The 72,089-nt window shown below is 45.9% G+C and overlaps 1 protein-coding gene across 1 annotated transcript; it reads left to right on the forward strand.

Annotated features, from left to right (window-relative positions):
* The first annotated feature begins 20,616 nt into the window (after window positions 1-20,616).
* On the forward strand, window positions 20,617-60,051 carry LOC119448600 (gamma-aminobutyric acid receptor alpha-like). Its single transcript, XM_037711833.2, has 9 exons — window positions 20,617-20,698; window positions 25,851-25,918; window positions 26,853-27,073; window positions 36,643-36,725; window positions 42,673-42,807; window positions 43,968-44,120; window positions 47,249-47,409; window positions 49,347-49,499; window positions 59,629-60,051. The coding sequence occupies exons 1-9, from the start codon at window positions 20,626-20,628 to the stop codon at window positions 60,049-60,051; spliced, it is 1,470 nt and encodes a 489-aa protein (XP_037567761.1). The 5' UTR covers window positions 20,617-20,625.
* Window positions 60,052-72,089: the final 12,038 nt, after the last annotated feature.

Genomic DNA, 72,089 nt, shown 5'->3' on the forward strand with positions numbered 1-72,089 from the left:
ACGCGACGTCACAAAACTGCGAAAGTTCACCACGTCACCAAGTTCACCACGTTACGTTATAGGGCGACTGGTTTCGTGCGTTTTTATTGCGATAGCAATTATATGGACACTCAAAAGCAGATTTCTGCCGTCGGCGTCGCCGTCGCCGTCGCCGTCGCCGTCGCCGTGAGGTTCCGTATGACGTCATTTGGAGATGAAATCGTCGCCGCGCGCCGAACGCTGTATGTGCGAGTGAAAGGGCGCGAGGGGCGCGTCTTTCACGGGGAGTGAACGCACGGCGGAGAACAAACGCGCGTTCTGCGCCGTGCTCGCTTAAGGGCTGCAGAAGTAGGCGTCTCTTTTCTCCTTTACAATCACCATATATGTAGAGCAAACGCGCCTTCTTCGGACGCGCGAGAGGCCGTGAGGGAGGGGGAGGGAAGGGAGGCGACGTTTAGCTGCGGCACCAAGTGCCTATTTATATCAGAGGCTCCAGCAACAGTCACCAACGCCGCACGCATTTTGAGCTAACGCGCGCAAAACGCCGATGGCGTCGACAACAGTTCTGCGTGTTGTTGCTACCAAAGCCGCTCACCTTACTTCGTATGACATTGCTGTGTTGCTATCGCATTCATTGCTTCGCCCTTAGGGCGAAACTGTGACATTTTTTGTTACCGTTGCCTTCCCTGTATTACTTTGAGTGAATGGCAAGTTGTTTGCGCTTGCGTGGCATTCATTGAAATTGTAAGTAGGATAACCACATGCATATTAAGTACTGAAAATGTTGTTTTCGCAACCATGCTTTCTGATTTGAGTTGCGTGCTACTTAATATACAGCCCTCAACGAACCAAGTGCGATAGAGCGATCACGTGACCGTCACACATTTTTCACTACTTTATAGCCCCGTAATTTTTTTATTTTTTATTTCTTTCTCTTAGACAGTTAAAGACAATAAGCTAGAATTTCAGCGTCCGTATCGCATGTTTTTAACCAGGCTTCAGAGGGACACATTTTTCACTGCATTGCACAACGTAACGATGAACAGACTCTTAGTTTATCCTATTTTATTCGTTGTGGACTCCGCATAATAGGGCGTTTTCCGAATCCCATAACTGCAAGTAATAATAAACAACTGTCCGAAGCAGGTCTAAAGTAAAATGTAAAACGAATCTGCGCTTATAATCTAAACGATATATTCTATACATTAACCGTCTATCTAGAGAACTTTAATCTGACGTGCATGTGAAACCACGTCACTTATAAAATAGAATCTTACAAGAAAGAAAGCGCTGACCGATAAAAATAGAGTGCAGTGGCGATGACTAAACGTTTGTTACTTGCATCTCATGTCATTAAGCGACGTGCCCCTTTATACAATATTTCATTCGTGAGATCTTTTTTTCTGTTTGCCTTATTCTTTTTGTTTTTGTGGTTGCTTCAAGTGTCAAAGTAGCTAAGTGTTTATTTTTTATGTTTGTGAAATACCTGGCCCTTTGCTAGCCTGTTTTTTCCGGGCTTACATAATTTATTAAACAACAGAGAAACAGCCAAGCCGTGTGCGCCCAAGAGCACAGCGGCCAACGTCACTCCCCGAGGAATTGGCATGGATGCCAATGCCAACGCGCCGCACTGAACGCGTTTCATTTGTGGCCATCTGTACGTTGACGTCTTCCATGAACGAGCTGAAAGGAGAAACGCTGCCCAGGCGAGCAAAACGAAGGAATAATTTAGGCAGAAGCATCTCAACGGGGCGTAACAAAGTGGCGAATGCCAATTTAATCAAACCCAACATACGACAGGCTGGAATGAAGACAAATAGCAGAGACGCTTAACTGATTATCTGTGCCTGGGCATCTGCTAATGCAATCACTGAGCCGATAATAGGCTAACTTTTCAGGTGGAGGATAACCCAGAAAGTATTCCGCACGATCAGGCGGGATTTTTCATTTCCTAACAAGAGTCGGTACATAGAGGCACTTAAAAGTGAATTGACCTTGTTTACGTTTGGCCCTAATATAAATCGAAACGAACTTTCTGACTTGAAGCATTGTGACGCCCCATTGACGCTCATACTAAACACTTTAAAATGGCAGACAACTCCTTTGGGCCTCGTTCTGGTTCGGTACGATGGTAGATTTAATGCAATGAAAATTATGTTGGTGCTTATAGTGTGCTCTATGCTCAAGCTTTTCTCATACGTAAACTTTATGGGGACTGCTGCCGAGAGCCGCTCAACACAGTCGCGGCAGCAATGCGGCTAGGGCAAGAAGCCAAAAATGCTCCAGCCACGGATAAGACTTCCTGGCCTAGAATTCCAGGCCGTAACTATACTCTCACTGGCGCCCAACGCAGGGATTCAGCGTACCTCCGGGATGAGCCCTGTACTTGCTCGTAGACACGGCTCCCACTGCTGAGATTATGGAAGAAATCATAGACAGCCACCGCAGGCCAGAAAGTGCCATTGGTACTGAGCCCAGGCGGCAAGCAAGTCCGCATAAATGCCCCCACTCATTTGCTGCTCGTCCCGGATCGACGCTTTTATCGAGCTCTTTGAAGTGCATCTTCACAAGTTAGGGCCTAGCGTAACCTGCGTGCCAACAATGGAGGTTTAATCATCATCATCAGCCTATGTTTATGTCCACTGCAGGACGAAGGCCTCTCCCTGCAATCTCCAATTACCCCTGTCTTGCGCTAGCTGATTCCAACTTGCGCCTGCTAATTTCCTAACTTCGTCACTCCACCTAGTTTTCTGCCGTCCTCGACTGCACTTCCCTTCTCTTGGTATCTATTCAGTAACCCTAATGGTCCACCGGTTATCCATCCTACGCATTACATGGCCTGCCCAGCTCCACTTTTTCCGCTTAATGTCAACTAGAATATCGGCTATCCCCGTTTGTTCTCTTATCCACACCGCTATCTTCCTGTCTCTTAACGTTAGGCCTAACATTTTTCGTTCCATCGCTCTTTGTGCGGTCCTTAACTTCTTCTCGAGCTTTTTTGTTAACCTCCAAGTGATGTGGTTTCACGATGTGTCAAAGCAAGGGGCAAGTTTCATTTATGCTGGCCGACAATAAGCTGGAAGATGGGATGGAACGAGGGCCTATTACCGGGTGTACAAGCATGTTTCCCAGCTGCAGTCGACCAAACGACAGCCAGAAGGCGCTGCAAGACCTTCTATTTTGGGGGGCCTTGCAAACATTTCATGTAGGCTCCCTATTTCATTTAGGCTACCGCACTATCGAGCTGCCACACTCTACCCTAAGCTAATGGTACATTCGACTAGTTGCTTTCGAGCACTCAAGAGCGCGCTTTACATTCAGCAAGTCGAAATCGAATGCTCGGAGCACAGTCACCTGGTTCCTTCAAAGCACCGCGTTCCAGCTCAGAGTACTCGGAGGCGCTCTCACCTTAGAGTTGCTAGCGCGACCGAGGTACGACATAATTCCGATCTCAGCAGCTGAATGTTCGGCTCACGTAGACTTTCTCTGTATCCAATCTCGAGAGAGTTCCGCATCGCTTTAAGCCGACTGAGACTATGGTAAGAACCAGTCCAATGCACCATTAGGTGAAGTCAGTTCCTGCCTCTGAAAACGGTGATGACGTCGTGCTCTCAGCAGTTGATGGCACCTTTTGCAGCGAAGCGAAACTGCGCTAGATCTGCCTGCGGGTTCCTCGTTTTGAACACTTGAAAGAGGTGACAACACGGGTGCCGAGTTGCGTGTTCGGGATATCGACGAGGTTTGGGGCCTGCGTGCACTCAGAGGACCTTGTGCTGACACCGTACCCCCAGTTCGTCCTCGCCACCTTATCCACAGGCACCAGCACGCAAGGGTCCATCCAGAACAGTTCTGTACTCTAGAAAGACCTCGCGGCAGACTATTTGCTGTATCGCGCCCTGGTTCCCTGGAATGGGGGCCGAGAGTAAAAAAAAAGTTATTTAATTTATTCAAGGTAGGACGCGTGCTTTTATCCTGCGCGAATTCTCTGGCGCATGCTCCCCGCTTGCAGTGAAGCGCCCAGCTTGCAGAGAAGCGCGCTGCACTGGACGTTATACTCTTGGCATCAACATTTATCTATGACAACTGCACCTGCTGCCACGCAGCATTAATCGAAGCTGCACTGAGTCATGTTCTGATGAGTCAAAGCAATTGTCAATGTCAAAGCTGGTATCCCTTCTCACGGTTCAATGGTCCCCCTGGTTAGTGCATTTAGCGTCACGTTGTCCTCGTCCCCTCATCTCGTAACGCGGCAGGTGGCAGAATGATTCATCAATTTAGGTCTTCGATTTTACCGCTGCGACGCATACCGATCTCCGGTTTGCGAGACCACCACGCTAACCGATTCAGCCACTATCGGTTCCTCATACGCGCCCTTTAAAGCGGGGTTTTATATGCATGAAGAAGTAGACGCGGCGCCCGCAGCTGGCACTCGCGATCACGCCATACCCCCGTAAAACGAGCAATCGCAGGGAATTGTGGGGCGCGCCGTCTGCAAGCAGCTTCCGGTTCGACGGACGACGCGGTGGCATCGGCGGCATGCCCGGCGCACGTGTTTTTCTACGCGGTTTCAACTGTCAGTCGTGCAAAGCTTTCCGTCCGATTTGTCGACCAGCAATGTCGTACCATTCATGCAGCTGATTTCTAGGTTTCTGTTCACTCTGGGCGCGACGATGACGAGCCAAGAAAGGCAAGGATACGCTTTTATTCATAAACGAACTCTGGTTTTAGTTTCGGCAGCCTTTTTTGTTTCTGCCAGGTTTAGCTCTACAACATTTGCCGCTGCTTGGATGCACCGTCACTGACTGCTTTGCCTGCGGGTCAGTCAGACAGATGAAAAAACTATCTTTATCCGATAATTTATCTAGGGTATAGAAGCATTACTTAAATATCAGGGGCCGAGGCGATGGCTGTAGCAGCCTGGTGAGTGAGTACGAACTTTATTGAGGTCCTGAGGAGAAAGAATTAAAGCGGGGCCGGAGGCCCCGCCATTCAATCCGGTGGCTCCACCCAGGTCGGGGCCGGTAGACAGAGTCCTTCGGCGACGGCCCGGGCCCTCTGGACAGCCGTGAGCTGAGCGATGAGCTCTGTACTTCTGAGCGCTGAGTCCCAGGAGGACTGGTCAGGAAAGTCCGTGCCCGCGTTGGCAGGGCACAGCCAGAGCATGTGTTCGAAGTTGTTGTATTCGTGGCCGCAGTGTGGGCATGCAGTAGGAAAGTCAGGATTGATCCTGCTTGGTAAATACTGCTTTGTGATCGGCGCTGCAACCGATATCATCAGTGACGGCGCAGCTAGCGTATTTAGAAAATGAAGTGCTGAAAATAGTTGAAAATTGCGCGCTGTCAACGGCATATCTTGGTCGTAACTCAAGGTTCATTTTAAGTGGTACGTTAGAAGTTTTCGCTTCTTTGTCAACAAGATAGGGAAATGGTCGTATCGCCGACATATTACGGCTGCGCATTATCTCTATCTGTGTTCAAGGAACTAAGGTGGGCTAGTTGGTTACGAGTATTCAGCATGTATCTCGCTGTGTCCCGTTTAAATTTGCGCCGTAAAACCATGTTTCATAATACCTCTCTCTATATGTGCATGCGAGTACTGAAATAGTTATTGTTGCTTGAGTCAATGTTAGAGAAAGAAATATCTTGGGAAATCATTCCGTGTCCGCCCTTACACAGCTCATTGCCGCCTGATAAGTGCCACTGTACGTTCGTTTGCTTTTTGTTCACTGATGGTTCAGTTTTGGAAGTGGCAGCCATGCCTCTGATGCTTGTGCACAGCTGACTCAGCAAGGGACGCTGCAAGGCAGTAGTTACATGAGTTTACCTTTAACGCTTGAATTTGAGCAGCTAATGGCTAAACAGCCCACCATGGTTTTGCTAGGCGCCTGCAACCGGGTAATATTCGTGTGTGACAAAGCCGGACTGCAAGCGCATCAATAGGCTTCAACGGCCAAGCGGTGGCGGCGGCTGCACTTCCTCGAACCGGAAACAGCGAGCAGACGGCGCATCCCATAATCCCTCGCTCTTTTACGGGTCACCTATTACAGGCGTCCCCTCCACGTGGTCCCCTCCATCCGGAGGAGTGAAAGGGTGTGATCGCGTGTTCGCTCGCCTCGCGCCCGCCGTTTCCCGCACTGAGCCGTGCTCCCTCAAGGGCTGCAGAAGATAGCGCCAACCTTTCCCTTTCCACACGAACCACTTACTACGCCAGTTTATGCCCGGCAGCCAGATGGGGAGGCCGCGTTTGGTTCGTTCTGCCGAAGAGCAGGCGGCGTTCAAGGAACGGCAGTGGCAGCGGGCCCGTGAATGTCTCAAACGCTCAAAAAACTAACCAACCCCTCCCCTAGGCTTGGACAAGCTCCATGTGCACCCCTGTCCCCGTCGGGGGAGGGGTTTAATTTTTTGTAAAATTTGACTTACTCTTCAACTTCTAGTTCTAATTTCTTGTACGTGCCTAGCAGCCACCTATTCCGGAAGGAGTGTCTATAGGTAATCTACCAAGGTGCGTTTTTGTAGCACCTCTGCATCCCGCTGAAGGAAAAAAAATAGAAACAAAAAACGTAGTGCAGGTAGTCAGTTGCTAAATATACACATAAAGGTCGAGCACTTGACGCGCCTCAATTCTTATTGACTTCGCAGAGACGAACGCGAAGAGAAAGCGAAATCGGAGGTCTATCAATTTCCCCACCGGGAGTGAAGAATGAGCTCGCCTCTCGAGCCAATGCGACGACGCGCAAATTTCTCGCATTATAGTGTTACCGCTATTGTGCCCTTCCTTCCCATGTGGAAGAAGAAAACTTCAAACTTTCCACTCCTTGAAGGCTACGTTTCATTTCCTTTCATTCTGTCTTACCTCGCTGTTCTTGGATTCGGCAGTGCATCACTTTGAGCATATAAAGAGTGTTTCTGCGTCGCAGCCGATAATGCTGACTTCACGCAGCAAAGCCTGTTCCGTTGTGACGTTTCTTCAGAAGAGCAGCTTCAGATGCAACCCAGGAATCTTTCCTTCGGTTCCGAGAAGGGATGCGGCAAAATCTGAACGAAAAAACGTGGGTCTAGGCAATACGCTATAGATAATTTTTTTATTGCCTCTCGTTTTCATTCTTTTTCCTTGCGATCTTTGCCGTGTATTGTTTGCCCAACTGGTGCAACGAATTCGAATTCCGAGACTTTTCTTGAAGGTCCCACTCAGACAAGGCCGGGAGCCGAGCCACAATAAAGCTTCGTGCAGGCTTGTTCTCTTTCTTTTCGTTTGTGTAAGGAGCGTGGGAGAAAGAGGAGGAAGGAAGGACCATAGAGCAACGAGGCGCTCTTTCAATCGGGTAATAGGAAAGCAATAAGCACGGGAGAAAATTGCATGCCAGGCACCAGATTTAACTAGTTCCCGAATGTGTCATATGAAAAAGAACAACACGCAGCGTTCAAGCTATAGGAACACGGCTTGTGCCACTCTTCCAGTAACGCTATCTGCCAAGTGTAATAACGGGCCCCGTTGCCTCCACAACCAAATAATCCACCACCCCCCATCCCTTGCTTAGTGGCAAGAAAATTGCTGAAGCGAATGCTGAACCTTTTCAAAGGCTGCTGAGGCAAAACGATATCACGTCTCCTCCCCAACAGATGTACCCCTAAGCAGAGAGCCCATCTGTTTCCTATTATGTTGCATATGTTACCTGTATTCATTGTATCTTTAGAATGACCTCCACTGCAGACGCTCAGCGAGAAAGCTGTCAATGATGGACAATTGACCGCTCTTCCATCCCCTGGTCTCTCCGCTTCCGCCAAGTACTTCCGACGACTGTGCACTTGTTCTTGTCGCTTGTGCGCACTTCTTGTCCGTGCATATTCATTTTCATGTTATCTGAGCCTCCGTGAAATCGCTTCCCGGCATGATTATCGAGAGCATCATAATGATTCGGACATTTTGTTCGTGTTGTGTTTCACATTGAAAACAGTTCCGCAGGTGCTCGTTAGCCGGTTCTTCATTTCCTCGCTTTCTCGGCAGCTACTAACAAAGAGACAATCTCCTGCCCCGACAAGTATTCGTGCAGTACTCGGAACTGGCGAGAGTTCCCGTCACTGCGCCATTCCCGACGTTAATCACATTTTTCGGTAAGACGCCTGCCGCTGCATGATGCCGCGGAGCAATATGAGTTACCACACTGGAGATAAATGCGCGCTGTGTAACTAAACACTGTGCCGCGTTGAGCGAGCAACTGAAAACGTCTACTAGACACTGCAGGAGGTGAATCGACTAGAGAGAGAAAGGACGCATAGAAAGGCAGGGAGGTTAGCCAGAGGTAGTTCCGGTTGGCTACCCTGCAGGGGGGTAAGGAGTAGGGGGATAAAAAGAGAAAGAGAGTGGAAGGGGGGAGAGGGAAAGAGAGACGAGCACAAACAAACCGCGTACACTATAGAGCGGTAGGGGGCGGCGTCCTTAATGTCTATCGTGAAGGCCCGTAGACCGCAGAAATCTTAGTAGCGCGATTGAGGCCTTCAGACCGTATGTTCTTTCGGAGCACTGACCTAAAACTTTTGGTTCCGTTACTGGACGATTGTCCAATTGGTCCAGCACTCTGCACAACACTTGTCTCTCCGCACTATAGCGCGGGCAGACAGAGATAATGTGTTCGAGCGTTTCATCTAGTTGTTGCAGGGACCCTGGTAGATCGTGAACCATTGTTGCAGTTTCAGCTCGACCCGCGCTGCTGCATATTTGAACGTAATTTAAAGTTATAGTTTTTTTTCATTGGTCCCAGAGAGGTCCTAGAGAGGTCCTAGAGAGGAGGGTAAAAAAGGAAAAAAGAAAGGCCGCGTAAACAACTTGACGAGCCCATCGGCCCTTATTACATAGGCAGCTGAGGCCAACATATCCGAATAACGATACAAAATCATAGCAAGAAATTACTTCGGCACATTCTGCATGGCATACAAACAACAATACAATGACAAAAAAAGCAATCGACATCATCACACCTAGCTGTATGGGTAACACAACCTGGAAAAAAAATGTGGTTGATCCCTCTTATATAGGAATCGGTATAGAACACGAAAGTGAAACGTGTCTTCACAGAAGTAGTGTAATGTTTATTGCACATTGATATATAACGTCTATTGGTGTTTTGTGGCTAAAGCGCCCTTAGGCGTTGATGCACCCACGCTGACGCCTGGTGGCACGTCTCCTCCATCACGACTACCAACGTCGATGACCATGAGCAACCGTCGTGCATATGGAAGCTGCACTACGCTGCACACGCTAGCACAACGCGAAAGACGAAGCACGTAACTGACACACTAATACAACGCGCAAGACAAAGCACGTAACTGAATCGTCACCGAGTCAAATCAGCGCGTACAGCGCGTCGTAATTGCAGCCTCCGCGATCAACTTCAGAAACATTTTCAGAGCTAATTGCGGAGGCCACGCTCCGCTGTGCTGAGTACGGTGAACGCCACCACCTAGGTGGCGTTGGTAGTGCTTCTTGATGCCAGCGTCCCTTCGAATGCTGGCATCGAGGCGTCGTAGTGCTGAGACCACCGAAGCGTTCACTGTCGGTGCGCGTTAGTGTCATAATGCAGTACTTCTCTTTTCTGCTCGTAGGCGGCGGCACCGCCCCGAGCAAGAGCGCGGGTACACGGAGGAGTGTTAGATATATAAGGCGCGTCTGTGTAGCTCTCTGCAAATGCGTTTGTGGCGCAATGGGTTAAACGCTCGGCGATCTATCGTCGCGGACCGAGAGGTCGTGGGTTCGATTTCCAAATTTTGCATGTTTGTGGAACTTTTTCTTCTGGTTTCTTTCTTTGTATTATGTTCGTGTACATTGTAAGAACGTCATTCCGTATTTCCGTATGACGTATTTCCGTGACGGAAATACGTCAGTGAAGTCTTGGTGGACCCCGGCATAAAACACTTTCGTGTTAAAAAGTATAGACCCTTTAATCGGCACTGTTTGTTCTAGAGAAACGAGATGACGCTTTCGGTGGCACGCAGCCCGTTGTCTCAGCGAAAGCACATGAATGCGAAACCATCACCGCTTCTGCCCTGTCACTGTACGATCAGCTGTCGGAAATGCAACTGGGTGTTCGCTAACGCACTGTGCTCCATGAAAAAATGTGAAATGGTATCGGGAGAAGATATGTGCAATAGTTGGCAGGCATACTATGGAATGGAAAGAATCTGTGTGGGCAAGTTCACGGACATCTGCTAGATGTCCGTGATTGCTTGTTGCCGGCCATTTGTGGTTCATGGCTTTCCTAGAGAATAAAAAAAAAGAAAATGACTGATCCGTCAGCGTTGTATCGCTAACCTCGAAAGAAAGGACTTCAACCCCGGAACGTTGGCATGAGTGAGTACCACTCTTTACAAAGTGAGAAAGGGAGTATTGTCGCTTCCTGCTATAGTATGTTTCTCGCACGTTATCTACACTCATCCACCCCAACTAAGACACAAAGTTATGCCCGCTCTATCGCCAACGCATCAAGAATGAATTAATGGGCCCACTGTTGAATCAACGCGCCGAAGCGTGAGTGATGGCAACGACAGCGCGCGAGTGTTCGAAAACTGAACGTTTCGCGACAGTCCACCAAGTAAGCGAGTGACTAGCGATAATACATCTTTGCCTACAATTTATTAAAAAATTACAGAACTTACGTTACAAACCTTGTGCGCAGCAAGAACAAATATATCGCAACTGAGCACACTCGCGAGCGATTCGACAGAAAATAAACAATCCGATAGTGACCGCGCCAATGAACGTTACTGAGTGAGAAACATGACAAGTGGCTGGTTCAAAGTCTTTGCCAAATGAAGAACGCAGAGCAAAACACACTGATCCTAATTTAATTCATAAGCGGAAGGTTTGGACAGCTTGAAATACATTTCTAGCTCCGCTTTTAGTTCAAGCGCCGTATACGCTAAATGCGCTATTTGGACAAGGCATACTGTATTGAGCTCCGAAAGCGCTTACATGTCCTCTGAAGCTGTGGCCAAAGGTTCGTGTCGTTCACCCGGTGACCGTCTACGATATCCGCCAAAACAGAGCTTTTCTGAGGCGCACAGGCGTCGTGCGCATCTACTGTAAGCATGGAGGCAACTGCGGCAGCTCAGACAAGGAATGGACGCGTCACCATGGGGTCAAACATGTCGGTGCCCATGCAGAATCGCCGTGGAAAGGGTCTATAAGTGTACTGCTAGTTTACGCAAACAAAGAAATAAAACACGGAAAGAACACAATTTAACAATCCCGAAATCAACACACACACAATGAACAATTTATAAGCGCACCTGGATAAAGTCAGGAGAGAGTAATAAATTCGAATAGACAAGCGAGATTAAAAGGAGGTGACCCAGTGATTCAGAATAAAACTGACAACTTGTGTATTTTGGACAAGGATATTTTTTTGCACCATACTAAGTCTATGCAAGTAATGCAGCATGCATAATAATGTGTCCGACAGGATTTGGCGACCACTAGACGTTGTATATGTTCAATGCTGCCATTTTTCCGTACTTCTGCTGTTATACACGAGTACATTCAAACGCATAGATTGACCAGCTTCTGTCCTAGAATTATTAGACTACTTCCCTTTTATAAGAAATCACAAGCCAGCTGCGACAGAGAGAAACGTATTTAATGACGGTATGATTTTCAAAAAAAAAGTAAGCCATGTGCCCTCTGTAGCTGAGGTTATAAACTACTCGTAATTATTCTTTCTTCTACAAAAGATAATTTTTTGCAGTGGTAGTTGTTCCCAGTACTCGATGGGCATAACTTAAATTAGGCACCGAAAACCTCTAACTTTCAGTGGTCGACGAAGCTCACAGCTTCCATGCTATCACTCTAAATGCAGCTTTATTTTATTAGCTGCACACGGAAGGATTTCGCTTTTATGTGCCATTTAATTTCAATACATTGTGCCAATTTCAGCTAGAGTCACGGCTGCTTTAAGAAACTTTCCTTACTTTTACTTGTGTGTCGCTCAAGAAAGCATCTTCCGTCGTCGGGGTGAGTCAGACAGACAACAGTGCCTCGTGCGGCTGTGACGGAATCCCGAGCGTGGGGCTAAACGAAGCGTGACTTCGAGAAAGTAAGTTTTACTGAACGCTGACTTCTGGCGCAACATGACATTGATTGAGATAACAAGAACAAGAAAGAGACCGAGGGAAGCAGAACAGGTTAGAAACGACGTTCTGGCATCGTCTTCGTTATTTAGAGTCTTACAACGGGCTTCTGCTGACAGTGTTGCCTTGGCTTCAGAGCGCAGGCAGGAGGAAGGTAGAAATCTCGGGCCTTCTGTTGACAGAAATCATTTTCAGTTGCTGAGTCAAGTTAAATCTCTTTGTGCGCAAGGAGGTGAAAGGCAGGCACTGAAGAGCAGCGCAGAAAGAAAGGTCGGGGATGTGAGCTTTGTTTTGACAGGGTCGGAGCTTAATATAGACGCCGGGATTGAGAGCTCGCGAACAAGACAAAGGGAAGTGTCAACAGTTGTCTCCGGAGAGCAGCTGCCCAGTATTGAAGTTGAAAGAAGGGATGCGATGACCGGTGACACGAAAGATACAAAGCTGGTGTGCGAACAAGAGACCGAAAGACTGCTTAACCTGTGAAGCTTAACAAAAAAATGTCACAGTTTCGCCCTAAGGGCGAAGCAATGAATGCGATAGCAACACAGCAATGTCATACGAAGTAAGGTGAGCGGCTTTGGTAGCAACAACACGCAGAACTGTTGTCGACGCCATCGGCGTTTTGCCCGCGTTAGCTCAAAATGCGTGCGGCGTTGGTGACTGTTGCTGGAGCCTCTGATATAAATAGGCACTTGGTGCCGCAGCTAAACGTCGCCTCCCTTCCCTTCCCCTCCCCCACGGCCTCTCGCGCGTCCGAAGAAGGCGCGTTTACTCTACATATATGGTGATTGTAAAGGAGAAAAGAGACGCCTACTTCTGCAGCCCTTAAGCGAGCACGGCGCCGAACGCGCGTTTGTTCTCCGCCGTGCGTTCACTCCCCGTGAAAGACGCGCCCCTCGCGCCCTTTCACTCGCACATACAGCGTTCGGCGCGCGGCGACGATTTCATCTCCAAATGACGTCATACGGAACCTCACGGCGACGGCGACGGCGACGGCGACGGCGACGGCGACGCCGACGGCGACGGCGACGCCGACGGCAGAAATCTGCTTTTGAGTGTCCATATAATTGCTATCGCAATAAAAAAAAGAAAGCCTATATTGTTGCATGACAGCTTAGCTTTTGCTCGCGTGGAGATTAAGTTAATTCGTATTACGCGCTCTCTGTGTCCACGAATAGGAGAGGCTTACACAAAACGGAGCCTTCAGAAGCCTTGCTTTATTGCATAATCGTGTCGGATTACGACATCGTTCCTCTCGCCAGCGTCTTATTTGTTAAAGAGAAATATATTTATAAGCGGCGCACATTCGCGCTCTACTTCTTGCCTTAATGTGCTGTCGCGCCATTTGTAAGCTTTCCTCAAGGTTTGTTTGAGTTTTCGTTTTCGGCTTTCTTCTTACGGTCTGATTTTCAAGGACACGCCCGTACCGCGTCTCCGACGTAATCCGGCACTCTACCTGTTCTACGTGTTAGGTTATTACCAGCCGCTGCAGCCGTATACGGTCAGCACTTTGTCGACGACGCCGTATAGACACCGCGCGGCGCATTTTCTCCAAACCTGATCAGGGCCTCATTTTCTGCTTGTTAGTCGCTGCCGTTCACGCGTGCTTCTGCAGAGTGCGGCACACTTCTCGCGTGATGAGGGCTACGGACGACTGCGATGCTTTGCCTACCTTGTTAGCTCCGTTCCTTACCTTCCTCCGGTCTGACGGCCCAAGATAATCACGTCTCCGCGTCAGCAAGAAGCGCCCTTCTCCGCCTTATACCTCCCCCCCCCCCCTCCCATCCCACTCCCTCTACCGTGTCTCACGTTCGCGGCCCAGAACAGACCGGAGCCAGGTAAGCGCGCTCCGTTATTCCATACAGCCGCCATTTGGTGCCCAGCACGACATTATCTCGAGCTACGCTTTATACGGAAATCGACCTGTGTCTGGCGTGGCTCACCTGCCAGCGCCCCCCGAAGTTCCAGTGAGAACTGAAACGCGAGGACGAAGAAAGCAAAAATAAACTAAATACTGTCTGCGCAGTTGCGTCTGTTATGACTGCGCAGGTATGTTTAAAGCGTTAATGACGTTTCGCAACATTCTGGCAATCAGCACAGCAATCATCTGAATCGCAAGTGTCCCTGTCCCACCAGTCCCACCACGTCACAACGTTCTGTGCTCATTCCCAGAGTACGCTTTGTAGCTTTCGCTCTATTGTCACGTTAATGTAAAGCACGCTGTAGACCATCGCAGCCTGCAATGCGGGCGCACTGTAGCAAATGCATCGCGCATTCAGAGAGCGCCTCGAATAAATCGCTCGCATGAGTAAATGCGACGCCGTTTGCGGTTGAGCAGCAGCAGCAGAGTAGCAACTGAGCACAGTACACTTCAGTTCGTGAGGGGGGCTACGCTGAGAACACTCGCTTCGGCATTTCGAGCTGGAATAGTTAGCTACTTAGGTAACATTGTGTCGTAAGTAGCACGTAATGATTATGTTATGTTCGGTCTCCAAGAATTAAGTACTTTCACTCTATGCTAAATTCTTTGGGAAGACTGGTGCTTTCGGGTGGCGTCGTACTTGTTACGGGGCTTCGGCGTTCCGTTTATTCGACCATTACAACCTTCAGATGCAGCTATAAGGGCGAGTGGGAGGCTGCTGCTCGCGACTACAGCATGAATGCACTCAACAAGACTCGAATACGACGATGAGCTCACTTATGCGTCACGTATCACCGACCTAGAAGTCGAATCGTCGACGGGGAGTCTTCTTACGCACGCTGTGATGAGACCTGCTATTTCCAATAAAGCTGGGGGAAGTACCCTCAGCAGCTATTTCCCACAAAACAAAACAAAAGAACGCACAATTTAAGCGCCCTCTCTTACGAAGGTATCGGTTCTCCAAAATACCAACTCGGAGATTGCATCTCTAACTTCTGTATATAATCACTGCCGCTGTATAAGTTCTCTTTGTCTTTAGGACACAATACGATGACATTGGTTTTGGGTCTCCAACTCAGCTGTGCGCGACTTTGTATGACGAGCGCGCACTCTCTATCACGTGTACCCCAAAGCTTAGCTCGTCCGCCGTCATGCCACCATCGGTGCGCGCGGTGCAACTAGCCTAATATTGAACACAGACTTTCCGTCACCTAAAGCATCTGCTTCCCACTTGGTAAGGCTCCCTCCGGCACGGGGACGAAATTCTCCGTGTTTGTGATCCACTCAAGCTTGCCGACTGGAGCGGGCGACCTTTCACTCAGAGTTACAGTATATGTCTGTCGCCAAAAAGCTCGCGCTTATATATCTACACTCGGACCCAGACTCCAGGAAACTCGTTTCGACGTCCTTCATACTTTCTCGCGAGCCGCACCTCCAGATGTCAATACATGCGGATTTGTAGAGGAAACGGCGAGTACGCACTGTCCGTTTTATTGATGTTGCAGGCTCCATTCTCCTGCAGTGTGCCTTGCCTGAAGTTCTTAGCGCATCGCAGTGCGCCCGGGTCTCTGTAGGAAGGCGTTCCTCATAGTGTCGTACTGACGACCTGCTTAGCCGTACCGACGCACTGTTTCCCTTTGTGCTTTACGTAGCTAGCTTACTTGGTGCGATAAATCCAAACTGCGGCCCCGCTGATCTTGCGCTGCGCATAAGGACAACGAACACGAAGCACTCCTGACGTGAAATACGGATGGTTCTTCAACAGCCGGAGAGTGTGACTTTACAACAAGATGGCTTATGCGTTACAATTGGTTGTGCTCGCAGAGGGATAGATCTCGACATCGTATCATAAATCGCTGTGCATGCTCCACAAATCAGCACGGTTGTCTACGTACTTTAAGTGCAAAATGCTTTGCGAGGAAACGATGGGCACCTGTTTGGTTACCTTTGGTTGAACACAATAAGCTTCGATAAGGAAATCGCTATCACCACTGTCTCGATAAGGGGAGAGTTTTAGATTAGATGCATGATTGCTCTTAAATTGCGATCCTCAAATCGCTGTCGCGACAGAATGTGAGCAAAATAAAAAGTGAGAGAGAACGGAAGGAATGCAAACAGGGGGCAACTTCAGAACTGCGGTGAAGTGTCATCAAACTTTCTCTTCCAGCCGCAGATTCCTGCGGTCACCACCTATAGCTGCCATCGCGGCTAACGACTATAAAATAAAAAGAAGGAAGCTGTAAAAGTTACTCCCTCCCGCTAGCGTGCTACGTCTGCTATACTTTTGCTCTTTCTGTCTCTGTATGCGTGTATTCTCTTGTACTTCCGTTTGATTAAAGCAACGTCATCTGTTGAGCGTTAACGAAAGAAAAAAAAAAGGGACACATACCTCTAGTGACTGGTCTTTGCTGTTTTGTTGTTTTTTGTGCTGGCATACTACTTCCTTCCTGTTCTGAAAGACATTTCTCCTATATTTCTTTTTTCTTTGGGGTCCTGTTCACATGAAGGTTACAGAAGTGTCGCAGGGTCTTGTTTCATCATTCGAAGCTAGCATGCGGTCGACGACAGCAATTTGCCGATAGCAATTTACCCGGTCGTTACTCAGATGCGTGTACTTTATGTTTTGCAACTGCGCTTTCTCCCCGAAGCCGTACACCACAGACCCGGGAGCTTGATGAAAAATATTGACTCGGCCGTCGCAGTCATTTTTCTCGCCCTCGGGTAAGTGTTCGTTGCGCTGGCTGCAACTCTGTTGCACCGGAGAGTCGTGTTTCGCAGAACCGACCGTGAGTCTCTTCAGTACAGTGTTTGGAAGCTTGTTAAAGCGGGCGCTTGTTTTCTTATTCTGAACAGTTCGTCGAGTATGAAAGTTCGTTATCAAGTAAAAACCTACTTTTTCTCGTGCAGTTCTTGTGCGTGATTAGTCTCCCGGATTGAATAATATACGATAATAGGGCAGTGCTGCAAGAAGTGCGACCGTCATTGTTGTCGCAGAAGCGGGAAATAACTTGTTCAGAGGATGGTTTCACGGTGGTGATCCTGGTTGCTACAGGTTGCACTGCCAAGCTTGTTGGAGGAGTTAATTGTGTTATGAAAGCGTAAGACAGAACACAGCAGTCGACAGGACGGACACTTATTTATAGAGCTAACGCATGATTGAGAAGACTACAGAGAAGACAGCAGTTGTGCTTTCGCTCTAACAAAAACCATTCACAGTGCTGATTTTTTTTTCTTTCTTCTTTTTTTTCTTTTCTTTAGCTTTTCCTAGGTTAGAAAACCTACTTGTGATTGTGCTCTCTTTAGTACACCTTTTTTTTTAAATCATACCTTACCTCTCAGTAAGCATCCGTGCCTTGCAATTTAATGTCCTGGATCTTTTATTACGCTTCCGGCAAACCGTAAATACGTTTCTAAAGCTCGTGCGGCAGATTAAGCACCATAACACCGACCTGAAATTTGCTTTAGCTTTTGGTAGATCACGCAACGCGAAACACTGTTACTAAACCAAATTTTGCTGTGAAGAAACTCGCAGTAGAAAATGGCCAGTATACTTTCGGCAAAACCGACGAGACAGAACTCAAGTATGCGCATAGAGCTTCACTTCGCGAGCTAATGCCAGTTCCCGCAAGAAGCGCCAAACCGAGACCTTCTGGGATATTCTGCCTGCCCCTGCCTAATAAAACGTTCCTTGTGCGATCCAATAATTCCATGTATTTTCTGTACGATTCTTACAGATACTCTACGAGAAATTTATACCCAATTTAAATCGATTCTTTAAGAATGACACGGAGTGCATATGAAATTACATGGATAGTTTAGCCTTCATGCGGAACCGTTTCAGTAAGGCTTCTTCGACGCTGATCACTAACTTAGTAAAGAACTGTTTCTTTTCCGTTCATAATCGTTAAGGTAGGCTGCCTTAATGAAGCGAACCTGCAATATCAATGAGCCTCTCGCTTAGCCATCTATTGTCCGCTCTGCGAAAGAAGACAGAGTATACAGCCGGATCACGATATTACGTACAGTGCGAGGATCATAAAATAGTTCAATATAACCAGAATTCGTTATATAAAATGACGTCAAAAGAACGCATCGGAGTGCTGTGCAATGCCATCAATAAACCAACTCAGGGCGCAGTGAATACTCACTTCAAATTGGTACTTCGGCACGGTGGAGTACGATATATCATCTTGAATCAGACCCTGTTCGATATTAAAATATAAAATTTCAAGCAATGTTTAGGTCAATCGGAAACAGTTCAATATAAACAGTAATTCGGTATACCCGTGTTCAGTATATTCAGGGCTCGACTGTATGGGAATATTCTCCCAACATGGATGCTGCGCTGTCTCGCACTTTCGGCTAAGGAACACGGAAATGAATGCGAGATAATTATTGACAGCGTACATCGTTCACGTACGAAGAACATGAAGAAGCCTCTTCATGTTCAATAGTGTGTCATTCCACTCTGGTCATATGTCAACATCTGTGCTTTCTGTGTACGAATCAGCTGGTGGAAATCATGGCGCGCCTCCACTAAACTTCTGCGTCTGTGTAATTCTGAAGCGCCTTGTAATGTAAACACTCTCATATTTTTTTCACATATAATTAAAAAAAGTTTATTCCGAATCCAATGAATGGTTCACTGTACACACATGTAACTGGCTACTGGATCCACAGCATTAAACGCGATTTATGCGAGGAGGGAAAGAGGGAATAAAATAGGAACGTGGGAAGTTGTGGAAGAAATACGTGAATTGCGCCATATCGACTTCATGTGCAATGTGGCATATAGATAACAGTACATATGCGCATGTGCACATATTGATTATTATGTGCACTATTTACACCTACATGAATGCTGTGAGTGTCACGCTAAATAAAACCTGGGTCCGTATTCGCAAAACCTTTCATTCGCAATTGCTATTTGCCACTGGCTTGTCACCTTCGCTAATAATACGGAAGAATAATAATTAAGATTGACTGGAATTTGCTCTTACGACCAATTCTAACGTAACAGCTCTTTGCAAATACCGACCGTAGTACATACTATTGGTACGCGGTATCGTGCATTCTGTAAAAGTTGCCTTCGTGTATTGCGTTTACTCAACAGAGTATGGTAAACTGTCGTTGCCATTAGCATAGGCCGAGAGCAACCGTCCACAAGACCAAACCACAGAAAGGAAACAAGAAAATGGCCTCTTGCCGTCCTTTCATTGGTGTTTTAGGAGCCACCCGCCGTGGTTGCTCAGTGGCTATGGTGTTGGGCTGCTGAGCACGAGGTCGCAGGATCGAATCCCGGCCACGGCGGCCGCATTTCGATGGGGGCGAAATGCGAAAACGCCCGTGTACTTAGATTTAGGTGCACGTTAAAGAACCCCAGGTGGTCCAAACTTCCGGAGTGCCCCACTACGGCGTGCCTCATAATCAGATCGTGGTTTTGGCACGTAAAACCCCATAATTTATTTTTTGTTTTAGGAACTCGAGTACTTTTTCTTAATTTTTTTTTATCGCTAAGATGCGTGTGTCTTTATTCTAGTCTCCGAGCGCATTTCCCGAAATGATCGGAGCAAAATTGAGTTTACATTCATCCTCCGGCACAGACTGCGCGAAGATAGGCCACTGCAATAGTAAAGGAGCTTCCCGCGAAACTGCCGTGCCCGTTGATCACGTTTTATTTTTCTTTTATTTTTTTAGTGTTCGCTTTTTTACGCACGCAACGTTATTGAGAGCTGGCGTGCTCCTTCCAGATTGGCGGATGAGAAACGCACACCATGTACGCAGAAATGCACAGGACAAACATGTTCGGTGATGCGGAAACACTGTTTTGCCACGCTACCTGATTTATTGGTAGCACGCGAAGAGGAAAGACCCTTTATGCATCCCGTAAGAGCAAAACGGTTGCAGCCGAGACGTTTATAACCATGAAAAGAGCGGATCAGGGCGTCTGATTGAGCTCTAACTTCACGGGATGATTTATCTGCGCTGTAGAGTGACTCGGCTCTCATAACGGCTTATAGATGGAACGGTACTGGAACGTTCTGCTCGGCGACGCCGTGCACGACTCCGACCTGCTTCATTTCAAGGCTGTCCTCGAGTCACTGCTTCACTGAACTGCTGCTCTGGATGGCAGAGCTCCATTCTTCTTCCGTGATGCGATTGGGTCCCTGTAACGAGGGGCATCGCCAGAGCATGTGTTCTAGATAGCTAACAGCCGCATATCCCCTACAAAAATTATTACAGAGATACTGTTGTGTTTCCATTGACCTTCTGTTGCCTTCAATATAATGTTTGTTGAGATGCAGTTGAATAGCATGCATTATTTTCGTAACAGATTACATGACCAAAATGGAAAGTTTCAGTTTCGGGACCTTTGCTTCGAAGGAACACTCGAGTTTAATATCACTGCCCAGAGAACACTATGCTCTGATAAACATGGCGCCTTTACCCTCCCCTTCAGCACTTTACACACGCCCCAATTAAAATAAATGGCACGCTGAGTCATTCTTGCTCTTGCACTCCCTTTCAAGGGCCTCGTGCAAGTGGTCGCGGCCAGTCCAGAGCTCGCAGGTGCACAAGAAGGTAGAGGACAACCGAGAGTCTGACATGGCGCTCACCAGTCAGCTGCTTGAAACGCTTCTGGACAACTACGACAACACCCAGAGGCCATGGCACGGAGGTACGGCGAGCTCCGACGACAGTACGTGAGAATCCTGCCTATAAGTGCATTGACCTTTATAGGCTGTTCCAACTTGCAGTAAGCAAACGACAACAACGTAAATCATAATGGTGGCCCTACACTAAACTGTTGCCAACTCTGTGTATTTAGCGTTCTCGCGTACTAATCGTCAGCATTATATTCCAGGGGATAAATCAGTATCTCGCGGTAAGTTACGAACGCTTTAATTATTGTATTAATGGGTAATTTGTTAGGATATTGCCAGAGTTGAGAGAACGGCCAATTAAACGCCCTTGAAATACTTGGAATCCGAGTAGAGCTAAATGGACAATGGCGGCCGTAAGATACCACAACACCCAGAACCGTTGGGTTGTTGTACTTTACCTCCCTGCTTGTCTGTTTAGCAGCCCACAGATTCTCAGTATGACAGACCTGCTATTCCGAATTACTGAAACGCTATTAAAGCTTACTTCTATGTGGTAGTTTTCCGATGACAAAAATAAAGCCTTCCAAAATTAATATATTACGACCTAGAACCACCTACAACCAGCCCGGCCAACCGCATCTGTCTTTGTAAACGTTACGTTGTTGAAGATGCTTCATCTGACTGTTTTTCAGTCTCCCGACGAACACCTCAATGATGCGCCAGTACTTAAGTTACAGTGAGAAAAGCGTTCATTAGATAGGATGAAACGAAAAGTAATCAATTCGGCGGCACTCGACATATAACACAAAGGTTGCTTAAAAGTTAATGTCCCATATTTATATTTATGGAAAATGTTTATTCAATCCGCATAAAATTTGGGCTGAAAGTAACTTCTGGTTTCCTGCGTACTCTGTTTAGTGTGATCGTTGTTGCGTCATGCCGATTTGCTTATATCCATAGCATGTATACGTTCCCTGTAGGATGACGCACTCTGCGCGTGAAGTCAAGTTGTGACTGCTCAGTTTAAGCTTTCATGCTCGAACACTTCTTGGTATCGTATTCCATCCCTGAGTAGTCCAAAAATGTGAGATTAGGAAACCACAGGCCAGTGATTGGCTGCGGTTTCGGGGAATCACCATCTAACCAAATTTCGCATGCACCTCCTAGCGTTTCAGACTTTTTTTTTTGCAACGGGCATTCACGCGCTGCGAAAAAATATGGCACTAACTTCGCGGGCTGCTCTGCTCATACCCTGTATCTGCAACAGCGCAATTACACGCATATATGCCTAGGAAGCATTACTGTCGTAAAATGCAGTTTTCGATATCTCTAGATTTTTTGGGAGCAAAAAAAACCGAACAAACAATTCGGGGTATTTGCTTCTTGTGCAATATTCACGAGGAATTTCTTTTCTGTAATGCCCTGAGCTATTTCCCAAATCTAGGTGGCCTATGTACCTGGTACAACCTGTACTTGTTTTACCTGTAAAGCGAGCAAGAGGATCATGTTAATGAAGGTTTCGGTCATCGACCATATGTGTACTCAGCACCTGGACACCGCATTCTTCTTGCAACTCTTTCCAGAATTGCTGCGCCTTCTATTCGGGAGGAACTTGAAACGCTAACTTGAGCTGTATATAACAGAGATGTAGAATGCATAAAAGCTGGGGGAACTGATATCGTTAAAAGTAATGCAAAATGCGCATACGAGGGTTCAGGGCAAGGCAGAGGAACAGAGGCCATGAAGACGTTCGCTCAGGTCATCTGACATACACCAACGAAAATAGAACATTCCCCCACATCTTTAAATAGAAATGGCACATATTCACTGAAAGGCTCGGAACGGCATGCAGGTTTGTATTTCTTCTAGTGAGAACCACTATGAAAAAGACTACGTAGGAATTTCTCTTTCTTTTTTGATATATCACTGCCACTTTGCTGCTGATACAATGCAGTAAATATTCCTCGCAGTGGTAAAAAGCTTCCTGAAGGCACCTGCTGCCTAAATTGAGTGGAAATCGATTGGCTATTGCAAGGTATTGACCACGTATTTGGGCTAGGCTAAGTACTATACCAACTCATCCCCAGCATTTTCCGGTGTTTAATAATTATTGATCGATTATCAATGAGCTATTGATTGGCTATCGATTGGCTATCGCAAGCTATTGTCCACGTATTTGGGCTAGGCTTAAACACCTTTGCTAGTTCACAGGCGTATGTGCTATTGCGCTTGGACGCTTTCTGCACAACCGCCAGGATCGGCCCACATTTTCTGTTCGCTCTGCACGGACTAACGGTCAGCTTAAACAGCTCCGCTGTTAAAACCCGATTAATTAAATTCTATGGTTTTATGTGCCAAAGTTACGGTCAGATTATCAGGCATATCGTAGAGAGAGGCTCCGGAGAATTTTGAACACCTGGCCGTCTTTAACGTGCACCTAAATATAAGTGTACGAGCGTTTACGCATTTCGTCCCCATTGAAACGCTGCCGAGCCACGGTCGGGGTCGAACCCGCCACCTCGAGCTCCGCAGTGCAGCGCCGTAACTATTGGGCTACCGTGGTGGGCAAAAAAAGAAGCGGTCAATTTGTGCGCACGCACATGCTCCAAGACGTTGCCCGCATAGCACCGCACGAGCTGTGCAGGAAAACATGAATGCACGCGCAGATGCTCACTTGTCGGTGTGGATGACGACATGCAACGTTTACAAACCTGTCGACGTCGTGCGCAGAAATGTGAAGCACGGTAAATGGTAACTCGTAGCGTGGCGTTTGAAAATGCCATGCCACTTTCTCGCTTTCTTTTCTGAGTTGCCGCGTGAAGTGTTTAAATATTTGCGCATTACACGATGGAGCAACAAAAGCATCAAAATGAACATTGTAGCGATGCGGACCTGCAGTGTTTCACGAGTTTTTCTTTACTTGAATGAGCATTCACTGTGCGCACAAATGTCGATACATAATTTTGTTTCTTTTTGCCAGCTTAGCCTGTTCACTTTGCTCTTCACTTTCCAAAATTTGAAGCATATAGGGCAAATGGATTTTTTAGGAGGTTTTTATGGAAACACGAGATTCTCTAAGTGAAAAACATAAAAATATAAAATAGTCCAAAGCAGGCCTGCAACTGTTCTCCGGAAAAGGCGCGCCACGCCCACTCGACGCAATATGGGAGAGATGGGAAGCATGTAGGAAAAGGAGGCGCAGGAATCGCAAAGAACAGGAGACGAGAAGCGAGACGTAGGGATGAGTCCAGCAAGCCTACTAGGGGGGCTGTAAATGCAAGCTGGTGCTCGACAAACTGAACCTACAACTGCCATATGGAAACAGCATTGCAAAGACCCACTCGGATTATACTCCGTCACACGTCCCTGGTGCAACAAGCTACGTTAGGAAGTGTCAGTTACATTACAAATGCTAACTTACGAATGCACCTCAGGACCGGCATTCACAAAAAGCTACTGCGCTAAATTTGTTTGTAAAAGCAAATTCGAATCAGTCCCGACATTGGACATATTATTAGCGAAGGCGACAAGCCTTTCGCAAAGAGCACCTACGAACGCAAAGCTCTCTGATTTCGGTTCCAGTTTAGATGTGAACGTTCAATGCTACGTTATTGAGGAATGTTTCGCCAAAGGAGAAGAGACGTGCAATAGGGACAAAAATACAAGAGTGTGTACAAAAAAATAAACAAGAAAATAGACTCGCTGTTTAGTTCGAGCCACGGGAAAGGTGCGTACGGCCAGATGACCAAATAAAGATTGCGTTAGTTTTCATTCGAGTGAAGAAGGCGGATTTTATTCGCTAGTTTGGGTAATATCAACAGCTCGCGGAGCAATGAATTCTCCTGAGGCATCAAGGAGCACTGGTTAGTGATTGGCTCCGTACTTTGCAACAGCAGACGATAACATGAACAATTGTTCATTGCGCGGTGATCGTTGAAACTCGGCGCTTGTGTTGTTCATCGCTTTTTCTCCTCAGTGTTCTGTCTGCGTTGTGAAACTGCAGTGTCGCACACTATAGTGCGCACAGCAGTGCGTCGCCCACCACCAGATGACATGCTGTTGCCGATTGCGGTATACATTTCATTGATACCTCTTGAGTATTTCGGAAATAACGTTCCATCCAGCGTCAGAAGGGTGGCAAGTACAAGCACGAGCTATTGGTTCCACAAATGTACGATGCTATTGCGGCTGTGTAGAGGTTATTTCTGAGAACTAAACCACCACAGCAAACTGCTTAAGCATGTTGTTTTCATGCTTTCAAAATAACATTCATCACTCGAAATGCCGAAGATGTTTTTGAGCGCTGTGTGGTTGCGAGTCTGAGAGTTTTTTCTCACGAAGTTTTATCGCCTGACGGCACAATAATGGTCACCTGTGGTGGCAGCGCCACTGCATCATCATGGTCGTAAAAGTGTGGTGGCCATAAGATTGAGGCTTGAAAGGGTGTACGAGCTTGAGGTTGAAGGATATTTTACGCGAAGAAGTTTGGGGAGGTCGGCTTGAGGTAAAAGACGTCTATTCTGCTACTGCTGCTCACAGTAAAGGGGAAAGGGGGATCTTAAGACTTATGATGAGGACAGGAAATGTGACGTGAGTGCATACAAATGTGTGTATGGGGGCCCATTCAAAGCCGTGAACCTTTGTTGCTCAAAGCTAGCCCTACACCTGCACATCTGTGCTGAACTCACTGGTAACAGCGCTAAGCATTCACCCTATGAAAAGAGAGAGAAAGAGAGAGAAGTGGTTAGGCATAGGCGTGGAAGTTACAGGTTTACTACACCAAATAAAGCAAACTGAAAACGAGGAAGCTATATGTCAGCTAGCCGGTTAAATGAATAGATTCCACATGGTGCTAAACAACAAATATCCATTGAAGCGCTGTACTTTCAATTAGTATCGGGATAACTAAACGATTTATAGCACCAGTTTTCCCTGTAGTGAACTTGTGTGATTTGCTATGTCACAGTCGATTGCAATGCAGGAATACTATTTCAGAAGTCATAATTGTGTCGCTAACGCTAATTATCAATAATTAACAGTCGTTTCCCACGAGTTGATTGAATACGCATACGGTTCATAATTACAGGCCTAAAATTAGTATGGTGAAGTAGGAAATGTGGCCACAGTTTGAGCGTCTACCTCACTCGTTGTTACGCCCTCAAACGTAGACGTATAGTTTCTCATTGGGACTGCATGCTACTTAGGGGCTCTTCCTTTTCATTCTAGTGAGACCAACCAGTGTCACAGCCAACATGCTCATTCGAAGCATGGGGCCAATCTCGGAGCTCGACATGGTAAGTTCGCTTCTGCAATACTGGCTAATAAACGTAAACGACGTTTAAAGCTTTACCAAGAGGGGTTACGTGCCATTGAGTGACCTTCCTTTGCTTTCATCTGTTACTTATAAAACTCGCCTTTTGCGACAGCATTTCTACGCCCACTTGTTTCGCGCGTGCACATTTGGGTTCCACGAGGATTACGCCGTCTTTGGCGTCGTATCTCGAGAAGCACACACATTGGAGGGGTTTGTTTCGGTAAACCGCACACGGTCCTTGCGCTTTGCTTTTCTCTTTGCAGCCGCGTTTGTATGCTCGGAATGCATTTGGGGAGTTTATTATCTCGATGTTCCTTACAGACTCCAGCTTAGCATTAAACTTAGTCTCGCACGGCCATACACCCAACGTATAACGACCTTCGAAGCAGTGAATGTTATGCGCATTGCACCTCTGAAAGCGCTTCTCGCCTGTGAAAGATTTGCACATTCCTGCGATTTCTGTAATGCGACAGGTTCTCCAGAGAACTTCCGTAATGCGTTCGTGCAAAACGGTGAGGCTTCGGCTCCTTAAGGTTGCGCAGTTAGTAGGCTGCGCTGTACCTCTTGGTCGAAAAACTCGGCAAATTGACTCCTATATACGGGCCGAAAGCAGCTGTGTTCTTTTTTATTGATATTTTTTTTAACTTTTGCATGACTGCAAGAACACGCCAGCATAATTCATGATCACTACTTACTGTAACTCCTTAAGGCCATCCCTAAAGTGGGTCGTCAGAGAGAAAGCTCCGTGTAGTCAAAAGACAATTCGTCCTCATCTGCGGCCGCATTTGATTTTCTGTGGACTCATCCAGGATTAATCCTAATTATCTCGTTTCTAAACACAAAATAAAACGAGCGAGTTGTGACAGAAAAGCTTTCACTGACGCTCGCGTTTCCCTATTTCATGCTCGGAGCAGGAGTACTCGATGGACTGCTACTTCCGGCAGCGTTGGACCGATCAGAGGCTCAAGTTCAACGGCACCATCAATCCCATCAGCCTGCATATCAAGATGCTGGAGCGCATTTGGAAGCCGGACACTTACTTCCACAACGGCAAGGGATCCTACCTGCACACCATCACGCAGCCAAACAAGCTGCTGCGCATATATCGCAACGGTGATGTGCTCTACTCCATGAGGTAAGCGAGCCTATTGTGTACGCGGCCGAGCCCTGCGCGTCATACACCGGTATGTTCTTGTCTGTGTGCGTACGGGTGAAAGTGAGAGTGCTTGTGCTCGTTCTGCTTATTTGTTTGCGTAAATTGGTAATGAGGAAGCGGCGTGGCGGGTTAAATAATGATCTACGTATAGTGTTGCGTGAATGGCACGGTGAGTGCTTGTTTGGCTGCTGCCGTCACCATCCTGGCAATATTTAATGCAGAGTTCGTTCTACCGTCGCGCAGGCATTGCGAGAGAACTCCCGGTCAGTCGACTAAGGCCTGCGAACCGTCAAGAGTTTTTAAGTCAAGGACGTTACACGGCGAGATTCGCATGCAACCATGAATGGTGTTAAGAATTATTTCAAGCCTAACGAGAAAGGAAATAGAAAAAAAAAAGTAGTTCAGACACACTAGGAGTGAATAATGCCCACCATTCTATTCGAGTTTGCTGTTAAATGGACAGTTAGTTTCGAGGTGTTGCTTAACTATGGTATCAAAGTTTAGGTTGTTTCGACATCGTCTAATTGATCACAGTGATTCTTCTGCGTTCTACTCTTCAGCTTCAGCTTCTGTGCTGACATGCTAAACATTGATACCTGGATTTTTTTTTTTTTTTTTTTTTTTGATGGAGTCCAGATTTTTATTTTTATTTTTTTTTCACTGAGGTCAACGGTGCACGAATGCTACAAAAGTGAAGCGCAATTTTCTTTCTGTTTTTTCGTATTAAAATGTAGTTAGTTCCGTTATGTTTCTTCAACCGTCAGGTCACAACGTGAGTTCTTGAGCAGCGCGTATACTAAAAAAAAGGAAAGAAAGAAATCGATACTCCGCGTATAAAATTATCGAGTTGACAACGGTGGGCCCCAAAAAACAGCTAGCATTTGTGTTTCTTTCGTACGGCTGACGTTACAAAAGTCGCCATGGTATAGACCAGAGCGTGGTTGCTATCGTAGGTCCCAGAACTTTTCTTTTCCCTCTATCTCTCTCTTTCTCTCTGGCATCTTCGCCTTCTGACGTTCGAATGGCATTTTTACGCCTGCTTGGAACCAGAGCACAAAGGAAAACTATTTTCAGTGTCTAGAGAAGTTCGTGAGGCCGGACCGACTCTCTTACTGTTTTTTTTTTTTTTTTTCGCTTTTACCTTCTGGAAGATGTCGGTGGGAGAAAAAGGTAGCTGTTGAGTCGGCATTCCAGTCACGCTTGCTTCGCGAATTTCGATGGATCAGTCGGTCGAGAAGATGGAACTGTCTGGCCATGATTTACTCTCAAAGAGACGCACAGAATGAAGCTACTTGCTGGGGCTTTTCGTTTCTCTTTCTTACTTTTCACCTCACGTTTAGTTTGAACGTTACGCTGTTGGCCACATGTTAGAAGATGAATTATTTTCTGCCCAGAAGTTATCATCACGAAGTCACGACCACGTCCTAGTAAAAAATACCTGCCAGAGGAAGCAGCTTTTAACAAATGCATCTAGTGAGTTTTGCAACTAGCCGAATTCTCCAAATTGCGCATGACAGTATTTATCGAGTAAACTGCTTCGAGTAGCAGCGTGTCGAATTGATGAAGATATCGCCAAGTTTTCTTCCTAGTTTTACACCAATGTTTCTTCAACAGGCTTTCTGGTAGTTAGAAGACAGCGTGCGGATATATGACTAGATCTCACAGAGCACGCATAACTTAGTAGTCACGCTGTACAGGTATGCTAGTAATCTGCGTTGATATTTGACGTTCATGGGCTGTAGATATATCGGGCTGACAGCGTTTTGAGTGGCAGGCTGCGCTTGATATACGTGATGCTTTGTTCCGTCGATTTTTTTTTTTTACGGCAAAGCTGGTAAGGGGACTTCTCCAGCGGTTTTTGTGCGCCGGCGATGCGCGGCGATGTGATCGATATCAAATGTCAATCATAGAACAGCCAGCATCACACCTTGCATCAGAACCCCGGATTTGCTCTGAAACATGTTTATTAAGAGTAATGGAATAATATTTACCTTCCCTTTATGTCTCTCGAATAGACTTAGCGGTTTATATTAGCCAGTATTACGTCATTTTTACTTCTCTCGTCAGGTTTCAGCGGCCCCACGTTCGGGGTCAGCCAGGAGCCCAACTAGGTCAGCTAACAAATCTCTAAGCATTTTGCGGGTGCTGTGTCTGGGCATTTAGAAAGGTGTGATAACTTCATTACATATCGTCAAAGTATGAGTTGCTCAAATTGCCATACATCTACCAAGGATTTATTTTGCTTTCTGCGTATGTTACATTGTTTGTTTTTCTCTCTTCTCATGTTTTATTTGCTGAGGTTTATTTTTTTATGTGTTTCTGTGATAGCGGGCCTTTTAGCAACTTAGGTTACCAGAGTCGCAGCCTTAAACAAACGAGAACAAAGACGCCACTTACCAAGAAGTAGATCACCCGAACAATAAAACCCGACTTAAACATCCTTGTGTGATCCCGTTTTGTATGTGTGGGTGAGACAACTTTAATAAATATCCTGCAAATTGATGGCCTGGGTCTAGGCCGCGCCGGGGGCGGCAAAGATTCGGAGCCGGGGGCGGCTCTTGGTAGCTTCCCGGGCTTGCTGGATGGCCCAAAGTTGGTCCTGAAGATCAGAGCTAGTCAGTGCAGCTCTCCATCGCGCCCTTAGTTCATCCGGGGGGACTGCAATTCTCCTCTGAACTATTTCGCAATCCCAGAGTATATGCTCTAGGGTGGCTCCTCTATCATCACATAACTTACATTTGGCCTCAGGGTATTTGCACTCTGCTTTTATTATTTTCACGTCTTCAGTACAACACCAGCAGCGTTGAAATGCTATGAGATGCCAGCCATGGTGTATTCCTCTGTCTCCCCCCATTTTTTTTCTTTTTTTTTCTCTATCCTACCTATCGCGTCCCTTTACCCCTTCCCCGGTACAGGGTAGCCAACCGGAGATCTGGTTAACGTTCTTGTCTTTCCTTTGCCTTGCTCTCTCTCTTTCTCTCTCTTTCTGTCTCCCTCTCTCTAATGGCACGTAGCAAATTTCGGCGCTACAAGATGGTACTTTAAAAAAATTACTTATGGTCCAGTCTACAACTTATCCCTCATGTGCAAAAGCGTATTTGTTCATCTATAGTTTCTTCGGGATTAATATCTTTAATCAATAATTATTTGGCTGAAATTTTCCTCAGAACGGAGAGGGAAATAAAAACCCGCATTTCCCCGAAGGGGAGTATGAGGAAGTGCGAAGCACGGGGTGATGCTATGAGGGGGCGCGCGCGACTAAACTGCAGAGCCGAGCGAAGGAGACGGCAGCGAGAGAGCACGACTGACGCGCCGGCGCCACACACACAACACGTGACGGCGGAGCGAAACACGCCAGGCGGTTGGAGAGGGGGTGAGCGGTGGGGAGAGTACGCACACGAGGGGCTGTTACCGGGCGAGGAGGGAGCTGTCAACGCGAGGGGAGAGGCGGCGGCCGAGGGTGAGTGCAAACCTAACGGGGGGAGAGGCACACCAGCTGCATGGCGCCGTGACGTCACGGCGCGGAGAGGGTGCGAGGAGCCGGCGCGGCGCGCGCAGCCACGGCGCGGAGGCGCCAGCTGCACAACGCGCCGTGACGTCACGGCGCGGAGAGCGGTGCGGAGCCGGCGCGGGGCGCGCGCAGCCACGGAGCGGAGGGCGGAGCGCGCGCAGTCACGTGGGGCGTGACGTCGCTGCGCCGTTGCTACAGACGCTCCTCTCCGCTCCTCGCGCCGTTGCTAGGGGAGAGGAGGAGGAGCGCGGATGCCGGCGGAGTTTTCGGGGTCGCTTAAGAAGTGCATTCGCACTTAAAACTTTATTTTTGCTGAGCGCTCGATGAGCCGATTGCCTCTGTCCAGGCCCTGTCTTTCAGCGTACTTAAGAGTGGATGGGATGTAAGCTGCCATGTATTTTTTCGCCCCTGAAGTGTGGTGGAAGCAGTCAGCCATCCCGGGTTGTGGTAAAGGACAGGAAAGGGAGATGGGAGATGGAAGCAGAGAAGGGGGAAGGATGTCATATCCACAAGATCGCAATTCATTCCATTGAATCCTAAATGTGTTTCAGGCGCTTGAAATCAGTAGAACTTCCTTTAGCGATGATGAACGCTTTGCAGAGACAGAATAGGTTGAGAATGGGAGAAGGCAAAGAATGACGGTAAGTGTAGGGCAGTTATTGGTATATTCGTGACCAGAGTTGCGGAGCATCAACTCTTGAGCTGGAATGATTCTGGAATAATTCCACATTTTCAAACACCCGGAATGGAACGGGAATGGGAAGGTGTTTTGAATGGTAATGTAATGAGATTCCGAAATGAAGTTGGAATGAAATGGCTACATATTCATTGATCGCTAAATGTAAATTTTAGGCGAGACCACAAAACCGCTATAGTTTTGAGTCTACGCTTCTGAAGACCATTAACAATTTTGCGCTGTAAGGTTTAAGGGCATTTAAAGACCGCAACTAATAGTTTCCAGGTCATGCTATAGCAAGATCATGCTTGGTTTACAATGCAAGGATGGAGGCGAAAATTGATGTCGCAGATGGTTGCACCCTGCACGAATCCACGGTGATTTGGAACAAGCGCCACGTTTTTTCGCACACTGTCTAGTAAACACAAGGCGCAATAACAAGCAGTCACAGGGATACGCTGGAAGACAAATGATGCCCGTTAAGATATGCGAGTAAATATGAAACAAAAAAGCTCGTACTTAAAGAAATTACAATACCTTTCGCTTTTTGAAGTAGTACGCACGCGAAAAGTACATTCGTGGCAACAAAAATACATTTTTGTTGCTAGACGCGAAAGTGCAAGTAGTAAACAATCAAAGAGAACGCGTTTTATTTACTGAAATCGGAGGAGTGGATTGCATCAGCTCGACCACTTGACGAGTGGGAAATGGTCCAACTTTCACCGTTCCGACGTGTTAAAATAAGTGGCATTAACCAGGATGCCCAATGTTCGGAATGGAGTGGGAATGGAATGGAGTGGAATGTAGTTTAATGGAATGGAATGGAGGGCCCCAGTCCACAATTCAGCTCGTGGCTCACGTCGCGTGCTCAATGAGTGAAGATGGCGGAAAACTCACTCACTTCTTGACAGAAGGTACCGTATGGACAAACGCACGCAATGCTCAGCACCACACAGCGTCATGTGCCGTATACAGAAAACGATTCACGCGGCCGGCACTGCAATGTCGCCAGAATTAGTACAGAACAGAAGCAGCGAGATTCAAGATGAAGCAGAAGCATCGTTCCGCTCATTTTAATGTAACTCGCGGGGTTCCCAGCAATTCCGTTGCTTGATAGTCCGCGGAAGATTTTGACTGTTATAGCGACATTTTTCATAATACCGGTACTATACTGCAAGATCCTTGCAATAACTGTATTACTTCAAAAATATATGAATTGGGTACGTGGAACGTCGTACGCAGGATTTCAGATTAATTCAGGCGTGGTGAAGAGTTCTGTACTTATTGAGTTTCATTTTAATCCAAACGTGCCCTCGGCGACCGAATAGAAAATTCAGCCGCATTTCTGTGTTAAGTCTCAGAACATCATGACACTCAGCTACCGTGATGAGTACTTGTGAAACGTAAAACTTGCGTCAAACTTATTTTCTTCAATATCGTAACGGAGATACGAAATGCAGGTACGAAAGAAAGAAGGGAAGACGTAACAATATTATTTAAACAGACAGATGGTGACGCAATGTCTTAAAAGGTGGCGCATAGTGGGTGGCTTATAAAAGGTGGCGCATTCAGTTTGTTTGTCGCGTGAAGCACTATTATATCATTAGGAGTAGTTCTGCACTGATTTGCATTAGAATCCTGAAGCATTTACGCTACACGTTTGAATCATTCAGTAGCGTTGAGTAACACGCTGTGTTTGTGAGCTTGAAATAGTTGCCTTCATTACTTGCATGTCTGTGTGTCAATAATATGAACATTAAACAGCGGGATGAACACCTGCACTAAACTTCCGCAAATGATTTAAAATTTGTCCATGTTGTATATTTATCAAGATTTCAGTGCAGCCGCTCCTTCTGTTCACACTGCGGCCTTTCCGCGCTTTTTATGAACATAACTGGAGAGGAAAAGACGTGATCAATAATACCTGCTAATTAAATTGGCGTCATCGTTTTAATAATTAGGAAAACTGTTAAGCTCCTGCTGAGCTCTATGACGTCCTTGTCTCACGCATGCTCAGTGTCTTCTCGTCTTGTTTGCACACTATACTACACAATGTGCAAGGTTTTTTAATCATGTCTTACTTTTTAAGAAACGCAAAATTCTAGTTTTCATAAGAAATAGTTAGCTAACGTGGGCCGTATAAAAATAACGTCAAGGTAATCAAGGAATGAAAATCCTGTTTGAAACAAATGACTTCAAGCTTAGTTTCAGCACGTGTGTGCGTGTGTTGATAATAGCAGCGTGGGCAAAAAAAAATTATATCACAGATCACAAACGCTACTGTCAATATATATTTTCACATACGCCCTTCGAAGCTCGCAAGTTCCCCCAATCTCGGGCTATTCAAAAACTCGTATTTTTAATAGTTACTTTTTACCGGTCACTTTCAAGCGCTGAAAAAGAAAAGTGAGACACAAAGTGAAGTGAAAGTATTGTCCTTTATTTAGGCGTGAGCTAATCCCCCGAGGAAGATAAGACCTTCCATTGTGTAATGTCCGTGCGCGTCTTAATGCCTAGTTCCAAGGCTTTATTCACTTTAGGCTGAGCTCTTGTGCTTCACAGATACGTCGCTTCCATAAGAGAAAAACTGCATAGCTCATACGGTGCTTTATCTGAAAGGCCATAGGTTGAACCCTTCGCAGTGCAGAGAGACAGAGAGAAAAGGAAAGGCCGGGAGGTTGGCCAGGTTGCGCCGGGTTCACTCCGCCCTGCACTGGGGGTCGCATATTAGGAATATCTGGGAACGAATAAATATGATGCGCCCGAGCACTAAGTAGCCTTGCCCATCTGTACACTCAAACGTACTCGCAGATCCCAGTTGTCTTTGAATACGACACAGACTCAGCAGCACAAAAGTCAATGACTGCGCTAAGCAGCTTCCTTGCAAAGACCTTCACATGACCTAGCAAGACTAGCCATGCAACCGAACTACTACATAAGCTCTTCTGGCTTCCTTTACAGATGAAGGTCGAGTCCAATACACCAATATGTTAGCTTCTGCTTCTGTTGTCCATTAAATGATGATCTTGGCTTCTGTAAGCGCTCTGTCGCGTCGTTGCGAGTCAATTAACCTTAATGTTCCGCTTGCGGCTTTGCATCACGTTCACTAATGCCTACTGTTTTCTTAGCGAACAAGTGTTTGGTGCAACTACGATTATGTGCCGTGGCGGCTCAGTAGAAGCTAAACATGTAATCAACAGTATATGCCAATCCGGCTGACTTTCATTTTCGTTGTAAATGTCCTTCAGGTGCATTATCAACATAGACTGAAACTTATTCTGGGCAACTATTCTTTCTGCACTTCTGTCGTGCGTGCGAGTTTTCCATAGACTTTGCAGGCCTCTCAGCAAATACATATCAAACGCTACGTCACGACATGGTACTCCGTTCTAGTTTTTTAACGTAATGAAGGCTGCTGCTTTGTATGACGTTAATTCTCTGTATGTACTGCTCGTTGTCCTGTCATTAGTTACGACCGTCTGGTGCTCATAATATTGTAAACAGTCCCAGTGCATGCATCCTTTTATTCATGCTAATAAATACTAGGGAAGAAAAAAATTGTCGTGGTGGCTCAGTGGCTATAACGTTGCTCTGCTGATCACGATGTCGTGGGTTCGATTGCCAGCCGAAGCAATCGCATTTTGATGAGGGCGAAATTAAACTCTCGCACACCGTGCACTGAGAGCACGTTAAAGAACCCCATGCGGACAAAACTACGAGTAACCTGGTGCCCTCAACTACGGCGTCCCTCGAAACTCACAGTGCAGTTTCGGGAGGTTAAAGCGCACAATTTATTTCTGCGCTGCTACTATAGCGACTACGACGATACCATCGAACACATCCTTTCCTACTGCTGTTCTTTTGATGAACGAGGACCGCCTATGCATGCTACACCACTAAGTACAGAATCTCTTTACTGCTATCTCTTCTTTCTTAAAATATGTTGCTTAACTCGAGATTAATATTTCGAAGAAGTGCTCCTGCTCAATAAATAGGAACGTGGAAAACATCGCGATCGCATTTCTTTCTAAGCGAGGGATCTGCGCAATAGTTAATTGAATTAATTAGCACCTCTCCACTCGGAAAAGAGTCATGTAGGCAGGCGTCATTAAACAGCGCACGGTGTGCGAGCTATCATATTCACTTCACTATCATAAAGGTGCTAATTCACCGATCTGAATTCTAGATGCGTGCCTGTCTGTGTTACAAAACTAGGATCGATCGCTACGTCCTCATTAACATGTGAGGTGTGAAGTAAAGAATGCGACTGCGTACCCCCATCTTTTTCTTTTTTTCGTTTCTGTCATCAGGCTCTCGTAAATAAGAGAACATTCGCGTTCTGAATAGCTTTCTGTATATTTTAAGGTGTTTTACTTATGACTCCCTTCTCGTTGTAAACAAACAGAAAAACCACCATAAGAAATACGCTTTCTGGCATATATGCCACTAACACGTCCCTATTGGCACTTTTGGTAGGCTACACTGCGTGCAGCGTCCTAAAAAATGGAGGCTTCTCTTATGGCGGCTACTTTCTTTTTTAATTTGATTGTATTCAAGTAGTGGTAACCTAATATACGTCTGCTGTACCGAAAATGCGTGAATGACTGAAGTCGGTCATAAAAGTGAGTGAGTGAGTGAGTGAGTGAGTGAGTGAGTGAGTGAGTGAGTGAGTGAGTGAGTGAGTGAGTGAGTGAGTGAGTGAGTGAGTGAGTGAGTGAGTGAGTGAGTGAGTGAGTGAGTGAGTGAGTGAGTGAGTGAGTGAGTGAGTGAGTGAGTGAGTGAGTGAGTGAGTGAGTGAGTGAGTGAGTGAGTGAGTGAGTGAGTGAGTGAGTGAGTGAGTGAGTGAGTGAGTGAGTGAGTGAGTGAGTGAGTGAGTGAGTGAGTGAGTGAGTGAGTGAGTGAGTGAGTGAGTGAGTGAGTGAGTGAGTGAGTGTGAGTGAGTGAGTGAGTGAGTGAGTGAGTGAGTGAGTGAGTGAGTGAGTGAGGAGTGAGTGAGTGAGTGAGTGAGTGAGTGAGTGAGTGAGTGAGTGAGTGAGTGAGTGAGTGAGTGAGTGAGTGAGTGAGTGAGTGAGTGAGTGAGTGAGTGAGTGAGTGAGTGAGTGAGTGAGTGAGCGAGCGAGCGAGCGAGCGAGGGCCTTGATTACTCTGTGAAAAGGAAAATTGTCATCACCGCCAGAGTAACCCGACTGAATTAGTAAACGATCCCTTTGCCGCCTTATATGAACAGGTGTAGAACATTATGAGATCGCAAGTAATTAAACTAGCCTAATCGTTACAGTCCCGCGAAGCGATTGCCTGTGCACTGAGGGCATTGCCGGGGCTCACTAATAACACCAACTCGCTTCTTTCGACTTCCCGCAGGCTGACAATTAAGGCCAGATGTCCCATGCAGCTTCAGAGCTTTCCAATGGACCGCCAGTCGTGCCCTTTGACATTCGGCAGCTGTAAGTGTAATTACAACTCTCTTATAATACATCCCTCAAGAACAAAAGTGACAGCCTGCGTCAGTAACTACATAGTGCCTGTTACAGAGTATCTATTTGGACTTCTTAATTAAGGGTCTCAAAGCAATTCCGGCAACGTTGCATAACGTTAACGGTATGAAAAGGCACCGTGTTTGGAAAATTTGCTTTCTAATTCATCTTACAGTTCCCCTTGGGCCTCTCAATTCTTTTTTTTTTTGTTCTGTCGTTCCCATGCCCTCTGCAACGTGCGTCCCGAGTCAGAAATTCGCAGACCATGGTATCGGCGGGTAAAACTAATGTTACGTCCCTTGTACAGATTACGTGGTCAGAGCTTAAACATATGTTTTCCCGCGTCCGCGTTCTCTCAGTACTCTACTTCGGCCGTATGTGCGGGCGATATTCGGGTGCACATCAAAGGCAGACGAGAAACTTTGCAAAGAGAAACTTTGCATGAACCAAGAGAAAAATAAGAAAGAAAGGGTAAGTTAATAATAACGCAAAATGTGGTTTGCTACCCTAGACTGGGAAACGGGCAGAAGGGGTGTAGAAAGATAAGAAATGAGTCGAGAGAGAGAGAGAGAGAGAGATGTCGATGGAGAGTACAGGCACGCGGCCACAGAGGGTAATGATCACCACACACAACCGAGTAAATTGGATGCAGGTATTCGAGAAAGCCCTCAGGAGCTTCTGGTGAAGTTCGAAAGGTGCGTAATTAATTACGAAATTTGCATTAACGATGGTAGCAGGAACTCACTCGCGATATTTAAACGATTCCATATAAGAACATACAGTGGCATCGAGGTTTGTAGTCATCCTGTTTCATCCTGTCAAATTATTCCGGCACAGCTAGCGTTTCATTAAAGAAGTCAAACCTTGGCTCATTAATTTGCAGCTTCGCAGAAAGATGTCCAGTCTCTGCCTTTTTCAAAAAATCCTGTAGCAAAATAACTCACTTAAACAAGAATGCATTTCAGAACCTTCGTACATGTCGTCGCGTCTTGGTCATCGGTTTAAAGTGTTCATTCCTCTCTGCCGCACAAGTGTTTTCTCCAATTCATTTCTGCCAAAAACCAGTTCCGAGTGGAACTGCCTTCCCCCCTCCATCGCCTGCATCGAGGAGCCATCTTCTTTCAAGATTGCCATAACTGATTATATTTTCAGTTTATCACTCTAAATACTACTAATTGTTTGAACGTATTGTTTTTTATTGTTTATTGTACCCACCCCCTCTGTAACGCCCTTCTGGGCCTGAGGGTAATGTAAATAAATAAGTAAATACATAAATAAGCTGCACTGAACGAATCAAGCTGTTCTCAAAATATTTAGACTGAGATTTAGCGTTATTCGGCCATTTTGTTTAGGTAGCCTGTAAATAATTTGGGCTCCCTGCAGTTTATTGCAGCTGTTATACATTTACCCTCACATAAGGAAAACCAACGCGTGGTTTAAATAAGCGAGAAAGTGCGAAATTCAACAAAAGCATGATCAAACGCATGCACAAAAATTGTAAACTACACTTGCATATAGAGTCACAGAAGTAGCAGCACAGCTTAGAAATGAAAAAAAATGAAGAGTCATTGTTCAGTGGTATTTGAACAATAAAAATATGTAATAGCAACAAACATAACACATCCGTATCGCCAATGTCAGGTCAAAGACAACTGCGTTCAAAACGCTCGCTAGAAATTAGTGAAGGGCAGAGAGTAGCAGTTTTGCACGTGGCGATGAACTATATTTAATTGATGCCTTCTGCTACAAGGAGGTGCAAATAGCATCAGGCAACAAAAGATGAGTTGACACGGGCTCTTTAATACAGAGGTCGTATCGGGTTGAAATGTATAATGAAAAGTAAATATAAGGTGTGCTGTTTACGATATACTTTATGTAGAATGCGCTTATTAAAATCAGACTTATGGGCAGTATCACTTTCACCAGTTTCTCATCGCCGGAAAGGACGCCTAATTCAAGAATTCCTTGAATAGTTTCCTTCGTTATAGATGAGTATACCTTAGTTTATAAGTTTATTTTGTTGCACCAACAGAAATGTTATCCACGCCATTAGCGGACAAACAACATGACTGCCGTCATGCCAAGAATGATCAGGTCCATATTACACATTAGTAGGAACGGGACGCATTAGTAAGAAACAACGGAAAGATCAAAATTAAATTTGGTCACAAACAGCTGTATTTAGCAGGGCGGCACATTTATCACGAGAATCAGGCTCTTCGTCTGAGTTATTTTCACTTGCCACGTTTCAGAATGCACGACGGTTATTAGGGAGCAACCAAGGCAGGGTTGCATTAGGAAAGTTTTTTGCAAAGTAAGCGTCAGCGGCAACACTGTTGCAAGCAAGCCACCGGCTTTCGGTACCATGTTCCCCTGCTCAAAATAGGCGCTGTTTCCAACCTCTCCAGTTTTGTACCCCATGCAGTGAACCTTACCTGTAAGCTTTATTATTATTTGAAACATTTCACGTTCATGAAGAAAACGTCTTTCGAAGTCGAGTTAAGACGTTTTTCGCAAATAAGTGAGCGCTCTTGGTTGATAACGTCGAAAATAGCGCACCTCTTGTCATTGTTTTACATCTGTCAAGCGCAGGTGTGACTGAAATACTTAGAAAAAAAAGTTTAGTACTACAGGGATCGCTAAGAAATTGCATGCAGAGTATGGTAGCGGTAAGATCAGAAAGGAAAAGTCTTCTCTTAAAGTATTGCAAAATAGTGGCTTAAATGTCAGGCTCCCGCCTATACATACTGCCAGAATGTTTCGCTCGTTGGCTCCGTGTTCCGTCGGCGAACCCAGGCTGAACCCAGGCTGAACGCCGGCTGAACCCAGAGTTATGCTCGAACCCGGCGTTATGCTCGCACACTCGGTTCACTTACACCACCGCTTTCCGCGGTATGGCACCTGTCACCTGCCGTTCACGACGTTGCTAGATCCAGGGAAATAGAACCAACTTTTAACAGCGGAGCTGCTTAAGCCGACCGTTAGTCACTGTGTCGTGTACAGAAAATGTGGGCCGATCCCGACGATAGTGCAGAAAAGGTCCAAGTGCAATTGCACATATCCCTGTGAACTAGCGAAGCTGAGCCTAAGTCTAGCTAAGCATGGTTAGAACTACATAACCTTAGTCAGTCATCGATATCCAATTGATAGCCAATCAATAGCTAATCGATAATCAATCAATAATCAATAAATTCCGGAAATGCTGGGGTGACTTGGTAGAGAGAGAAGAGACTTTATTTGCCCCCGTCAAATAGATGACGGGGTAGAGGCTTCAGCCTAAACCCACACTCATTCTCCCTAACCGTCGACCGGGATGGGATCCCTTGGGACGCGGCGGCGGTCAGGGCGAGACCTATGACTTGCCGTTGAGCATTTTCTTCTTCGTTGAGTAGCAAGGATTCCCAGGATTCTCTGCATCTATCTGGCTCATCAAAGTTAGGACAGGTCCAAACCATGTGGACTAAGTCCGCTATACCATTACAATGCCTACACCGAGGGCTATACACCGAGGGATGCCATTTGCTCAACAGTTGTGGGTTCGGAAATACCCCTGTTTGCAATTTCCTCCACATAACTTCCTCACTTTTGGTAATATTCTTATCCGCTCGCGGGTAAGTCTTACGCCCCAGCTTATAAGGGTTAAGAATTTCTTGAAAAGTGTTCAGTTCGTCAGCGGTCTGTAGGGGTTCCTTGCTTGGGGGTGTTGTAGTGCTTAGCTAGCCTAGCCCAAAAGCCAGGACTATTTAGGTGCCCATGTGCACCGCTGTCTCTTTAGCATTGCGCTTCCGTGCAAGCTGCGCTAATTCTTTTTCTTGCGACGCGCAGGATGCTGGAAAGGATAGAAAGGAGCTAAGGTGCATAGGTTCAAAAGTTTGAACAACATATATAGTGCTACCAACAGTGGGCGGACCAGGAAAACCTCTGCCTGGAGCCAATGTTTCGACAAGGAGACTTGTCATGGACTTCCCTTGGGTCTGAAGAGCAGAAGTCCCCTTGTCTAACGGTTGGCTCCAATGCTGAGTCTTCCACTGTTCCACTGTCATCATTTCAAGTACCTGCCTTCTTGTGAACCTCCATCTTGTAGAGGTTGAGCGATGAATTTTATGGTGTCTGCAGAGCAGGAATGTTTTAACTAAGGCCTTCTTCACCGCATGATGTTTGCCTTTTTCTTTCGGGCATTGTGGAGTAGAGAAACGAGGGGCGGAGAGTTGGCTTGAGTGTGTAGCCCACTGAAAAGCAGTTAAGTTGCAAGAACCTGTTCGTCCAGTAAGTTCAGTAAGTCCAGCAAGTGTTGAACCAAAACGTTTTTTGTTTCGGTTTTCGTTTCGGCTCACTGAGTTCCGGTTCAACTCCGGAACAAAAGAAAATAACTGTTCAAACTGGTTAAAACCGGTTTTGGTTCATTTGCATAATCAAAAAAATAATTATAGGAAAATTTCGTAAATTTATTTCGCACATGAAGTCGACGCTGCTGCTAAGCTGCACTGAAAGATTACACCTGTTTGTCCTTCAGGCCAGTCGTAGTTGCTGGAATCTATGTGAGGCAATGCTTCATTGGGGTAGAGAGAGAGAGGATACTGATAAAACGCAAAAAGTGCTGCAGCGTGCTACTATGCTCAGGGGGAACCCGAACAGGAGGAAAATAGGGGACTGAAGAGTAAGGATGAGGACAGGCTGTAGGATGCGATTCTATACACGTTCGTGTTCGGAGGGCCTGTTCACAGCCTTGAATTAAGGCCTGCGTTAACTAAATATTCTAAGAGAGCCTTGGTGGCTCGCTTCGTTGATATGTCCGGCCGACGGCCCAGTAACATTTTTTTTATCTGAACGGCCTGTAGTTAATTGATGCTAAGGAAGAGATCAATACCTGCCATTCAAAGTCATACTGGGAACAAGCAACAAGTATACGTGTTCCACTGTCTCAGGTAATTAGCACGCATCACAGTTTGGCAAGTCCGCGCGTCGAATGTGATGCAAATATTGCCGGGTTAAAACAACGCCTAGTCTGACCACTGGCACAATACGCTGAAAACTGTACTAACAGTGCTGCTACTTTTAAAATCACGGGAAGGTGGTATGTATTTACAAATGAGGTAGCATAGCTGAGTCACAAGTGCAGGCAATGCATGGTTGAAAAGTTCCAGAAAGGGTTTCCCACCTGAACCTAAAACCATCGTATATTTCTTTCGGTTGCGCTCCGGAGTGACAAAAAAGTTCCTAAACTTCGGAATCAGCTCCTGGTTCTATCAAAAATCACGCTTTTCTTGTGCTTTTCGGTTCAGTTCCGGTTCGATACACTGGTAAACAGTACGTTGACCCGTCGCAGCGGCTCAGTGACCATGGTGTTGCCCTGCCGAGCTCGAAGTCGCTGGTTCGATGCCTGGCCGTGGTGGCTTCCATTCCGATGGCGGTGGACTGCAAAAAAAGCACGTGTACCGTGCTTTGCGCGTGCGTTTAAGAAGCCTGGTGGTCAAAATTTATCCAGAGCCCAATAAAACACGTTACTGGGCAGTTGGTGCATGTTTCTTGTCCAGAATCTGGGTGTAGAAAAAGAACAAGGACGACAGGAGCGACATCTATGGTGGAGGATCGTCGTCGTTGTCTTCTTGCGCATGTACTGTATATATATATTCTTCGAGAGAAGAAGGGAAACCGAGGGACTCAAGTATTGTTCATCATGCCCATATACAGCCAATAGACCATCGTCTGTTGGCTTTATCTGGTCATGATTTTGGGGTCGGCTTGATTATATGATTACATGGTCGACGTGGTGGCTTTATATGGTCGTGCCACAATTTTGATCAAGTAATCCTGAGCCTTTCACTACGGCGTCCCTCATAACCTCCTGTGCCAGTTAATTAACGCTAAACCCCACAATTCAGTAAACATTAAGTGTCATTCTTTGTCCTTCTTCCAGATGGTTATACGGCTGACCAGCTCGTGTACAAATGGGACTCCACGCTTCCTGTGGACCTGATACCGGGGCTCGCGCTGTCGCAGTTCGACCTCATTAATTACCCCTACCGGAACTCAACGTACATTTTTAATAACGGTAAGTACGAGTTGTCGCAAGCTGTCGGGCGCCAAAGCCTGCGTAGGCCCCTCTCCAACGCTGTCGCGATAGTTGCAGCCAGTCTCATCAGATTTATCACTCTTCTCTGCTGTCAAGACCGCGCTTTATACGCGAAGGCGTGCGGCACTTCGTGGTTCTTGGTATATGCCACCTCGAGCACTCGGTCTTTCTTCCAATGTTTTGCATTTTTCTTACGCAGGTGTGCGTAAGAAGGAAGGCTGTCACGGAACACACTGCGAGGCATGTCGTAAATCTTCGAGAATATATATCGAGGGCACTTTTCAAGCTTTCTTAAGCTGACGGCCTCCGTATCAAGCCAACAGTCTCGTATACTATTTCCAGTCACATTTTCGAAATAGTTACTTTATTTTATTCAGTCTGTCTTTCTGTCTCTCTCCTTGTGTGTGAATGATATTGCAATCATGCATATATCCAAGCGGATATTGTGCGCACTGAATACAAAATATGTAGGTGTCAAGTTGGCGCATTTATTGTAACCATTTCTTTGTGTGTTCAGGCCGGGCAGGATGTATGTAGTAGGTTACAGTACCGATTCGGACGTCTGGAAATACATTTTTTTTTCTGTGCAAAAATAATATGACGCATTGTTATCACAGATCTTTACAATCGTGTTTATAAGCAGCTAGCACCAATACGACTGTCTGGGCAACGCCTCCAAGCAAGTCAAAGCCAAAATTCAGGATTACATGACGCCATACATCTTTTTTTTTTTCATGTTGTTGAACTTTGTATATAGCTTTCAGGCTGTGCCTTTACTTTGTATATTGTACGCTTCCTGCAATAATGATATGTTGCAACGCGCGAGCTTGCTCAGAAGTAATGCAACAAAAAAAATAAGATCATGAAACTTTTCATTCATAGCAACTGTTCGTCATTGCTTGGTCACTTTCGTTGGCATTATCTTCGTTGTCATAATTAGCCAGTGCTTGACCTTACAAATTACTATAGCATACGAACGTATGAACTGCCTTGTACAGATTGTTAGCATATATATATATTGACACTCGGCAATAGGCCCGTGCAGGTTCTGTGTTTAGATTAACCCAATCCGCCCAGACTAACACATGATCCCAGCGTAACTTATGTGATCGTTTAACGAAATTCCTCTCCACTTCTAGGCCTGTTCTCGGTACTTCACGTCAACTTCAATCTGCAGCGGCACATGGGATACTTTCTAATCCAAGTGTACGTCCCCTGCATCCTAATTGTCGTGCTTTCATGGGTCTCCTTCTGGATTAACAGAGAAGCCACTGCGGACAGAGTTGGCCTCGGTGAGTCAAGTAATTGCTAGGCACTTGGAGACGGCTTCGTACAAACCCGATTACCGTGCGACATCTTACAGCAGTCTCTTAGGGCTCTCAGCCCTGTATGCAAATTAATGCTTCGTTGACTCAAATCTCATGTTTCACGCTAATTGGTACGATATGAATAGGCACAGAGAAGCTTCTCTTAACAACCCGCCGTGGTTGCTTAGTGGCTATGGTGTTGGCCTGCTGAGCACGAGGTCGCGAGATCGAACCTCGGCCACGGTGGCCGCATTTCGATGGGGGCGAAAGGCGAAAACATGTGTGTACTTAGATTTCGGTGCACCGTTAGAGAACCCCAGGTGGTACCGAGTTATTCCGGAGTCCCCCACTACGGTGTACGTGCCTCACAATCAGATCGTGGTTTCAGCACGCTATAATTCCGTAATTTACGCTCCTCTTATAACGACAATATTGTGCACGCAATAAGCGTCACAGTCAACGTGTGTACAGCAAAATACAACTTACGCGTGCGAAACGAAGTCAAGGTTCTCTGCTGTAAATACTTCTGACTGCTATGGCGAGAGCGCGTGAAATGTTTCGGAACGTCTAAATACATTAGACACTGGTAAATCTCTGTAACACAGGGAAGAAAGGTTTCTATTAAGCAATTATCAAAGTAAACATTGCTCTAACAGTGTGCATTTCACAGTATGTTTATTTTGCGCATGCCAACGTAGCAGCTTCATTACAAACTAGCAAATAAAGTTGAATGGTTACGAGCAAGAGAAAAAAAACGCTTTCATGGTATGAAATGCTTATCTTGTAATCTTGATACGCCTTACAGGACACTTGAACGGGTGTACAGTGTCCTTTTTCTGCTTCGAAGTCGTGGTATCGAATCCCGGCCTCGGCGACCTCATTTAGATGGGGGCGAAATGCAGAAAACACCCATGTACTTAGATTTAGGTGCACGCTAAAGAACCCCAGGTGGTCAAAATTAATCCGGAATCCCCCACTACGGCGTGCCTCATAATCAGATGGTGGTTTTGTCACGTAAAACCCCATTATTTAATTTTTTATTGGGAATAAATGTTGTGGAAACAAATGGTTTCCTGCGTTTAGCAAAGAAAAAACGTGCGTTTCTAGAATATAACGGCTTCGTGCGAAAAAAACCAACAATATTCTTCATACTATTCCTTTTTTTTTTTTGCACGTGTACGAGATTGAAAGTAGGTAAGTGTTCAATGAAAGTTCGTCTGGTCAGATAACATGACAATCAGTTCAAGGACAAAGAGACATAGATATGATGTAAGACACCTGCAGACAAATTAAGCGTGATCACTCCACACTTTACATTAGACAGCACGCATTCTGATCTAATATAATTTTCTCGAACAAGGGGACTGACCAAGCTTTGAGAAGTGGACAGGCTTCGAAATTATGCGAAATTATGCGTTTGTATGCGAAAAGGCGGGGTCTTTGTAAAGCCGTGTTAAGCTATTCATGTGTCTTATTGATCTACTCTAATATATTCGGAATGCAATAATTAGGATGTAGTTCGGAAATTTGTTATGGGCAAAACGAAATCACTAAACATTGTCTGCATTACAGGGGCTACTCAATCATCAGCAATTACACAGAATCCCACAGCCACTCTATCGAATGACCTAAACCGGAATCTTGTGAATTCGCGCGCGGACACTCTCTACTATGTACGTATTAATAAAATCCAGAGCCCTTCCACTACTGTGAAGATGGAAGTCAGTGAAGCTGTGACTGTGGTGGTTCTGCTGTATAGTGAATATTACTATAGTGAATTTATATATTATCATTATTGACTATATTGAGCGTCTTCGGCATTTTCCTCGGAGCAAGGACACCGGCGTTTTGTTTTCCACCGGCGCGATGGCCAAGTAGTGCGTTTGCTGTGCCAAATCCGCCCGCGATGCGCTCCGCATCGCGGGCCCTATCTTCTGCCGAGACGTTTGCGCGACGCCGACGAGCTCTTTCCCGCTCCTGCTCTCGGCGGCTCATACCCACATATCCAATGCGGGTATGCGTCACACGTGATTCTGTTATCGTTAACCGTGACGTAACTGACGAGCATGTGATGTTATTGATGCCATGACCTATCAGTCATGTTGGTCATACATTCGTACCCTTCCATGCCAATTTTGGTATATACCAAATGAACGAGACACCACAAAACGAGACGCCGCAAAATTGTTCCCTACATCCGGTGTACACGGACGCGATCTCCTGGAACCTAGCCTATAACCAGCCTCGCTGTAAAAAATCAGAGGACACCTAACCACTTATTATTAGTTGTGAATGCGAAAGCGTTATTGTTCAATTGAACGCCGCGGAACAGTCCTTCGAGTTAGAACTCCTCGCGGGCAAGCGAGAGCGTTGAGACGCTTGACAACAAGGCCGGTGCACTTAGATCTGTGACGTCATGCTACCTTGCCCGACTGCCATAGAATCCAATGGGAACGCTTCCGAGTAAGCCGCGGTGATTTTGATGTCACCGCTTTCGTCACGCCGGGAATGACAATGGAAATTTTGGTCCATGTACCATAAAGCACGGTGCATAGGCCTGCTACCTAGGAGGCGTTGGCTTGGCGCATTTTGATTTGGCCTTACGTCGGCGCTCTTAGAAAGCAGGCGAGACCTTGCGCGGACAAGGATCGTGCGGATAATACAGGCTTCCGAGAGCAAGAGCGAGGGTGACGTGGCGTCGCGGCGATGCCCGCTCCCCTCACGCAACGCCTGGTGCGCTAATGAAGCCACAGGTGTTCCCTTTCGCCCGCTCTGCTCCGTCGAGGCGCGCTCGTGACGTAGCGTCGCAGCCAATGGGAATTTAGGTGCCGTCTTAGGCTTGTCCAGACGGCAGGACGCCGGCTTTATCGCTCAATGGCCCATTTGACGTTTTCGCATCAAAACCATACTGCGCATAAGCCACAGTGCTTGTAGGCAGTCTGCACGTTAACCAGTGCGCCTGCAAGCAGTTTACAAACTTTTTACAGTACCGTAGCCAGTACGAGACAGCTACGTGTCACTGTGAGTGATTGTTTTCAATGAGACATGATCTAGCGTTGGTCTTCATAAAGGCTGTCGCGTTCAGAGCTGCGCTCCTTTTCCTGAATCTTCAGGAATCACCACTGTGCTGACGCTGTCCACTTTCGGACTGGACACACGCACGGACCTGCCCAAGGTGCCCTACCCAACGTCCCTCGACTGGTTCGTCATCATGTGCTTCTCCTTCGTCATCTTCACCCTCCTAGAGTTCGCGGGCGTTCACTACTTCACCAAGGTGAGCCTCCTTTCAACACAATGTCGTAACTGTGAATGAACGCAGCAAGGACAAATCCATCGGACCTTCTTCACACTGTCGAGCAATCGATTTGCAGTTTGCAGTCCAAGTGTGCACATGCGGAGTTCGGTGATTCCGTCGTACTTTGATACGCAGCCAGTGTTAAGGCCATTTCAAAATTTCCTTTAGACCGTCCATATAAAACCTTCAACATTTGTCTATATTATAATTTCAATATATTGCATATAGACAATTTATTAGGCTGACCTGCAGACAGTCTATAGTATGTTTATTGTTATTTTATAATAAAAGGTCACCTACAGAACGGCAAATAGTCTACTATAAGAAGTCTTAAGACAGTCTATAGACTATATAAAGCTATTTTTAAGAGATAGTCCACACCCAACGAGGGGGTTAGGTGGCGATAGCGTTTCTCGTACTGAGCCCAAGGTCAAGGGTCTCACTCTGTGCCGCAGCAGGTAGCAGCAATTCAATGTTCGCGAAAAGCAAAAACTGCTTGCGTATTTACGTTTATGCGCACCTTAAAGAGCATCAAGTGTTCAAAATTATTCTGTAACCACGCAAAATGGCGTCTCTCATAGCCAAATTGTGGCATTGGATCGCTTAACCTTTCAATCAGTCAGCGTCTAGGCCCGTCTGAATGCCGAACCTATCGTCTCTTTCACAGCTCATCCTTAGATCGATTCGCTTCACCAAGCTTCTCCCTAGCCTTCTGCTACATTTCGGCATCCGCCTGTACGCGCTTCAATTGCCGCCCCTTTCCTTCCATTAGTGCAACTATACGGGGCCATGAAAACAAGCAGCTTTACGTGCCCTTTCTCTTCTTGCAATATCACGCCGCTCCCTATCCATACGCCTTGCTACGTGGCCGGCTTGTATCAACCCCACCTGCACCCACACGCGACAACCTTGCACATACAGGCTGGCTCTTGAAGATCGTAGTCATAAATGTTCATAAATATAGCACAAAACCACTCGATACGAAAGCACTGAGCGTCTACGAACCTCTTTTTTTCCTCCTTTATGTATTTTTGCGAGCGATCATGTAAGTTATTTTTAACTAACTGGATTGGAAGCAAGCTGAGGCTGCTTAGTCTATTTTTTCCCCGCTTACTCATTTCACTACCGCACCTGTCTCTGCTTCTCATTACTACCCCGGACAATGCGATCGGTTAGTTCAATTCCAGAACAAAATTTTCTCTCAAACACTAAACGCATGACCACCGCAAGTTTAGCGGTAAGCACATGACCACCACCAGTTTGTGGAATATATGATATAAATGTAAGTGCCATTTCTGTTTCAAATGGTGCCTTCGTTGAGTATCTGCGGCGTGTAGGAAACCTTCTGCGGATCGCCCGTATTGTCAGTCTCTCCAAATCGCGATATATTAGCATCATGCCGAGATCCTAAGTAGAGATAAACAGACAAGGACAGACATAAGAACAACAACACAGGGTGATTTTATGTCTGTGTCCTTTTAACGCTTCTCACGGATCCCAGTATGAGATACTAACTAGCCCAATTTTGCTGCCTTGAAATTAGTAGCAAGATACTGGCATGCATTAAATCGTAGAATAAAAGAAACAAGAATTGATGTCATGTTGCGGTGGTTAAGAAACTGTTAAATAGTGATGAGGTAAGCGTATTTGCGTAATTTATTACAAAAGGTGTGGGCCAAAAACCAAACAAAACAAACTAAAAACTAGAAATGTGGGCCAATAAGGACAAGAAATATACCTGCATTCAGACGCTCTGAGCAGTAATTCGGTGTTTTCAGAAATTCCTGGGAGGGTTCTTGGCCTTTTATTTTTCTGTCACCAATTTGTCTTCCGACACTAAAGATGGGACTCTAGCATGGACCGCCATCTGTCACATTGCCTTCTCTCCCCACCCAACCCTCTATTCTTTTCTGAAGGTCGGCAGCGGAGAGTTTCCCCTCACCGATGAAGAAGGGGAAGCCGTGCAAAACGAAGGTGTGGCCGGAGAGTCCGACGTTGAGGAAGAGGAGCATGTGGACATTTTCGCCCCTCTGCCTAGCATCGAAGAGTGCACTTGCAGAATGAGAAAAGTACGTACACTATTCCCTCCTGCTAGCCTTGTCCGATGGGCTTGGCAGTGTTCGATGGTACGCCATCTAGCTATGTCACATTTATTAAGTTGCGCCAACAGGCCCATAAAAAGACGACGCTCGAGCGGACAACTTACCGGCACATCTTTGCAAGCCTAAACCTACTATAACTAATAACCTTTTTTCCTTCCTCTCTTTACACTGGCAAACTCTGAAATATAACAATTAACAACACAGGAACGTAGACAAATACATGGCGTCCGGCACTGTCCAAAGGAAAGCAAATGCAATGGTTTCTGTAAGCTTGGAAATCATCCTCGACGAGGTGCATACTTACATTGATAATGCCCGTTCTTCGAATATGAAAGACTTGCCCTCTGCGCCACTTTAATCCAGCTAGACGGAAGATCATTCTTGTTCAACATGACTCCGGGACCATGGCCTCCCTTATATCAGCTGCAGAAGGCCACGAAAGCGCTGCTGCGATTCCTAACGGCCACCGGACTGAGAGAACGTCGGTGACACAGCGTCGAGAATTCTGAACCCGCCGGGGTGGCTCAGTCAGCTAAGGCGTTGCGCTGCTGAGCCCGAGATCGCGGGATCGAATCCCGGCCGCGGCGGCCGCATTTCGATGGAGGCGAAATGCAAAAACGCCCGTGTGCTTGCGTGTAGTGCACGGTAAAGAACCCCAGGTGGTAATTCTGAACCCGCCGGGGTGGCTCAGTCAGCTAAGGCGTTGCGCTGCTGAGCCCGAGATCGCGGGATCGAATCCCGGCCGCGGCGGCCGCATTTCGATGGAGGCGAAATGCAAAAACGCCCGTGTGCTTGCGTTGTAGTGCACGTTAAAGAACCCCAGGTGGTCAAAATTAATCCGGAGCCCTCCACTACGGCGTGCCTCATAATCAGAACTGGTTTTGGCACGTAAAACCCCAGAAAGAAGAACTGCAAGTGACAGTCATTCGATGTTGATGTGGTTGAGAAGAAATTGAGAGGCGTACTGTTAGCAGGTAGAAAGAAACCAACGCGGACAAGAAATTGATTGCGGGCTGTTCATATTGTTGCCGACCATTAGGTGGATGAAGAGGACTTGGGATCCTCATGCAACGCGTAGAATGCGTAGAACACATAACCACTGGTCCACTAAAGCATTGTTTCTGAAAAGGAGGTCTGTATATCACTTGGTGATCTCGAAAAATTAAATGTACGTGGGTATACAGGCACGCTGCCGATGGCCGGTGTCTATGTATGAAAGAGCCAGCCTGGCATATGGCTGTGACATTTGCTACTCCACGTCTGCGAAGCTGCGTTAAACTCGAAGGAAGAGCAGAGTATCTGTCCTACAAGATATGCGGCGCGATTATTATTATTATTTGATTTGTACACATATACACACAAGGACACAAAGGGATTAAGGAGGGAGCAAGCTGACAACTGCCACCGAGAGGGGCACAACGCCTGCCTAGTCCTATTGCAGGAGGGAATAGAGGAAATGAAAATATGAGAAAAGAAAAGAGGAAATAAAGAAATGACGGAGACACAGACAGAACAAAACAAAACAATAACAAAACAAAAATACAAATAATGTCTATAAACGGGAGGCCGATCGCGTTGTGCTGGTTAATGCAGTCAAACGAACGTAACCCGTCACGCGCAAGAAATGCACCGGTCGATTGCAATGTGTTCTGTTAGCTTCCCCGTCCTAAGCATTATTTTCCTTACGATGATTTCTACAGACGCTGTCGTGTCGACACTGCCGTCAGAAGGCCAAAACGAAAATTGCTAAATCTCAATTGCGCCTCCTAATTCTCGCCATGCTTGTGGGTTCGTGTTGCCTACTGCACGACTACGCTGCGCACAACAATCCACAATGTCTATACGGTTATGGTTATGGTTATGGCTATACGGCAAGGTTATGGTGAATGTTAGTCCAAATTACCACTAAGAAAGGAAAAAATATAGTATGACAGCTGTTGCTAGTTCAAGGAATTCACGTATCTTTTTGGAAATTGTAGAGAAGCTCACAAAAAACGACTGGTGAACTCGCGGTCTATATTTGCTTTGATTACCATTGCTTCAAGGCCAGTTAGCAACAGTGATGCGACACATCCGGCTTTCCAATTTCTAAAACCGTGGCGTAAATTAGCAAGATTGTGCCACAAGGTCATTCTGCTTTTGTCTGCACGCATCGCTACCTGTGCACACGCGAAACACCAAATATGTCAACAACAAACATTATATGTCTGGCAATGCAGTAACAACATTACTAAAACGCGATTAGCTTGCGATCTGCTGAAATCGGGGAGAGGGTCAAATGTTTGCTTCCCCAAGACGAGCCGAGGTAGGGCCTTGCATGTCGTTTAAATCACACATTGGACCGCAAGCTGATCTTAATGCAATTAGCATTATTGGGCTAATTGCTCCCCGACCATGTGGGTCGGAGAGCAAAAAAAAAAAGAAAAGCCTAAAAAAAGTTTCCTCTGCTGGGCGCTATCGGGACCAGGTCACGCGGATTCGACAAGCGCAGCAGCCCCACACTTCCGCGAGCTGCGCCACAAATGCTGTGGCCATGGGCCGCTCTTCAGTTAGCCTTTTTCACACCGAATCGGGTCACTGGGTATGCGGCCAGTGTTCGCACGCACTGGTGCACCGCGTATCTTTGAGGCCACGCGCCGACTTCTTGGCAGCACCACTAGATGGCGTAATATGACCAAATGGGAGCGTGAGAGGAGCCCGGCTGCAGTGCACGCCTCATACGGGACGCATTTCTCAGTGTTCTTACGCAGTGGTGCGCCACGCAATTCAGAGGCCACGCGTGGGCTTCGCGGCAATGCCGCTAGGTGGAGAAGCGTGTTCATAGGAAAGAGCTGCGGAAGCGCTTGGGTTCGAGAAGCGCTTGGGTTGAAAGTGGAAGGAAACGTCAACCGATCAGCCGTAGATATAAGCAAGAGACGATTAGAGTACTGGTGGGGGAAAAAGGCAGAGAAGATATTGATACGAGCTGGTCTCTTAAAATCATAGGTAGCTAATTGTTGCTCATCGAATGATGAGCAAGTGGGAAAATAGACTGCTGAAAGGACGGCCATCAGATTCATCAAAAATATACTGCATTGACTGAGGAATATATATTCGTCCTATGTTAGAATATGCCGTCATAATCTGCGATCCCTTCACTAAAACTAACGCTGCTAAATTAGAGAGAGTTCAAAAGAAAGCAGTCCGGTTTATTTGTAACTCATATGACCGTTCATCTATCACTCATCTACTTAATCAAAGTGGTTTGCTTCCGGTCTCTCATAGAAACCGTATCTGTCGTTTAATATTCTTTTTTCAATTTCTCCAAGGTAAATTCAATCTTAACACAACCAACATTATATCGTACTCCCCCGGACATAACACAAGACAACGGCACGATTTTACAGTGACACCATTAAACGCTAGAATTAACTCCTATAAGCATTCTTATTACCCCAGAACGATTACAGATTGGAATAATCTTACTAATGATTCAGTATCACAAGCGTCACTACAAATGTTTGAAAGTTATCTTTAATTTCTTAACATCGTTTGTACTACATTATATCCTTGTGTTGCATTTGTGTCTTATGTTTATGCATTTCTTTTCCTTGATCTTGACTTATGATTTATTTATGAATTGATTTATGATTTCTTTTGGAATTATGTTGGCTGTTTCCAACGGCTCTTTACTTTTATATTGTGTGCCCACCCTGCTAAGGTCTTGTATAAGATCGCAGTATCAATAAATAAAAAATAAATAAATAATATGGAATAAACGAAACAAACGAAAAACAGCGGTGGACTAGAGTATTCCTTACATCCGGCGTAGCCTGCTATACAATAAAGTCTACAGCGTGCTGGATCGGCGACATGCAAGCGGCCAGTCACGGCGAGCGTTGCCAAAACAGTCTTGATGTGTGTAGACGCTGATCACTCCTAGCGCCAAGCATCTTTTCTTCGGAGTATCGTCAGCCACACATTCGATGGAGGATATTTCTGCAATTTGGGGACGTTGTTCATCGCCCCGCCCCGTCTTAGAGTGTCTCGATACCGTGTAGGCGGCTGGAATTGAGGCACTTGACACCATCTGATGCCAACCAACAGACCAAAACGTCGTGTCATCCATCGGACAGTGTTTCCCGCTTTCTGTATTAGCACGCAAGGGATCACAGGATAGAGAGGTAAGAAAAGCCAGGGAGCTCAAGTAGGCTTCGTCTACTTCACTACCCTACGTGTGGGCAAGGGAATGGGGGAGTGAAACAAAAGAGAAGAAATCAATTAAGATTAATTACACGCACCCAACAAGGTGCAGCGTGTCTACAGCTAGGCATTGAAGTCTGTCGCCTTTGGGCACTGCGGAAGAGCTCCATTGGCTTTGTGGCCTGATAATCTGTTATGAGGCTTACGGGTGATTTTCTTTGGTAAAACGCCGATCGTTCGGTCTGTTGAAGGCATAATGGAGAGTATGGCGTGGTTTATCGAAGTGGGAACAGGGTTAGATGATCGATATTCTCTTCACGTCTGCGCTGAGCGCACATGGGTGAGTCAGCAATTCAATTTCGATAGCTGTATCAATTCGTGAAGGCTGCTTAGACCCAAAGTCGACACTGCAGTGCTGCAGCATTGACGAGATACAATAAACACAAATTTTGGCTAATGAAAAAAAGGCGAAGAAAAAGAAGGTTAATGGCTATCACTACTCTGAATTGACAGAGCTTTAGCGAATTCAGTATATTCAAGGAAAATAAAACGGGGAAAAAAAGAAAGAAAAAGAACGAAGTCGTATGGCTTCGTTCTTTGCGCTTAATATGACGTTAAATCGTGAGAATACTCTGTGAAACCCAAACATTCGCTTACATAGCCTAAATCACTACAATTTCCGTTTCCACCAAATCTCTTACGATAAGAAAGAAAGAGAGAAAGGCAGGAGAGAAGTTTAATTATATAATGGGCAGATAGCTCGGCCTGAGGTGCATTCCTTTAGCGGGCTAATCTGCGTTGGGGGAAGAAAGAAGAAAAGAGAAACAAAATAGGTGACGATGACAACAGAGGGAAGATGCAAAGTACATAACGCAAAGGTCTTCTCAGGTCCATACTTTTTAAAGAATCAGTTAAGGCCTTGATGGCCTGAAGAGATCACAGTAGAAAGAAGTTGGCCAATTACAGCGGGCGCGTTGCCACGACTGTTTTCCTTATAACATGAGTTAAAAGTCATGCATGCCCACACTGGCCAACCTCCTTGTCTTTCTTTCCCTTTCTTTCTCTCTCGCTCTCTCTCTCTCTTGAGCCAAGAGCCTTTATTTCACCTGTGCATACCATGATCATATATTTTCATGGCTTTTTTTTTCCTTTTATTCCCCACTTCCTTCGAAGTTCTTTCTGTCTCCCATCCCTTTCTCTATGCAGAGCAGCACGTAGGTGGCTACGTACCCGCCTGCACAATTCTCTGAATCTCCCCTCAATTACTCTCTCTCTCTCTCTCTCTCTCTCTCTCTCTCTCTCTCTCTCTCAGCGTTATGAGCTCCCGTCGCGCTAATCAAGGAGCCGTGCTCGCAAAGTGTTTCGTTCGCAAGACCGACTCACCATTGATTGCTGGCATTGCTGTTATGCCATTCAACGTCAACATTGGACGGCCCCAACTCCTGCGAAAGCTTTAATCGAATGTCCCTGTGAATTAACTTCTTGTATAATTTCGAACACCAGCATAATACCTCCACTGTCAGCCCTCGCCGTCGCTATGACAACGTTTTGCACACGACCCGCTATGCGGTTACGGACAGCCGCCAGAGACGCTGTCCACACAAAGTTGGCACCCTGAAATGGTGGCAACAAACTGTCAACAAAAAGCCAACAAACTGGTCTCGAGTAAGCAAAGCGATTTACCGCGCGCACTCGTTCAGAAGCGAAGGTGTTCTGGCCACCTAGCAAATTGTGCCACCGAGCAGTCAGCAAACAAACCACGCCGACGCGTCGGGCTTGCTACGCCTCCATTTCTGAATGGTGAAACTGCCAGCGTACGTGGCGCGATGCGGCAGGCGCATTCGGCCCTCACGTTCACGCATGGACTGCGACGTAGAAGCAAGCATTCGCCTTGTACCGTTCTACGGGACCCAAAGCAGCGCGTGCGCTAGAGCAGCAAGCAGGTGCAAACATGAAAATCGCGGACCCCCGGCAAACTCAGATAGAGAGGGCGCAGCGCACAGCAAGATTCGGAACCTGCCGAGCGTGCTCCCCAATCATCGCCTAAGTGGCTTCTGGCCGCAATGAAGCGCACTCATTCAGAGCTCCAAAAGTGGTCCGGGCTCAATCAAACATGCAGATAACGTTACCCCCGTCCTCGAGACTGGTTTCTCGCCTCTCCACACCTCTGTTTCGTTGTTGGTTCGCTGTTTGTGTTCTCTAGAGGTTTTTCTTCTTTTTTTCTTTTTTCTTTCCTCGCTCGTGTCTCTCGATAACGTCGAGACCTTGCGCACGCGATCGAAAGTCGTCCCCGGTCGTGCCCTGGGGAGACTTGCTGAGAGACGGAGTTAATATGCAGAGGATTTACGGCTCCTTGTTGAATTTGTTTCGGATCAGTGCTCATGCCTTATCGTGAATCCGGTGAAGTCTCGTCTGTCCTTCTTTTATCTTCTTTACTTGTCGCTCCAGTCGTTCTGTAACCGCACAGCTGCATAAGCGAGCCCGCAAACTCTGCCATCTAGAGGTGCTCTTGTGAAGACATGCCATAATTTTGTGGTAAATCGGTTTGGTGGTCTTTGTGTATTTTCTTTAGTTTAATTCGGAACAAATGGGGCAGATGGTACAGCATTTGCCATTTTTATTTCTTTACTGATAATTGCGTGGTCATTAGTAAAAAGGCGAGCCATTTTTCTACATACCACACGGATACTGCTAGACTGCCACATAATCGTAAGTAACGCCAGCTATCGCAAACTCAGTGAACCTTGTTTTTAAGGGAGTGCAGCCGTTCACTGTTATCAGCGGTTGCAGCGTATTTATATATATAGTCATGAGGTATTTGTCATGTGGTGTTGTTGCTTGATGACGTTCATCTTTTTTATCTTCTTTTTCAATAATTCCCTTGTGTCACATGCTCTTTTCTGACACTAAGAGGTCAATGTAGCTTTTTTTTTTCTGCAGAAAAAAGACCCTATATCGCTTACTCGCCGGTTAGCGCTATAGTCAGTGGTTTAGTTATGTTCGGGGCTAGCGAACGGTATTCGCAAAACCTTTTGTTCGCAAGTGCTGTCAGTACTTGGTTGCAGCCTTCGCTATCTTGTACACATCGACGGCTGACAGGCGCCCGCTCACGTGTATGACTCTGCTTTAGTAAATTAAAGCCCAGTTTTATCTCAGCGGGATTACAGCAACACAGCTGAAGCGGCTTCATACATCTCAGTTTTTCATGCAATTTTGCTTAGCTTGCTCATGACGTCGGAACCTGTTTTTTGTTCTTTCCTTTGTAAGAGCTTTATAGTATAACTTCTGACGCGTGCCCATAGCGGTTGGCATGATTGTTTTTTTTCCTTTAAACGAGCTTTTTTCATGAATTGTTTTCCAGTATTGCCCGACCGTCTCCAATAGTACGTTTCTCGAGCATTTGTGCACATTATTGACCATCCTGTTGAGTTGCCAAACGTGAATAGGCCGTAAAAGCTTTGGAGTAGCCGACTCATCGTATAATCAATATCGCCATTCACAATATATAGCTACCCCTTCATATACCATCCATGTCATATGTAATGTCACGCCAGGCGTATCTGTGGCCAGACAAAGCTCTCCGCTGACCACCTCGGTGTATCGCGTTCGCTAGTAATTTCTGTTCAGTACTGCACCTTCACTCAGTCGTAGTCAAAGCGAATCGCGTGCTTGTTTTCAAGCGAAATTTGTATTGCGTTACAGATTTCGGTGGTGGCGTAGTCATGCAAGAAGTCACTTGTGGCGCAAACCTCGCATTCTATATGCGGGTATCAGCCAGGGATAAAAAGAAAATTAGAAAGAAAGAAAGAGGGAAAGAGGGAAAGGAAGGAAGAAAGAGCAGGTGCGGGGGAAAGCTGCGCCGCTGCCGGATCACGTGATGCGTGCGACCAATCAGTGTCGTTTGGTCTGTTACGGGGACGGAAAAGAAAGGAAAGGTGGTTGGCGCACGCTCCGCCGGGCTTCCCTCGCCTCATATCACTTTCGGAGGCGGATGGGAAGACTCACGTGGTGCGTTCCACCGAGGAACAGGCTGCGTTTGAGCAACGGTGCCACGAACTCGCTCGGGAAAGGGCTGGCCGTCGACGTGCCGATTCTAGCGTGAGGGCTTCCGAAGCTCAGGCGAAACGTCAACGAAAAGCCGCGGACCCCGAGTTGCGGGAGCGCGATGTTGAGGCCAAATGTCCGCGAAGAGTCGCCGACCCTGAGTTTATGGCAAACGAAGCGGAACGCCTTTGACAGCGTCGTCTTGCCACAAGCTTCGCTTACCCCCATTTCCTCGACAGGGGAAGGGCTCTGAATTTTTCTAGAACTTAACTTCTCTCTTGCTCCCCTCAGAGCTTAAAAGACAACTACGTCACTTGTACGCTCCCAAACCTGGAATACGCTTTCATCAACCTAGGATCCCTGTCCCGTCACATTTATAAATAATCATGAAGCTGTGCATAATCGCTGCCCAGTGCAGAATCGCTACGTTCTCTTCATTACGCCTAAGTATCATCGCGCAGCAAACAAAACCAGTTTTAAGTCGAATCTTGACCTTCCTCTACTTGCAACTGGACGAAAACTGTCGTGCCTCTGTCGTTTTCGCAAAGTGTGTGACAACAACCTCATATTCAGTAGTGTGTTGAATCATTTCACCGCATCTATACCGCATGCTCAAAGTTAGCGCCCCGCGCGATAACACTGTCAATTGATTGATTCCTTAATTCCCAGTCCTTCGTTCCTAACCATGCCATGGGTGGAACCACCTTCCTGCCTCATTAGTTAGCACTGCAGACACTGACCGTTTTCTCAGATGACTCGTCAACATAATCGGAGTCAATGTACCAGTTCTTGTTTCTGCACGCAGGGGTGTTCAGTTTCACGTATTCTTTTGGTTTGTTTTATAGGTGTAATATTTTATTTCAGCTGCGGAGTAATTGATAACATCGCTATTTATTTCCTCGTTCTGTTCTACTGTGCTATTCTGCCTTTCATTCTGATTGTACTGATTACAGTCACTCCTCCATAGCAAATCCTTAATTTAAAAAAACAGCGCGAATGATGGACACAAAGCATTAGAAGACGACTGCACAAGTGCTGCAGGACAGATAGAGCCACTCCACTTTATATTGCATTGTGTGCCGTGAAGGTATAAATAAATAATTAATTATTTAATAACTATCTATTAATAACCAGTATCCTAGAATAATGCAAAACACGTTCTCATAAGCTGTCCTAAGTTTGAGAAGCAATAATGTGCTTTGAGGTCAGCGATAAAACTCCTTGATGATCATCCTTTCAGTGTAGAAAAGCACCTTAGTCCATGGAGCAATCCGTCATTACAGCGATCTGCTTTAAATGCCTTAACCTGCGTTTACGAAAGGTATCTTGTTTCGACGTATTAACACAACTAGCACATCTTTGTGTGTTTGTTTAATTATCTTGTATTATTTAATTGACTTGCTCAACTACAGGCCGCGCCGTCTTGCTGCTGTGTGTATGTTTCTTTTTTTTCTGTATTGGTTGTTAAAGAACATTTCCTAAAAGTGTTCCGTTTCCAAAATATAGTTAGTTTCACCTCATGTTATAATCCTTTGATCATTGAACAACTTAATGCTTTTCGAGAAGCCGGCGATGCAATGGTTGACAACATTTTCAGTTTCATTCATTCAAGAGAGAGTTTTCTCTCTTGAATGAATGAAAGAGAGGTCGGCCTAGGGTATAGCTTACTCTGGCCTGCTAGTCTACACTGGAGAAAACGGAAGACGGGGAGGAAAATGCCATACGCTGATGATGATAATGATGATGATTTGATGACGATTTGTGTTCGCCCATTAGCAAACACAAATCCATCACGTTGTGGCAACTTTAAAGCCGTTCGTCTAGCCCAGCGGCCCGTAAATCCTATTCTTCCTTCTCTCTGCACAACCAGGATAGCGACCACGTGGTGGAGACAGAGCCTGCATCCCAACGAGCTCCTGGCCGGTTCGTGGGTTACTCTCCGCCGGCGCCGCCTCCGCCGCCTTCTTCGCGCCTCAAGCACCAGCACAGGGTGCGGCCGCTGCAGGAGGACGAGCGGCTGCACGGGGGTTTCCGGCGCGGCAGCCGCCGCCACCACCACCGACGCCGGCAACACTGCTGCTCGCAGTTCATCAACTGCATGCTGGGCAACGAGCGCTACCGAGACGAAATGCGCCGCCGCGCAGACCGCGGCGCCACCGTAAACAGCGTCTCGCAGATCGACAGGGTGTCGCGTGTGCTCTTCCCGTTTAGCTTCATCGTGATCAACCTCTTCTACTGGTTCAGCTCGGGTCGCGACAGACCCGCCGGCTGGGAAGTGCAGAACAACGCGTGACGCTGAATGAATGAGAGAAAATTAATGGAACACGTGTCCTTGGTTTACCGTGTTAGAGATTACGGTCATCCGTAGAAAAAAATTTAAACGTGGAACCTGCTGTAAAAATAGTGCATATTCTCGGCTCTTCGAAGTGCAGTCAGGAATTGGTAGATGTGATGACAAGGTCACCAAAACAAAGCGCGCCTTCGGTTTCCTCGATCCAGGCTTGGGATTAATTCCAGGTTTTTTTTGTGCATGTTCTTGACAGGCTTAAGGAAAATCGTGCAACATATCTTCATATGTATTTTGGCAGTCTTTTGTATTACCTATTGGATGTGAAGTAACACCAAGAAGCTGAGGCAGCTTCAGCACCGGAGCACAGCATTGTGCATCGGTTTCATATCGCCACGTGAATTTTTGTTCATGTGAGTGCTAGAAGTGAACTCGCGCCTAAACCAAAGATCATATTTGCAGACTCTTTTGTATACGTGAGGTCTCGTGACTGATCGGAATTCGGTCTCGTGATTGCCACTTCCTCGCCTGTCGCGATTAACTATAGAGACCGAATTGCAAACTTGTTGTCCGGTTGTTCATGTACGTTTAGCTGTTTGCGACTAGGGCCGCTATTTTGTAGCCATACATTATGGCTTATTCTATACTTGTCTTATCCACCGCTCACGGCCGGCTGATCCCGTTGATAACGCGAGCGGACCGTCGCTCTGACCACTGACAAAACGCGGTAAGCGCGAAAAGGCATTAGCATTGGAAAGGCATCGCTACACAATAGCAGTCTATGTGTTGAAGCATTCTGTGAGGTGGACAATACGAGATTTCCGGCTTCTACGAATGCACTAAAGGACCTACTGATCCATGACTAAACTGAGAACAACGGTCTCTGAAGGGCAGAACTGCGAAGCACCATGCCGTTTGGAATAACGCTCGCAGCCGCATTGTGAGGGCGTGTTTAACAAGCTTCCAACTTTGGGAAGCAGGGTGTATTGTTGCGATTTCTATTGTTCTACGAGAAAATGTATTGCGCTATTTTGTTTACTCTCGTTGGAAAGGGCAGCTCAGCGCATATCACAAACACACACATGCACGCAACCGCACGCACAAACACATACGAACATGCAGGCACACACGGACACAACAAAGAGTGCCTGTGTTCGTCTTCCTTCTAGTGCGTGCTAAATTCTTGTGATCTGCTGCTTTCCATAACCTATCGTTTGTTTGTTAACCTAACCGTTTGTTCTAGCCGTCGCCATTCGAATGGCAACCTCATTATGCTTACACCTATGTTTATTTTTCTCGTGGCTCTCTTCAACATTCGTTAACGAAGCTATACAGTATTGTGCGGGAATCCTATAGTAGGTTACAGCAACATTCATTATCGTCATCATCAGCCTATATTTATGTCCACTGCAGAACGAAGGCCTCTGCCTGCGATCTCCAATTACCCCCGTCTTGCGCTAGCTGATTCCAACTTGCGCCTGCAAATTCCCTCACTTCATCACCCCACCTAGTTTTCTGCATTACAGCAACATTACAGTCAAGTTTCTATGATCGTGACAGCGAGAAAAAATTATGCAGATTATGCAAATGTTGGAATTTATGTGAAGCGAAGCTTTATAGTCAAATGATGTTTACTAAACCCTATGCAACTTATTAGGAAGCATAAAATTGTGTTTACTTTCGTTCTATCCAGGGTACTGCTTCCTCATGAAATGTTTATGTTTAGTCACTACAAAGTCGCACCTTTATTCCCGTGCGATATTTACGTGTATGCACTATACACAGCTTGCAAGCTCTGCCGAAACGCAAACACGAAACACGGCCGCTGGATAAAACAAAAAAACTTTTTTTTTTATCCAGCGGCCCTGCACGAAATTAGGCAGGCGTACAGTGTAAGATATTTACTCAGCGACGTCACGAGGACGATGTATGATGCTTGTCGAAGAAATAACAATGATGACAGATGTACGCACAGAGAAGTACGGCTATAAGCATTTAAGGATTCTGTACATCTTGTATCTCAGGGGCACATGCCGATTCAGGACGATTGGCCAAGAATAGGCACACACAGTAGCAGTGGCTTAATCAAAGAATTTGTTGAATATATATTGCGCGTTTTCATTAAGAGTTAGGTGTGTTTTAGAGACACCTATGAGTGGACAATATATTTTCAGGCTTATTGTAGGATTTTTTTTATATATATTACGGGGAACCGAGGTGCGCTTACTTGTTGGTCGGCATAGAGGTGTTATATAAACCCGATTGTAGGTGCTTGCATTCGACGCACATATGAACTTCAAATAAATATCCACCATGTGGAACACTGCAACTTACGAGTATTTAGAATACTAAACTGCTTTGATTTTCCACACAGCTTTGTGTTCATGACTGAACTCCTGGATGAGCATGTGTATGCGCTGCTACTCCGAAATTGTCAAATGACTCAGCCTTTTCCTGTTACCCATGAAATTCGTCAAGGATACTCACTATCGTCTATCATTTTCGTTATGTGTGTCTCGACGCCCTCTTGCGACGCATCATTGAATGTCGAGCAACATGCGGTTTTCCGTTTTCTGGCATAGGTCAGTTCGAAATTTCGGCGCGTGCAGGTGACGTCATTCTTTTTCTTTCGTATGGCGTCAGTTACCTCACTTTTTGGAGGCAAGTAGATAAGAATGGAGTCATTTGCAGTGCTCGACTGAATGCAGCCAAGAGTAAGGTGATGCCCTCTGGGGCTTTTGACGCTAATCTCCCATAAAGCGTTAAGCGTGTAGACGGAGTGAAGGTTTGGGGCGTCGCGTTCTTAACATCAGGCGTTGTCTCGTCGCATTCCTGGACAGAGCTTCATCGGTTTGCGGAACGGCGATTAGGCATGGCCGCCAGATTTTGGTTATTTCTTGCAGAGCACGCATTCATTATCAAATCTAGTATATCCTTTGTGTTGCTTTACGTGGCGCTCGTCTAGCCTGACGGTTTTTGCGTCAGTTTACAACTACGTGCGAGGCCTTTTTTTGGTCCGGCAAAGCGACGCTCGTATCTCAAACATTCTTGCGGCTACATTGCAGCAAGGGAAGTTTCAGTCTTCCTGACATCTCAGACATGCGTCATGTAAGTGCTGCGAATGTTATGCTCGACTTAATTGCCGACAGGGGCTATCGGAACAGAAGCGTATATTGATGTGCTTTCTCGGGACTTCCCGTAGGCTTTTTTTTTTCTGTTGACAGTAAAGCAACCCGGTCCACGGAGCAGCATCCGCATTTTTACGCTTACGTTTAATGCGCCTAAGCGATACCTTGAAACTTCCTTACCTGATGTTGACACAGTCCAGCGTCTCGGTTCTACGGAGTGGTTGCAATAGGCCAACACGACGGTGATGAGCTTGAAAGGAGACGCAAAGGCAAATGGCGGGCGTTTGCCAGTTAAAGGTTATCATCAGACGCAAATGACTTCGGATGACCTCGCGGTTGGCAGGCTCTGCCAACGCGTGACAGCCTCTCGGCGTTTGGCGTACTTCGTTGTGCTTGTCCGCAGTGTAGAAGCAAAAGAACATTAGAGCACATTTTGTACAGTTGTGTGGTCGCTTCAACTTTTAGGCGTCTCTGTGACTCAAAAACCATAATAAATTACATAATTTATTAGCTTACTTTTGTGTATTGGGGCATTTGTAATCTGGAAAAAGCGCAGTTCGGCAGCTTTGCGAGGGCGGCCACAGAGGGACATGTACCTTCCGCTGTTGCGACTACATTTGCGTGCCATTGTGTATTTTAACAGCGAAGTTGTGGCTTGGAGAGAGCAGTTTCTTCGGCGTTTTTCAACGCACTTTGTTGCAATTAGAATAAATCACGTGTAGTTGCTCATGCTGCAAAATTAGTGAGACCTATGCATCGTATAACATTTTGTTTGTGCCCGTTACTGTTTTCTTGGTAAATATGTCCTTCAAACAATGTGTGCAATATTCACCTTTTGTCGTATCTTCATCATTCCTGATGTCATACGTCAACTGGCAATTTTCGACCTCTGTTATTTTGATACATTCTGTTAGCGGTCTCTTAAACTTCTCTTTATTGATAAATTATCCACCAAGATACGTCCATACTCAGCAGCAGGCAGCCACCGCAGCTGCCACGCCAAACTCGCTAAAGTAGCCAATGACAGCTTCACTTTGAAAGGGTACCACCCCACTCAGCCTACATCGATGACGAGTAAACAGTGTGACACTTGCAGCTTGATTGAGTGTGTACACCGCGTCCTATACTAAACAGCAATTTACGTCCATGAGCTTCTGCTTAACGGACTGTAAGGATGTTGACAAGAGGGGTGCTAGCAACGTAGGAAGTTGAATTCGACGTAGCGCGAACGAATCGCTTACGGGATACAGCTTTTGTCCCGTTTACTTCTTGTGATGTACTTTTTTGCGATGCTTCGAATCCAAGCAGGCAGTAAGCTAAAATCCCAATAACAAATGTTGTTTGCGTTATTTCTGTATGCGCGTGCTTCAGGAAAGGGACGGAGGGTAAGTGATAATGAAAAAGGGCCGCCTGCTCTCTGCCACAAATACTCCTGAGTTTAATGTCTCCCAGTCATGTATCGCCTCTTCCTCGCTTATATTTTAATTTATAGGCTATTTGTATACATCAAAAGTGCTGGACGCTACTTTAATACTATGCGCAGGTTAGCGCTGTTCGGCGTGTCACACGTTTGGTGCAAGAACTGTCGCTTTTGAATTGACTGATGCTGAACAGCACTCTTCATAGTACATGTACAACAGGCATCAATATTCACAAGCTGTGATCTTCATCGCAACGCACTCTGGACAACGACAACTGAAAGAAGAGTAGCACGTAGTGCTGTGTACAGTTATAGGCAGATACAACATATTTGACTTTTATCAGAGGATGTTGTCTTCCGATTATAATCCATGCCTTTCGCATCTAATTTCTCTCTCCTTTTCTCTTTTGACAAGTTTTATTCCTTTTCCTCTCTTTTAGTCCTTGTGCGCTCCGCGATGAGCAGACGTTAATACGAGTATAATTTGCAATTATTCACTGGCCGCTGATTCAATACGGAACCATTCAGCTTTCTGCATCCAGTATCAGGCCTAATGCATGCGAGGTTCAGATGATATAAGACGTTAGTGTGCAAAACACAGCCTTCTGCTTTGATTTTGCTTAATGTATTGCGTTACAAGCTCTTTCATCGAGGCTTTACTTACATGTGTTCACTGTGACTCTCAAGCCTCTCAGCATTTTCTCTTTTGGGACAACAATTATGTTAAGTGGTTGATAGTATCGGAAGGTTGAGTTATACACACGTGCCAATTTTGTTTCCCTCGCTGTTGCTTTTTCGTTTTTGTATAAAAATGTTCGTATTCGACGATGCCACTATTTATCGCATTCGATAGTTATCCACGATTCCAATCACTCCCTTCGAAATATGCCACTGTGTTGACATAACCTGATCAGTTCATCCGCAAAGCAATCGCAGTATAGCTGCGTTACTACCGATTCACTATTTGAACTTTTGTTGCAGAAAGATGTAGTTTTACTTTATCTTAAATTTAGTTCAGTGCGCTATTACTAAGGTCACTGGACTGTTCATGGGCACTAAGAAATAAAACAATGAATTAATGAATTATAGTTGAATCTGTTGTCTTGAAGGACTTACAACCAGATAGAAGATTTGTGTTTCTGCATTGTTCGATGCCATAGTTATGCTTATTAGAGTGTTCAGAACCGAACGCACTCCAGAACCAAGTGTGCTCATAGGACCAAGTGCACGCAGGAACCAGACACACCTGACTTCGTGTGTTTTATTTAAAGGCGTAGCTGTAATTTTTATCGCTTTATGTTATAGAAATCGCTGCACTGGGTTCTCTTGACTCTACTTTTCACGTATTCATGAACCGCCTCGCGTCAAATTCGTCTAATAAATATTTTCTGCAGTGGCCCGTGCCCTTTTGAGTCCCTTAGACAAACATAACAACGAACAGAATTTCTGGTGCCAGTGGCATTGTTTCCATGTAGACAAGATTAATAAGTACTAGCATACGCAGATTTCAGCGCAACTAAAGGGCGCCAATCTGTTGAAACAAGTTCGGGAGCTTCCGCTGATGCACAGTCATGAGGACTCGCGTGCAAGACATTTGCAGTCATACAAAAAGCGCAATAACCGCAGCGATTCGGGCCTCGGTGTATCGTCCTAGCTCTGTTTAATACAGCTTTTGGCACATCTTCCCTATGTTAATGTTCGCAGCAGCATCTATAAAGTTGTTGAAGCTTTCCTGGAGTGATGGTATCCAGCGGTTTACCAATAGCATTTGCCGTATGTTGTCGCCTCCTAACGCGCTATATTATCGAAAAATAGAGCCTTAAAAATTTTTTGGCCTCGTATCTGTGCGTGTACAGTGCGAACCAGATGAAAAATAACTGAGATGGCCGGCTGTTCTTCGCACCGTCTTAGTAATTTTTACGAATTCATGAAACCACCGGCCTGGTTTCCGTCTTGTAAATGCGCTGCTTCGTCCCAGACGGACTTGCGTATTTTCTCTTAACCTGTTGATTATAACTGTCACATTATTTTCAGTTTTTTATGGGTTCAGGTGCATAATTCATTTCAAGACCTAGGGTAGGCTTCATGTTTTTCGAGTATTTCAGTGACGCCGCTACACGTACGCTATCCAGCACTAATTCAAAAAAGAACTACAGTATATCACATCACGTATTTGTTGTAACCAGCTCGTTGTTGTTCCTGTGGTTTGTCGCCATGTTGTCGTTTCAGCACCTACATTACAAAGGGGTCTTTTGAAAAAAGACGCATGAAAGTGTCAAAACAATGCCGATCTTTCGTGCAATGCCGAAAACTACTTGCTTAATCGCTGATCGATCGTCAACGATCTTATCAGTTCAAGTATCATGGAGTATTTTGTTTATATCTAGCAGTCGTTTTCACAGCTAATGCATATTCTAAGCACAAGTTTCTCTCTTAAGAACAATGTCTCGCTGCATTGTCAGCCTGTAGTCAAGTTTTCTCTTTCTCTTACACTGCTTGCGTGTGTATATGCACCGACTAAATAAAAGGGGCTTGACCGTCTCATTCTCGGGCCTCTTATTTTTGACGTAGAATGCTCGCTAGCCGAGATCTGCGAGAAAATTCCTGCCGAAATCTGTAGCCGGCGTGCTGTTGAATCACAGAGACGGGTTCGACGAAACGCGTACTGCATGAGGCTATTTTTCAGCTGGTTACCAACTTTTCCGCACTTTCCGCGCTGGTAAAAAGGCAAAATTTTGCTATCGTTTCGTTTCTGAATTAAGAAATTTAATTGCATTCGTTATATGGCATTAGCTGTGGGCTTGATTTTCTCTCCGAGAACTTGACTTGGTTGCATTGAGTCAAAATGTGAATGTCGCCAAATGGTGTGCAGCGGTCACTTGCACATTTTTTTTTTTTGCCTTATAGAGAAATACGGAAACAATTGCGCGCACATAGAAACGCGTATTCATTTTCATTTCCGCATAACTACATATGAAAGAGTGGTAAAAGCTGACCCGACTCCATGCATCTCATAAATTAGGTATCGGCTTGAACTTAGATGCGGGGCGAACTAATAGAATCACTTCAGCAGAATCAAATATTTGCTTCAATTGTATCATATGCGCGGTGATTCAATTTGGAAAAATCTATCTTTCTTCTTTTCTCAAATAGATGTCTGTTCTTTTTGTTCCAGCACTACGAACAAAGTGTATTGTAGTGTCTAACATGTCTACAATAATGTCTAACAAGAATAAAGTGTGGTGGTTACGTTAAGCTTATGCTTGAAGGTTGATCAATTTGCATTTTCTGCGTAATCTCATGCGTGACATTTATGCAATTTATGTGACATGTGGAAAGTATGCGAAATGTGTGCCATTTGTAAATGTGATCTTGTGACCCACCAACGTTGATCAGTGGCTAAGGCGTTGCGCTGCTGAGCACGAGGTCGCGGGATTCAATCCCGGCCGCGGCGGCCGCATTTCGATGGAGGCGAAATGCAAAAACTCCCGTGTGCTTGAGTTGTAGCGCACGTTAAAGAACCCCAGGTGGTGAATATTAATCCTCCATTATGGCGTGCCTCGTAATCAGAACTGGTTTTGGCACGCAAAACCCCAGAAAGAAGTTCGGCAACTAGGCTGCGCAGTGCTTGGTACATCCGTCAGAGGAGCATCTAATAAGATGATTATTTCTTTTTAACTTTTTGATTATTTTTTTCTCTAGAAAAATGCACCAGCCATGGTATCATTGTGTTTCTGACAACAAACGTTTAGAATGTCGGTCACTGAACTCACTGACTTTTCTTCACGAACTGCATTCACTGCATGCGTGCCGTGTGAACACCATCGAAATGAACCATTACTAATCCGCCTAACCTTCAACACTTACGACATTGTAGTCATTAGGGAGTGGCAGCCACGAACTTCTAGGAGTAAACAATTTTAAAACGTTTCACTTTGTTTTAATTGTGGTATTGTACTCCTCCTAGTTTAATAAGTGTATTGGTTAAGCAAAGCAATGAAAGGAGCTAGTTTATGCACCTTCACGATTACGTTGCGCTGAGTTTTACACTGGCAAAAAGATGACAAAGAAGGGATGAAAGACGCGGACGGACGAAGCGCTTCGTCCGTCCGCTTTCTTGTTTCCTTCTTCGTCATCTTTTTGCCGGTGTAAAACTCAGCGCAACGTAATCGCGAAGTTGTATTTCTATTTACCGCAACGTATACAATCTCAAGAGTTTTATCTAAAGATGCACCTGAATTGTGTGTTGTTGCCTGTTAGCTGCAAGGTGTGCCCCTACATATAGATTGCGAGAAGAACCATCTATAAACATAGCATCAATTTTCCTTTTGTTAACCAGTGGTCTAGGTCTTCCCCATATATATGCGTGATCGCTCAGGTTTTCTAATCAAAGTACGCCACGCCACACACGTATTTTATGAGATGCACAAGTTAACAAAACTCTTGATTTTCTTGATCGCACCATTTTTCTGTGAGAAATTTTTGTTCCTTCCTTTCTTTAAAGCATTTCTTTCGCGAATTATGCACCGAGCGGAAAAATTTGCGGTCTCAAATGCATTCACTACATAGCTCTCCGCGAAAGCATGGGTTTGCATTTCACGGACGTTTTACGTGCGTAATAACCGCAGTACACAGTACACGTTCACAATATCGCGCACCTGTTGTTGAGAACCGCAGGTACCGTAACACCCGCTTCGGTTCCGCTCGGCTCACATGATCGCCTTCCAGAGCTGCGAAGTGCGATTACTAGAGCAACAGCCCTTCTGAGATGCAAAACCCGAAAGTGTTACTGGGCATCGCGTGGCTTACCCTTCTTGCAAACCTATTCATGTCTTCCTGTACGGCATGCATAAAGAACCAGCCGTTATTGCGGGCTGTGTTTTATAATGTCGCGCCACGTAAGCAACGACCACCTTCCTGAGAAGGGCGCTCAAAACTGCTTTTGTAATTCCGCATTTGCATGCTATTGCTTTTGGAGCTATACGTGTGTACGGTCTGTATAAACGTGTACCACGCTAAAAACAGACTGCGCATTTGGTTATCTATGCGCGTCGGGCTCGATTTTACGCTGTAGGCGAGCGTCGATATGAAACTGGAAATCGGACACTCTGCGCGTGTGCTTTGCGCAATGTCGATGCGGAGATGGTTGGTCGCGGCAGTTTTGGAGGACAACGAGATGCTAATTAAAGCCTTCACGCACAACCTTGTCATGAGGAACACTTGCCCATTATTTAACAGTGTTCTTTCTTGGGTTCTTTGTTGTATATATTTTTGAATATGTATCTCCACGGCTCCTTCAAAAGTGTTCTAATTTGAGTCAAGCTTTTTCTCATCTATATTCAGCAACAGTTTGTTTATCCGAAGACGTTAAGGTCATGAGAACACAAATATTCTGTTGTTGACAGAGAGAGAGGGAGACGTTGACGCATGTGTGAAACATGTATCTGGTGTACTAACGTTTCTGCCGTAAGACCGGCCTTCGTCTGAGTCAGACTTATACGAAAGCCGGGCCCGCTGCCGAAACGTCAATATACTAAAAGTATATTTGTATATTTTCACTTGTGCGTCAACTTCTTGTTCTTTACATTATTCCGGATTCACTGACAACCTACTCCGAATGCGTGTATATAATTATAAATAGTGCATATAATGCACACACGTACACGCCGCGTCCCACGTTGAATGTTTAACAAGCTCGAGATATAATAGCCATTTTGTCATGTCCTGAAAAAAAGGCTGCTACAAAACCATGTTCTGTTGTTGTAAACAAAAACTCAAGTTGTGGCACTTCGAAATATGGAGATGAATAATAAACCTGTTTCATCATTGTTGTTTCAGCCTTGTTCTTCGTCGTCAAGCGAGCAGATTTCGAGTATAATCGCCGTTTATTTCAATTGCTCGGTATTTCTCTTCGTATTGCAGGCTTGGCTTCGGAGATGTATACTATAGTGGACTGCTCTATCTAGTGGAAGAAGAACAACTTTATTGAAAGGTCCGGCGAGTCTAAATAAAAAACGGACGCAGCAACGAATTCGACAACAAAAACAAATCTTTATTGATCATTGTCGCACTTGTAATGACGCGCTGACGTAACCATGGAAAGAAAATAAGGGCATTTATTCATCACCCTTCCGTGTGCCCGACAGCAGGTGCAGCAGTCAAGTTTTAGCAGAGGCACAGAAAGTCAGCGGCAACAATCATAGACTCAGACGGGTGGCTTGTGCCGATGTCCCCTTTTAGTTTGGATAACACGCTTCCTAATAACACATTTCTAATAGATTTGTAATAGTTTATCTTATAACGGCATTCTTTCCTCGCCTACAATTCTTGACGAGCTGAGGAATTTTCCAAATAATAGACTTCTTCAGTCAAGCCAAAGAGTTACGTCACATAATCCAACAAAACTGTGAGTCCTTTTTCCGGCTATAACACTCCCTATACAATTTCTTTTGCAGCTGAAATGTCAAAAAAAATGCCTAGCCTAAATATAGGTCACGGAGGAGACGCATTTGAGTGAGTCCTTCGGGATAACTTCAGTCGCTTTATATAATGCTGGTGGTTTCTACTTTGCCTTAAAACAGCCCTTCTTATAAAAGAAACAAAAGCCGCGAAATTTGTCATTGAACCACTAATAAACAAAATTGTGAAAATTAGCTTTACAGCCAGGGCGAGATACGTACTCTACACCGCAATCGGAAACTTCCATCACTTTATCAGTCTATTCCACGCAAGGTTTGACACGCCAAGTTTACACGAACGCCACAAGGGGCGCATCGCATCGCATTTCTAGAGCACCGTATTCGTATAAAAGGCGGTAATGTTCTAGGAAGGCGAATCGCGTTAATTCGACAAGGGAGAGTAGTGCGAGACTGAGTAAGACTGCGAGATGCGCTCTCCTCCACTCACCGGCGAAACGCATTCTCTGCACACAGGTTCTGGCTCCTTTCGGACTAACCGGGATGGTTCCCGTGTAAACGCGGTCCCATGGTGTTCTGGTGATGTGCTCTTCTTAAGTAGAAACGCAGCTTTGATGTTGGAAAGACGCCACCCTGCGCGATCATGACGCCGGACAGCAGCTAGTAAGAAATGCGGTGCGCTGCTGTCTCATTCATGCAAACGCGGCTACATTTGCTACGTAGTAATGCTACTGGCGTGGTTAATTCCATCTTATTTACCACTCGAAACCGAGAATGAGCGCATGAGGAGGTATAGTTCCTACGCCTGCGTAAGTCACCGTCATCACCGTCTCGACAACTACGAGTTCCAAACAGTGGCCGACCGATAGAACCGATCTTCAGATACGTTTTCTTTCTATCTTCGCCAGACCGCCCGGCGGTTCCTTGTTTTTGGGAGCGATCATAGCAGGCCTTTCGTAGAAAAAAGTTTACCGTAGCCGAGGTACGTTTCCTTCAAGCAAAGCAGTTGCACCCGTCATGCTCTGAATTTCAACTTGACGCGTCAACTAAGCATCACATAAGCGTCAATTAAGTATGCGT

The sequence above is a fragment of the Dermacentor silvarum genome, chromosome 4, assembly GCF_013339745.2.
Source record: "Dermacentor silvarum isolate Dsil-2018 chromosome 4, BIME_Dsil_1.4, whole genome shotgun sequence".
Classification (NCBI taxonomy): domain Eukaryota; kingdom Metazoa; phylum Arthropoda; class Arachnida; order Ixodida; family Ixodidae; genus Dermacentor; species Dermacentor silvarum.

Excerpts from the sequence above, each read along its gene's own strand:
- LOC119448600 (XM_037711833.2), top strand. The coding sequence starts at position 20,626 with ATGGCGCTCACCAGTCAGCTGCTTGAAACGCTTCTGGACAACTACGAC. Across the intron at positions 42,808-43,967 it reads AACGTACATTTTTAATAACG|GCCTGTTCTCGGTACTTCAC; the intron begins GTAAGTACGAGT and ends CTCCACTTCTAG. Across the intron at positions 49,500-59,628 it reads GCACTTGCAGAATGAGAAAA|GATAGCGACCACGTGGTGGA; the intron begins GTACGTACACTA and ends CTGCACAACCAG.